Source organism: Caloenas nicobarica, chromosome 1 (genome assembly GCF_036013445.1).
Source record: "Caloenas nicobarica isolate bCalNic1 chromosome 1, bCalNic1.hap1, whole genome shotgun sequence".
NCBI lineage: Eukaryota > Metazoa > Chordata > Aves > Columbiformes > Columbidae > Caloenas > Caloenas nicobarica.
Window position 1 is genome coordinate 144188385 of NC_088245.1, and position 60948 is coordinate 144249332.

At 40.0% G+C, this 60948-nt stretch overlaps 1 protein-coding gene across 1 annotated transcript; it reads right to left on the reverse strand.

The window, feature by feature from the left end:
- Nucleotides 1-1644: 1644 nt before the first annotated feature.
- On the reverse strand, nucleotides 1645-60744 carry IMPG2 (interphotoreceptor matrix proteoglycan 2). The gene is made up of 20 exons (XM_065653063.1): nucleotides 60666-60744; nucleotides 59091-59351; nucleotides 49338-49504; nucleotides 36680-36711; nucleotides 36559-36582; nucleotides 26726-26772; nucleotides 26166-26257; nucleotides 23037-23198; nucleotides 20036-20094; nucleotides 18654-18671; nucleotides 16397-16641; nucleotides 15705-15787; nucleotides 11577-11901; nucleotides 9279-11029; nucleotides 8168-8387; nucleotides 6977-7187; nucleotides 4832-5020; nucleotides 4455-4653; nucleotides 3455-3534; nucleotides 1645-1994 (listed from the first exon to the last, which is right to left on the reverse strand). Exons 1-20 carry the CDS (start codon nucleotides 60742-60744, stop codon nucleotides 1982-1984), a joined length of 4257 nt encoding a protein of 1418 aa, XP_065509135.1. The 3' UTR covers nucleotides 1645-1981.
- Between the last annotated feature and the right edge of the window lie 204 nt (nucleotides 60745-60948).

Genomic DNA, 60948 nt, shown 5'->3' on the forward strand with positions numbered 1-60948 from the left:
GGCTGGCAGCCCAGTTGCACAGAAAAAAGTCACAAGCTGATGCCTGCCCTGAGTCCTGTACTTCTCTATGTTGTACCCTTACCACGACCACAAGGCCCTGGTGTAACGGGAAGGCTCAGCCACGCTGCTGCGGGGGCACGAGGGACTGGGCTGTGCCTCAGAAACTCTGGGCCAGCTGCTCTGAGAGCCCTTGGGTCACCCAGCACAACGGGGGCCTCTGTCTCGTGACATCTGGTCACAACAATATTCAGCAGCACCATATGACTTTCGCTGTCTTGTGTGGTTTCTGTGAGCATTTGACAGATTTGAGGTTCTGATACCCATTCCCTGCCACTCAAGGCAAGAACATACTACACAAGTGACCCCAGTGAGGTTCTGCAGAACACATAGAAGAATTGCATTGAAATATTCACTCGTTTAGCTAAGCCACCTATAGACAAGTAAGCAATCCTCACTATCTTTTATCTCTAAAAAGCATCAGGTGGCTGTTGGCACATGTGGGCCGAGAACTACAGACTTCATAAAAAACACAGGTAACTTGGCCTTGTTTGCTAGCAGAAACTAATGTCAGACTGTGAATGCCCTAACCCTGACAGTGGCGGTAACGCCTTGAACAAGAGACATTGGGTGACTGAGCACCTTAACATGAAGTCAGAACTCTCTGTGTCACTTGAAGATAAAACTCTGATTCTGTACCTCAGAGGCTCCCATCTCAATTCAGCTGTTTAAAAAAAGCTTCAGGCTGACTTCTCCTTAAACATGAATTCTACACGGACTTCCAATAAGCCAAGAATAATCTCCTTTTTTCCCTTCCCCATAGGAAAGTGCTGCTGTCCCAAATATGCATGCACTTAAATACCACAGCCTGATTTTGAAACAGAGCTCATGGCAGGCTATTGCCCATTTCAGTAAAGAAAATTCAGATATTAGTTGGCTGAATTCAACACTGAGTAAACACTAAATACATTTTTTAAAAGGATGGTCGCAAATGCCACTGTAGGATTTAATCATTAAACTATTCATCTTTCTATTTCAACAATTAAATCCATTATGAAATTAAGCTAGTAGGGAAATACACAACAAAAAAATAATACATATAAACTTATAAAATATTGAACAAATTGTCTACATACAAAAAAAAAGTCAATGTTAGTCACTTAAGCTTCACTGAACTTTTGCATGCTAGAAGCCCCTTTGTGCCCCAGCTTGTGTTGCTGTTGGGAACAGCTGGAAAACCACCCGCCATGGCTTCCAGAGCACCACACTGCGCTGCAGCAGCACTGAGCCCCCGGCTGAGGCGTCGTGTGCCATCCCTGGCAGGCAGGAGTGATGCTCATTGTTGGGGGAGTCTTTGGGGGGCCAGCAGGCTCAGTGCTATCCTCTGTTTTGCTAATGCCACACAACAAAATGTCCATCAGGTGCCTGTACACAAAAATCTTTTTTTTTTCCTGTGAGGTTTTGTTTGTGTTTATAATAGGAATTATTTCAAAAAATACTAATGTCATTCTAGCACAATAGTGCTCCCCTACAAATCTTTTGTGTGCAAACCAAATATTTCTTTCCACTCGTGCTTTATACCTGTGAAATTGCTACAGTAGCCTCCAGTGAGGGGACAAATGCCAGACAGGGCTTTTAAACACACATTTTATTTCGGTTGTGCATGTCTCTTCTCTTACCTGAGGAGAATTTTTTTGCCTTGATATACAAACTTTCACTGTCCATTTCAGAGTTAAAGAAAAATGAACTTTCATAACCTCTGCCACATCTGATCACCTCTTAAAAATGTCACTTTACACAGAAAAGCCAGAAGTAATTGAGATAAACAGACATCTGTACATTTTAGCCATTCATTTAGAAAACATCTGTATCCATCCATGCAATGTTAAGACTATAAGTAACTTTGCAGTTACATCTGAGCCCATTGCTATGGCAACAAGGTAGTCTTTATCTCCCACATGCATTCTACCAATTTCTTTTTCTCTTAAAGCAGCTTCCTGAAATGAAAAACAGAAAAGCAATGATTAAGTTAGTCTCTTTCAAACATTGGATTTGGGGCTTATATGAGGCAGCCCTTACTACTTTCCAGCTGTGGAAAATTTAGACACTGATCCTTTTCAAGATGAAAAAATGAACAACTGACATGGAAAAATGTGAACTGCTGTTATTTTCAATTAAAAAAATAGTATAGCTGATGATCTTGGAACACGAAGTTTTTGCTACTGTAGCCATATTTAACAAGATCTCAAGGAATTGTACCTACAGTATCTTTCAAACTAACACAGCTGTAATTTGGTGCTTGCCACGGTGTGAGTACAGTTCGTAGGACTGTGTTTGCTAATAGTTAATTCCTTGATGGTCTTTTTCATTGGAAATTTTCATCTAAGCATGCAGCTTGGGTTAATTGTTTGGAATTGTAAGCTTTCTATTGTGGTAGGTGCCCACCACACTAGACAGGATTGTACTAGTACCAAGTGTTGAGAATTCAAGATAAATTAACATGCTTTTAAAATTTCTATTTTAAATAGAACACCAGGCAATACTCACTACAGCAGAAGAGTTAGGAAGGTTCTATATGTGATTTTAAGGACCTAAATTGATGTCGGTGCTTCTCTGACACCCAGTAACTTCGGGATTCCTCTTCGCTGCTTTTAACATACCGTCTAGCACGATCCACTTTTGACACTGATTACTTTAAGTACTTTAAAAGGGTTGAACATCTTCAGAAATAACGTTGAAATCTTAACCTTGTCCATGAGCCAGCAATGTGCCCTTGTAGCCAAGGCGGCCAATGGTACATGGGGTGCATTAGGAAGAGTGTGACCAGCAGGTCAAGGGAGGTTTTCCTCCCTCTCTGCTCTGCCCTGGTGAGGCTGCATCTTGAGTACTGCATCCAGTTCTGGGCTCCCCAGTTCAAGGAGGACAAAGTACTACTGGAGGGAGTCCTTTATGAGGAAAGACCTCAAAGAGAACTGGGTCTTTTCAGCATGGAGAAGAGAAGGCTGAGAGGAGATCTCATCAGTGCTTACAAATATCTCAAGGGTCTATGTCAAGAGGATGGGACCAGACTCCTTTCAGTGGTGCCCAATGATAGGATGAGGGGCAACAGGCACAAACTGAAGCATGGGAGGTTCCATCTAAACATGAGGAGAAACTTCTTTATTTTGAGGGTGCCAGAGCACTGGAACAGGCTGCCCAGAGAGGTTGTGGAGTCTCCTTCTCTGGAGACATTCAAAACCTGCCTGGACACATTCCTGTGGGATCTGCTCTGGGTGAACCTGCTTTAGCAAGTGAGTTGGACTAGATCATTTCCAGAGGTCTCTTCCGATCCCACCCAGTTGGTGATTCTGTGTAACCTCTAGTGTCCCAGCATTTCTAGACCCTTCATAGGAAAAATACAGTAAAGGCCACAAGAGAAAACATTAAAGGAGTTATACAGACAAGACATTTCACTCACATTTGATGCTGCCTAACAAATTCTGCAAATTGACGGTCTTTAGCGTAGAGCTCTATAATTCGAATTCTGTCCTGAATTTCCTAGAATACAAGAAACACAATTGTAAGTACATAGCAGAAATTAGAATACTACTAAAATTAGAAAACAGAAATAAAAATACTACTGAAATAACTGATTTCTGGGTTTGGGGAAATTAAACGCTTATGCTTTGCTCCTTCAAGGAGAAGAGCTTGAAATTGGGTACCCCAATACTAAAATTCTTTATGCCTTTTTTTTTTTTAAAGAGAAGCATTTCATTGGAATCCAGCAATACTTTACTTTTAAATCAAAACCAGGGGTTGGACAGAGTGTGGCATTTCAACAGGCTTTAACAAAACCATTTATCTTTCATAGATACTCGGCCTACAATCCCAGCTGCAGGCTGGATTCACACCTCTCACAGTTGCTCAAGGATTTGTGGTTAGTTCCTGGATGTAAATCCCTTTCTCTTTAGCTTTCTAGAGTAAACCCTTGATACTGTGTATACAGGAAGGAAGGAGAAGGATGTGATCTAACTTGCAGGTTATAGAAAGACCTAAACTTAAAAAAAAAAAGAAAAAAAAAAAAAAACACTGTAAAAAGGCCAGGATGTGCCAAGTTTTCACTGTATAACTACTCTTACATGAGGTAATTGGCATTAAAAGCTACAGGCTGTGTCAAGCAATATAGCAGCAAACCTCCCCAATTCCCATGAAGTTACTTAAGCAGTCAACTTCTTCATCATATGAAATTCATTACAGGTCAGAACACACCCATTCCTTTCTCTATACCTAAGAGCAAGCAGGCAAAGAAATCCTTACTCTCTTCTCTTAAAAAAAATGCAAGAACCATAGTTGCAACTCATTTATCCAGTGCACAGATGCTGGGGAAAGATTGGGCCCACCTCTCAGGTTACAGGTGCAGAATAAGCTTATTGTTCACATGATCTTTTCTGTGCCACTGTGAAAACAAGGCCATTTACCTCCTTAGTAAGCTCACTGTTTTCATAAATGTGCCTGATCTCTTCACTGCTGTAGTCTGTGGATGTCTCTGCACTGGTAGAACTGTAGGACGTTAGCTGAGGGTATCTCCGGTAATAATGGCTGTAGCCAGTCGTATCACTTTCATACATGGGGTTGTATTTAACTGCGTTCTCAATGGAGGAGAGGCTGTCACCCTGCCTGGGGGAGCAATAAACAAACTGTGAGCTTCTCTGCAGCCTGGAAAGGCAGCAGATAGAGTAAGGATGGCTGGCATTTGGAGGCACCTGTTGCTTGTCAACTGTGTGATATGAGATTTACAACAGCATTATCCTTGTTGTAGCAGATGCGTTTTAAAATATTAGATGGTGTCACTTACCCCTGTGAGTCCTCAGTGTCACTTTTTGTGTACTGGTCTCGAAGGGTCCTAGCCAAGAAGAAGATGACAGCAGATGCCACAAGAAGGAATCCTGCCACAGAAGCAATCGCAATACCCACAACCAGTGGCTCAGACACATATTCTTCACAGTGCTCCCCTCTGTACCACCAGTTCTCTCCCACACGACACCTGCAACAAAGAAACATGGGGAAATTAGACACCAGTAAAAGCTTTGATGAATGCAAACATATTTAACTTTCTGTTGGGACATGCCCTCAGTTAAGTCACCTCAATAAATACCTTTGCATGTTCAAGCATCAACTTTCTTTAATCATTGTTGTGAACAGCCTTTTGGTATGGAATCATAGAATAGTATGGGTTGGAAGGGACCTTCAAAGGTCACCTAGTCCAACCCCCTTGCAATGAGCAGGGACATCTTCAACTGGATCAGGTTGCTCAGAGCCCTGTCCAGCCTGGCCTGGAATGTTTCAAGGGATGGGGCATCTACCACCTCTCTGGGCAACGTACGCCAGTGTTTCACCACTTTTATTATAAAAAATTTCTTCCTTACATCTAGTCTGAATCTCCACTCTTTTAGTTTAAAACCATTACCCCTTGTCCTATTGCAACAGGCCCTGCTAAAAAGTCTGTCCCCATCTTTCTTATAGGCCCCTTTAGGCACTGAAAGGCCACAGTAAGGTCTCCCCGAAGCCTTCTCTTCTCCAGGCTGAACAACCCTAGTTACTGAATTGAGTGATGATAGGTAAAATAATAAAAGGATAATGCACTTGTGGTGGGAAAAGCCTGTGTTTTTTGCAATTTAGAGTATCCTCTGATGTGTTAAAACGGTGGAAGGTGTTTATTCTTTGGAATAGTTGCCCAAAGCAGCATTCAGTATTTCTGCCTTGCTCTGGTTTTGAACATGAGAACTTTAATGTTAATACTGACTTTAAATATACCAGTAAAAAGAATATATTTACATAATGAGTGTTTGGGAGTTCTTGCTATAAAAACCCAAGAAATTGTAAGACATATGACCACTCAAAGCAATGAACCATATTAATAAGAAACATCAGTAAATTAAGTCTTCTAACATAAATATCTGAAATAGTTTCTGAAAGTAGTATGCAATAATTTATATTTTTCAAAAAGTTCTTAATAAATGCTTGCTGGAGCATGCTTGAGTTCAGATATTTACCTGCTTCGAATGAACACTATTATACAAATATGATAAAGTGTATAGTACATCTGTGATAGTATCCATTTTTGTAGCTTTGAAAACATTATTTCTCCTGTTAACTGCTAGGACTATAATACTGACTTCAGAGAAGTTCTAGGTAAGCTTTTAGGAAAAAAAAAAAGAAAAAAAATCACATGAAGTAACATAAATAATAGCTATTAGTAGAAACATTTTTTTTTGCTGTAAAGTCTCCTACCTTTTGTTGATAAGTATATTTTTTAAAAAATAAATAGACTGTTACATTGATTGAAAAGGAAAAAATTAAGTGCAACGTCAGAGGGAGCATGGATTTGTCTTTTTTGCATCTGTATCTTTTTAAAAGCAAGAATTTGAACCAGGGAGCCTGTGCCTTGATCTTTTTATGAACCACACATGATCTTTCACAAATGGCCAATGGATTTACTTTTATGACTTTTTCTTAACCAAAAGCAGTATTTTAAAATATATATATATATTTTAAAATATATTTATGCTGCAAGAATATGCCTTTCAGATATTAATTTTTATGATGGAATTAACTCTTACATGATTCATAACATGATCTAACACTTTGCTACTCAAGAAAACCTCTGGAGGTAAATTCTGCTCCCAAAGTTCAATGAAGGTGATTTGAACAACGGAGTATGTTTCATTACACAATTTTCCCTAATTAGTTTTATTTCCTGATGCTTCTATTCTATTAAAGAAATGTGTTACTGTCTCATTTCCAATAAATACATAGGAAAACTACTGTTAATATTGGAACCTCCACTCAGCAGCATAACATCAACGATAATGATTATCCTCTTGCTTGTTACACATTATCTTACACAATTTTGCACAAATCTTGTCGAATGCTACAAGAGAGACGACAATAAGGGCTTTTCATAAAGGAAGCACACACTTCAAAGAGCAGGATGACCTACCTACAGATGGCCCCTTGCCCAGGGCTTATGTCACACTTCCCGTCATTCAGGCAGAAGTTTGGTTGCAGATCACAAATGCTGTTGCATGGCAGCCCGTCGATGCTTAGGTAGCCAGGATTGCAGACACACTCAGCTTCCCCGCTCCAGCGATTTACTAAGCACTCGGAGAACTCATTGCAGGCCTGGAACTTGCAAGGGTCTGCTTGCTCACCTGAGAACACACAAAGCAGAAAATATTAATGATACAGGAGAACCTTAACTGAGGCAAACTGCTGCCTGCCTGTTGCCATTTTCTCTAATAGTCTCTTAGATAAAATAACCCACAAGAATCCAGTATGTGTCTTTCCAGTGTAACAAAAGGGTCTGCTAAGGTGAATAAGCACTCAGAAGCGTTGCTCATCTCTGTCTGCACAGTGCATGTCAGTGGTGCGGCTAAGACCACCCAACAAGCCAATCAAAAAAGCAAGAATAAAGTATTCTTTTTCTTACTGGAATGTGCAGTACTTCAGATGTTCTCTTGTCTGCTGGAACTATATTTTGCAAATGAGTAAAACACAGCTGATCTCCAGTATTTCTTTTTATAGAAAAATCAATGCAGTATATAGGGAAGGGCAAGGGGACTTCAAACACTCAGCATCTACTGTGAGGTGATTCACCTTTGCAAGGAACACAAGCATTTGAGCTATCTCTACTTTGCTACTTGGCCAGGGAAAAAACTTTCTCCCTGTATCAGAGGAGTGAACTAAGAAGGCCTGTAACTTTTTCATGCAACCAAGACCTTACTACAAGAGTAAGGCAGCAGCTGCTACCTGTGCAGATGCCTACCTGGCAGCTGCACTACCACCTGTGGGAAAGATCACATGCACCACTGTTCTCACTGACCAGCCTTCCCCCTCACTCCCCAGTGAAGGCACAGCAGTATTATATAGCGTATTACACGAGCCGGCTTTGTGCCCATATTTCTGTATGAGACCCATGTAGTTTGCCCACTTTAGGTCCCACTTTGACTTTTGTCTCTAGTTCCTTGACAGATTTTTTGTTTCTTTGAACTCTGTAAAAGACTGTCTTTCTAAAGCCCAGCCTATGAAAAGCAGCAGGCAGTCTCTGAGCCGCTGGGATCCTTAGTAAGTTCTTAAAGCAGAAGTTGCTCTAAATCCCTTGCTCCAAACTGCATTTTCCTGCCATCCATACCTGATTCCACATCCAGGGAGTATTTATCGATGGCCAGGTTCATGGTGTGATATGCGGTGTTGCAGAAGTCTTCCAGGATCAAGTACACAGCGTTGGTGACATTCCGAGGCACAGGTTTGGCAAATTTCATTCGACTGTTCACCACGATGCTGCCATTTCTGAAGTTCAGGATTTCCAGATTCTGGAAGCCCGTCAGATTTGACTGAAGATAGGGCACCAGCTGCAACACAACGGATGTGACAAAAAAGCTGAATCTTTGAATTTCTACTCAAGCCAGTTGCACTGTTATTGCTTCAGAGAGCAGGAGTGATTTATTTTATCCAAATCCCCCAGCAAGGGCATTAAAACTTTACCCAGTGGAGGCTCATGCTGGCAGCTTGCCAGGACCCTGAGTACTTCAGACATCTCTTAAGAGGAGTACACCAATTTTCAGGCAGTTTCCAAAAATCTGCGATTCAGAAATACAGTTCCTGGGACATACATGGTGCTCTCCCTTGATGTAAGCACCCAGCACACTTGCTGTTTCACGGGGTATTTCCTTCGAGCATGTCCTCCTTCCCTCTCTCCTTTACTCCCTTCATCTTCCACAACAAAATATTCATTTCAGTCAGGAGAGGAGAATTTCCCAGTTAAAGGTTGACAGGTTTTGTTGTATAACTCCTGTGAGGCTTTGCTAGTCATCAGTTTAGGAACAGCGTAGTTCCTGGAACTACCTTGTACTTAGGATGGGTTGAATGTGTTGCAGAAAAGTTACCTTGTCACAGCCTCCATTTATTTACTTTCTCCTTATAGGCTAAATGCAGAGCACTCTAGAAGCAAGTAAGGGGTGGCGTTGTGGTGATTTCAGCTGCACTGCTACATTTATTGACACCAGCTGAGCATCTGGCCCATAGGGTTAAAAAGTTACACTTTGGAGAGACTACTGACTGAATAAAAGAAACACCACACCCTACCCCACCCATTTCAAGGCAGAATTTTCCCATGGAGATAACACAGTATCTATAAACACCAGTCTTGAGCTGCTCTCTGCAAAAGAGAGCCAACAAACTATTATTTACCAACAACTTTTGTCAATCTGGCAGTGGACACTGAACATAGAAGTGATTCTTACCAGTTCCAAGAATCGCTGTTCCAGCGCTTTGTATTCAGGGGAGTTTTTATTAAACAGATCCTCTGAAAACATCATGTTTGTAACCCGAAGGCTGAAAAACACAACTAGAGCTCGTGATGGGATGGGAGTACTACTGCGATTTTCATGTGTGGCCCAAGCCACGCTGGCCATCTCTGTGGACTGGACACGAGTTGTTAGCTCCACATGACTTTCAGTCACGCTCCTTCCCCCCTCAGTCAGCTCAGGAGAAAAGTGGACAGTGCTCACACGATCCGGGTCCACTGAAACATCCAGGATTCTCCTTGTTCCATCTCCCAGCTTTGTTGAGGTAGCTACAGACGATGACACTGTGGATCCCACAGGAGGAAGATGGGACAGAAGCTCAACAGTGCTTGTTTTTACACTCACTGTTACACGAGGGTTCATAACAGTGCTGAAGCTCATGGAACCATGCATGTCATGGTCTGTACCACGCTGTATGGCAAAGCCATCTAGAACAGTGGTCTGATCTAGTACAGGAGGAGCTGCAGTCGCAACTTGAGTAGCAGCTGGCATTGCTGACTGCTCTGTCTGATCCAATGAGTTTTCTGGTGCTCTGTCAGTAGGCCAAATATCAGCTGGTTTCTTCACTGCTGATCCAGTAGTGTCTTGGCCTGCCAATGATGAATCTAGGGTTTGCTGCTCTTCTGTGGAAGTATCAGGGTTTACCATAGAAGGATCTGCAGTCAGGATAGTTTCGGAAGAGCTTGTGTCCAAGTGGCCTATTGTAGCAGCTTCAGTTACATCTGTCTGCTCTACTGTGAATATTTCTTCTACCATTGTCCTGTCTTCCTTTTGGTGTTCAACTGCTTCAGAAACGATGTTCTGACCTACACTGTACTCTTCAGGTTGCTCCATACTGACAGTCTCTGTAGATGTAAGAAGACTATCTTCCACAGGCAGATCTGTATTGTGTGGTGAGACAGGTGCCTCTCCAGTTGGCATGTCTACAAAGAAATGGTCCACTGAAGGCTCGGAAACGAAGGATGGTTTAACAAAAGAAGAATCATACATGCTCGGTGTTTCTGTCTGTGTAGATGGTTCCACAGGTGATGGCTCTTTTGTCTGTAACAGAGCTACCTGCTGAGTTGCAGTCTCTGGAAAGACAAATATTTCAGGCTCATCGAGGAAATCTTCTTTTATATTGGCCAAACCTTCATTCTCATCTTTGGAAGGACCATCATCTAATTTGTTATCAGAGTTAAGGATATAGTCTAAAATCATGCCTTCAGGAATATCCTCAGTTCTGATTAACAAAGACTCATTGTCATCTTCAAGCCAGCTATCAGGACTAGGGTAGAAAACTGGTTCCAGTGTTGCTTCTTCCCAAGGCCAAATATTTGATTCAATTTCTTTTCCTGAACCATCAAAAGCTGAACCAGACCCCTCATCATATATAACTCTATCTCCAAGATATATATCAGTTTCATCTTCCACAGAGTGTACTTCTAAGGGAAAGGGAATTTCTTCCACAGACTTATGCAACTCAGAGTCTGCATTGTTACTGTCTGCAGGACTGCCCTGAGTTACATCTTCCTTCTCAGCAGATACTGTTTCTTTAATATCAGTCTCTATGACTGATGAAGAGGCCACTGTTGGTGCAGAAAGCAGAGGAACTGCATAATCATCTGTAGATGGAGGTTCTTCAGGCACAAGGTGAGGAGGACTTGAAGGCAAAAGAAATTCTTCAGATAGTCCAGTATCTTCAAACACTAAAAATGAAAACAAATTTCCAATTAGTTGTTTATGATAAAAGGTGTCAAATTCCATTCATTTTATTGCTTGTAGATCTGTGTTCAGCATGTTTCCCATGATATCTCCTGGCCTTTGTATGCAAAAGCCTGAGGACCCCTGTTGACCAAACCCACTTTTCATTCAGATATTCTATGGGCCAAGTCAAGACTGCAGAGTAAGCAGTGAAGCAGTAACTGTGTGACACATCCTTAGGGTAGTCATTCTGCTTCAGAGATCAGTTATCACCCAAACATGCCCTGTATGAAAATACTTCTGTACAATTACACAAGTTTCATGTGTGTACTATTTCCTGAAGGGGTAAACAGGCATAATTGGCTGTTACAACCATTTTACCTTAGCATATTGTTCCTGGACACATACACACAGGAAAGGTAAAAACTATCAGAGAAACATATACAAACTTTTAGACCTTTCTGAAAAGTCATTTTGGTGAACTATACCTTTGGTGAGTATGAAGAAGCACTGGCATCCAAATTTAAGCTTCAGTTAATGGCATTAACTTACCATCTAAAGAATTGGAGACTGGAAGCCATTCCAGAGTGTCCACAGAATCACGCTCTAATACTGGTGCAGTGACCAAACGAGGAGTCCGATTCCCATCCTCTAAATTCAGTCCATCAGGCAAAGAAGTGACGTCAGCCTCTGAGGAGAGCGGAGCTTCAGGTGCCAAACTGGCCCGAGAGTCCAGACTTTCTGGTCTTGGCCAGATTTCATTGTCATTGGACTGTTCACTCTCTGAAGTGGAATCTGGTTTGATGAAATCAAAGGGCAAGGTATTGCTGACAGTTGATTCATCTGCTGAAGGCCGTTCAGCTAAAAAGGTGCTGTCCTGGAACATAAACCCACTATTAATATTTTGACTATTACAGGGGAAGCATTGGCTGTCCACCTTGGGCTGAGCACACAGAAGGTGTCAGCAGCAGCCAACAGCAAAATCTGGTATTGCTGCCTCCTTCCTCTGTGAGAAAGTAATGCACAGGAGTAGGAGGGGCCAAACTGTGAGGACTGAAAAATATATACCCTTTGCTAATCATGTGCAATGTATACATAAAATGCACATCACTGTGACATACATTTCATGTCTGGTCATGTCCACTAAAAAAGGAAAGAAGCCATTCAGATTGTTTGGAGTTCAGCTTCAATTAGAGATATACCATCCATACCCACCCCATCTCCTTTCCTATACTGAAAAAAATGGATCTGTCCATTTCTAATTAAGCCAAAGATAAATGTAGTGCCTGCCTTCCTAAAGCATGAAGAGGTCTTAGCAGCTATCATTCATCAGCTACAGAATCAATATAGTAATTATAATATCATAGTTACTATGATACATAAAACAGTTTAGAAACCGAACTGGAATGTACACATGTCCTGTGGTCCTGTGTTGCTATCTTTTATCATATGGATATGAGAACCCAGGAGGGAAACAAAGACCATAATGTAAAGAAGAACATGTAGAACCTGAAATAACTTTAGTGTCAAAGCTGAGATGCCTGTGCAGAAAAACAACTCTATTGGCTGTACTGATGAACAAAGACTATGCACAATGAATTTGCAAATTGTTTGAAATGTGAAAAAAATAATTTGTTTTCAAATCTCCTTTTGCACACCTTTTACTTACGTCTCCATACCCCAATCACTATTTGGTTTACAGCTAGAATACTTCGCACATTTCATCTTTGAAAATTAATCTACTACCATGGTGTCTCATGAGATAATTATATTGGGAAAAACCAATGAAGAGATTAAGTTATTTGGTCAAGGCTACAAAAGGAAGCTGACTGCCTAAAACCCAGGAATCAGTGCTTCACGTGGATACCTGCCCACATATCAGTACTGTGCAATAGTCTGAGGAGGACAAAAAATAACCTTGGGGTATGAAAAACTGCCAAACACTTTCAAGAAGAAGCAGTTAACTAAGAACTAACCAGCTGCTGATGGTGACTAGTAAAGTTAAGCAGGCGGTGGACACAGGTTTCTGTGATACGTATTACAGTTCAAAACCATTGTAACTATTTCTGTAGCTCACCATTCCTGTCTAATCTCTTTCTTTTACTTGACCAGCATGAATAACAAGGAGAGTCCAAATACTTGACAATTTGAAATTTTACTTCTGGTTAAAATGTGGGGGAATTAAATTTTCAACTTCACTCAAACTGCATTTGAATGCCTTGGAAACAAGCCAGTTAAGGTATTCTTACTTAATTATTTGTCTACCTGTATCGGTCACATTTTTATAGCCAGTTGTTATGCCATCAGAGTCTCCTCACATTTTTCAATTATATGGTAACAAAGACATGTGCTCCAGCAATTATCTTTTTTGGCAAAATTGACCACTATAAATAAAGCTGTAAAAAAAGTTACTGCACAAGACTAGAAACAAATGACACATATAAATTCCATAAAGAATGAATAATGACTACCAGCAATAGCTTCTCAATACATTTTTTTTAATGTGAACATTCAGTTGCCAGGGATTGCACTTCATCATTTATTTGAATGTGGATAGATGTTGCTATGACAACTAACATTATTCAAAGGTTCTTGTTACAGTGCAATATATTATATTAACAAGTTTAATATCATATTGGCAAGTTCTGTTTTTTGCTAACGTCTTTTGAAAGGCTTACAAATATGACAGATGACTGCAAACACAGAACCACCTCCCTGATTTTCCATTTTCTGCTGCCAGAAGGGCATTGTATTCAGCACGCTAGAGCATTCTACCTGTTACAGCTCGAGAGAAATAACAAGAAAATACAGATTTCAAAAACTAGACTTGATAGTTTTTTTCTTCACTTTTTAAGAGATCTGTAAAACTCAAAGGAAAGAATTAATGATTAGTTGGTACCATCTGGTAGCAATTAGATGGTGAAGTCATGATAGTCCCACATTATGTCATGACTATGTATGATAATACAAATCCAACTTATTCTCAAATCAGCTAGGAAAAATGATAGCAAAAATCTTTTTCATAGGAAACAGTTCAACTTAACAGTACGTACCTGAACCATAAAGGTTTGACATCCATGGAAGCAACTGACTAATCATTTCAGCCTTGTTTACCATTTAAGCATGTTTATGATTTTTCTGAAATTTATCTGAAATTACTTCCCAAATCATCTTTGTATTACAGATTGTACACAGCTGGTTTTTGGATGTAGTCAATATCTTTCACATAACCGGAGTTCTTGACTGAAGACATAGATGACATTATTATTCATAGTCCATGATTAGAAAACATAACTTCCAGAAATTTTTCTTGCACATACTAGTCCCTAAAATGGGTTTAAAACTAGTGCAAAGCTAATTCTACTCTAAAATCTTCTTGCCTGCACATCTGCCAGAGTATCCACAGATAGAGTGTAAAGAGGGCAGAATTCTTTGTCTTACTAAAAAAAAGCATCTGCAACATTTTACTCTAGTTAGATAGCTCTAGTAAAGAGAAAACCGTTTCCTGAAAGTTAACTTAAGTTCGTGTTTATCCACACCATGTTTAAGCCATTTATGGCAAATCCATATGAATTTGCATTTTAGATATCAATTATTAGTTTTTAAAATGCAGGGGAAACTAGCAGGAAACTAAGGATATTACACTGGTGACCATTCTAATAAGAATATTTGGGTTCTGTGAAGTCATTGAGAATTTTGCTTCCATAAAGATTTCAGAAGTTGGTTTGAAATTAAATGTGTCTGTGTTCACAATATTATCTCATAATGAACTTCGTGAAAGCCTAGCATCAAGCATAGGTAGATTTGTATTTTATGGCATGAACTGAGCTCATTTCTTCTTGGAAGGCACATCTGCATTACACAACAGAGTGCAGAGCAGAAACTTACTGGATAAATCCTTAAGCCCAGACAATGCTCCACTATTCAGAAATTCTAGCTCTTGGCAGAACTAATTAACTTGATTTCGGCCTTGCTGGCACCTCACTTGGTATCTCTGCTTAAAGCCCCATTGCATTCTACAGACATGGGGATAGTAACGCTACAGGGATACTAAGTCTTCTGTCCAATGGGGAACTTTAGTCTATATCCTTGATTCTTCAAGAGGTAATCAGATGAGATAATTATGATTTCAAAAGGAAAAAAAAAAGTAACCACTGGCTTTTATTTTTCTTTGTTTCCTTTGCTGGAATTAAGGGGATGGACATCACTTTAAAACTGAACTGAGAACTTCCAGTGAAAGCAATACGATAACAAAAGGAGCATATGAAACTGACCCTTTTATCTCTTCTAGCTGCCAGCCTTACTACTTACATCTGTTCCTTGCTTTCCAAAGAAAGGTATATTGTGGGAAGAATCATGTCTTTAGAGCAAGTTACAGCTTAAACATTATGAAAGAATCAGACAAAGGAAGCCTAAGAAGCAAGACCTGGGTGGACACCCAGGAACACAGTACTGCTATGTAATAGAAGATGATCATAGAAAATTTTTGTGCAACAGGTATCACATTATCAGATGAAAGATTTCGCCAGAGGTTTTTCTCCAGTATATGGTGTGCTTTTATTACTACTGATTCTGCACCATCAACAGGATAGAGAAGCTCTGTGTGCTGGCGGTAATTCCACCTTGCTGAGTTAAGCTGTTCAAATGTGTTCAAAGGCCACTGCTCAGAACCATACTCACATCGAACTCTGGGCGTTCCAGCACAACTGAGTGCTCAGTAATCCAGGATGGGTCTTCTGCTGTCGGGTGTAGTATTTCTTTCACTGTGGAAATATAAATACTTGGGATATAAAGGCTGCAGTAGCAGTGTAAGGAAGCTATTTTGGAAGACTGACTGAAAATCCCTTCGCTCATCTCAGATTTGCAAGTAAAATCTTTTCAAAAAGTTTGCCAGAGAGGTTTTGTTTCTGGAAACGCCCACAGATCACTGACAGGAATTACAGAGGGAAGATGAGAACAGCAGTCCTCTACTACCTCTGGCTGGACCGTCGAATATCCAGCAATAAACCAGGTGATTCCTTTGTGCTGCTCAAGGCCAACACAGAGCTGCTAAGCTGACGGTCATCTTGGTGCAAGATGCATCATGTGAAACACATTTCCCCTTCTATTCCTGTTAATTGTTGAAGTATTACTGAAATTGCATATTGCAAAGCTTGGTGTCAAAAAGAGGCTACTCTAATGCACTGAGACTGGGATACTGCTGCTCACAACTTGATCTGGTTAAGATGAGAGCAAAACAAGCTACACCACAGTTGGTTTTGTTTTTTCTTTTTAATTATTCAGAGGACAGCTAAATAATTCACTCATCTCTGAGATTTATTTTATAAGATTTCAGATGTGTGGCCCACCAATGTGTCAAAATTAATACCCACCATTAGTAAGCTGGAGAGAGTCAGGGTCTAACGACAAGGAAGTGTTTTCAAGCAAGGCATTTTTCTGGAGGATTTCAGCAACATAATCTCGGAAATCACTGATGGTGTACACAACAGTTGGATTATCCTCTATGCCCATGAAGGAGTTGTCCTCCACCTTGTTGGAATGAAGGTTAATCAGGTCCCAGGTGGCATTGCTGATAGCTTTTCCATCAAACGTAACAGCATAGTGAACTTCCACCCCACTTCAGTTGTATAAAGAGAAAGAGAACACAGATGAATGATGCGAAGTTTTCCATCATGTAGCAAACAGTATGATATTTTTTCCCCAAGAACCTGTGTCCATACCCTTTTTTAAAAATAAAAATACATTGTTTTAAAGGGTTTGAGATACAAAAAAATAATTATTTTCACACTTGTGTCTGTCTGCCTGTGTTTTCCACCACTGCAGAGCTGTCAAGGAAAAGGCTACCAGAACCTGCCATCTGGTCTGGTCCCAGCCCTGTGTTTCTACTAGTGAATGGTAGACAGACCACAAGCAGACCAAAACTTTGGCCTTCTGACAGCATTATTAATGGGCCCACCAGCATGCAGTGGTGTGAGTGATGATTTTAAGATCATGTAAATGATGGAAATGGCTCTGAGGTACCAAAACAGCCAGGAAAACCAGGCTGTATATAGGCAGCAATTCACAGGAGCAAGAGAGCCCTGATCGCTGTCACTGTGCAGTGTCAATATGCTTGAAATAATGTCTTTAGTAGCAATAAAATGGTATTTAACACAGCTTATAATTGGGAACATTTTTCTAGACTTATTTGTTCTTTCAAAAGGTTTTGTATCTGTGTACAGCTTTGCTTTTTCATATGAACCTCCATTTTCTAAATTTTCTTTTCCTGAATATGTCTGGACATCCTTTCCCACGTGACAGCATAGGTATCAATCAGATTTACCATACATCGGGCATAAACACAAGGGAGCTTTAGAAAATATAAAATGTTTTGGCTGTACATGGAGCACAGCAAGAAAATGAAGCAATCTATGAAGTGTTAGAAAAATGTGCTCCGAAGACAGGTTTTCCTCATTCCACAGAGCTGGACTGAGTTGCTGAAGTAATGGCTCTGTTCAGAGAAGTCTCTAAGACCCCAGCGCCAGATACAAGAGAGACAGAAGCAGCAAACATGCTGACTACACCCAGCAGCCTGCTGGAGTTTTGCTGCTGGCTCTGCCATTGAAATGAGCCCAGCATAGGCTCACCATGGGCACCGACGGTCAGCAGAGGAAATAAAAAAGGACAGCAGTGGTGAAAAAGGCATCGCAGAGATGGAATACAGCACGCTCCTCAAAAGTAACATTTAGATTTAATACAACTGTTCTGTCAGTTGCAGTTAATAATTCCTAACTAATAACAATGACACCTTCATCTGTCTGGAAGCAGCTAAAACATCTGGTACTTGGAACATAACCTTTGCAAATAGTTTAATGCATCTCAGCCTGCAGAAGTGCAGAGTAGTAGAGGATGGCTCTGAGTCACTACTGTTTGTGAAGAGATTTGTGTTTTCTAACCTTTCTCCTAAAATTAAAATTCTCTGTAAAACTATGGAAGCTGCTTACACCTTTGCTGAGAAATACACAAAAGAAAATAATACATCTAGTAAGTTAAAGGCTGCAGTTCATTTTCTGTCTTGTGAAATTCTTAGAACAATACCAAAGGAGGAAAATTTTGGATGCTTAACCTGTATATGTCTAACAAAAAATAAGTCCAGACTGACACCATCTTCTGCGAAGGAACATTAGTAAAACTACTGCTAAAAAGTGCAGCACATCTGGCCTTGAAGTAGCTAAGTGAGCTGCCTTTGCTGGAAAACTATGACTTTCTTATCTACTTCAATTTCTATAATAATAATCATAACATATCTCTCCAAGACTTTGCTGCAAAGTACAAAGACCTTGAGTCATAGTTAAGCAGTTTTGTTTTCTTCACACAAGAGACTCCTACACATAAGTTAGCCCAGACTTATGTTCAGGAAGACTTTCGACAAGTAGCTTTTTATGACTAGGACTTAAGAAAATGAGGTTTATCCGTAATCAAAACAGAGCAGTTACTCACAGTTTCTGGTAGAAGCCCCTCACTTAATATTTATGCTGTATAACAATCTCACTCTGGAGCCAAAACTACAAATCCCCAAAACAGTGTCCTCCAGCTAAACATATTTTTCCATCTATATTACGGCAATATATATTTAAAAGTAATTTTTACCTGTCCTCCTCAGGAGACCTGAATATAGAAACAAAACAAAACAAAACAGCAAAGCCTGTTAAATCAATGCTATAATCTCCTTTAAGTCTTCTGTCTTTGAAAAATTTGCTTGGGCATTCTACAGGGCACACAAAAAATTTGAAAAACCACACACAGCAAAATGGTTATAAGTTGCATAGTTATTCTGCTACATAACACACTGTTCTGCTTTTACTGAACTGAGATATTTCCAATTGATCACAAGGAATCAGCAGAATCATCTTACTGCAAATAATGCAGTTAAATTGCTGTCAGTACCAAGAGAATCAAGGCTCACTAATTCTTCCTAAAGGTTACGTTTACAAACACTTTTTTTGTCATGCACAGCAGAGCACGCACCTCTTGTATTCTGACAGAAATACCAACTTTTTGTCTTCTCAAAGAAACTAAGAGCTTGGAAATACATTAGACTGCAAATACCGAGGTGGAAGGGTTTGCTACCTGCCAGACTGGAAACTAAATGCAGTCTAGAGTTCTAATCAGAAAACATTTTTCAGTATAGCTGCTTTGTTACCTGTGTGTATTATAGCTAGAAAATTCCAGCCAATAAATTCTAAGAAACACAGCTTACAGCACCTCAAAGAAAACACAATTTAGATTAACTTATGAACAGTCTCACTAGATACTGAAAGTGATATATAGTTTATTCAAGAAAAATAATAATTTGTGATCCCAAAACTCAGAAATCAGATGTTTGATGCATAATACATAGGGTCCCTTTTTTTCCCAAATTAGCTTAAAATGTCATTCTAAGCACAAATTTATTTGAGGAAACTAGTCTTTAAAAATATTTATAAGAATAGAGTTAAAACACTGCAACTCATTTATCAAACTATTCACTGACCTTTGCTTTGATCAATGAGAGAAAGACTTTTACATATTTCAAACACCAGTCATCCCAAATTAACATTAAGAAATTGGGAAAAAAATTAAATACACGACATTTTTCAAAAAATACTTCTGTGTTCTTCCTTGTTTAATACTAGGATACGTCAACAGTATTGAAGAAGTATCAGATACTAATTTTAAATTAGAAAAGACCTCTTTTAATTTTAGGATAGAATCTTGAATAAGAATGCCTTGTCGTAAAATCAAGGCAAGCATATCCATTCTCTGATGGATGCCAGGAGCAGGAGAGAGATGATTACATTTACACATGGTTCTGTATTTCTATTTCAGCCTCTGTATATAGAGGTACCAACATGAAAGCACTTGTCCTTTGGTTAACACATCCTACAAACTCCCACACACATGCCCGACATTCTTCCAATTGTGGTGCAAGCACACCGCACCATCGTACATGCTCAGTTTCAATCACTATGTATGCATCAGTATTATTTTACCTGTAATCCAGGACATGGATGCTTTTGTATCCAGGTAGTCCTTCAAATACACTTTTGATCTATTTTAAGAGGAAAACAAAAAATTAATGCAGGTTTCCTCCACCCTACTCATTTAGTGAAAAATCAAGAAGTATTTTCAACATTTTCTAAAAATGTATCCAATCTGTTATTTCTCACAGAAGAAAAATGGTTGAATATTCTCTCTCTTTGTCAAAGAGGAGTTTTGGTGACATCACTTCATTATTAGAAAAGGAAAAAGTATGAAGAACAATATCCAGCATTCCCCAAGAACTGTATAGAAATATTCAAAGAGGGAGAAATTCAAACAGACTCTGCAGAGATCTGTACTGGCCGTAGCAGACTACATTTTTTCTCTTATTTATGCAGCACAAACCCTTCTCTTCCCAAAAGGTTTCCATTGTCTCTCAAACCTCTTTGGATTAAAAAGAATTCAGGAAAATGCTTTGGACCTTAGCAATTTAAACGAGAGGAGCAGCAGCCGCCATAGGAACAGGGACCTCTTAGACTCCAGAGAGCCACTAATGCACTATATAGTGCAAACCACGGCTCTCCTCCGCTGCCCTTAGCATACAAAGGGCAGGAGTGATCGGCAGTGCTACTCCAAAAAGACAACTAAGGGCAGCAAAATGGTAGCACATCCAGGCCTAATTCAGTAGTCAACTGTATTACACAAGACATAAACAAGAAATAGAATATTGCATGTTCATGCTGGTTTGGGGTTGGTATTTTTCCTCCCACAAGATCTTTGCCAGTTGAGGATTACTTTCTACTCGTCAAATTCTTCTTCCTCTCCCCAATCTTCCTATTTTTAAACTGTCTCTGATGAGACTTAAACAATCTAAGTGCTGCTGACTTCCTTTTTTTTCAAGAGCTTCTTTATCCAAGCACAGAGAAAACCAGGCAAGGGATCAAAGGAGTGGAACTTCCATGTGCCAGGTGGACTCTATCCCATCTGACATTTCTTCCACACACACACACAATGGCATTGCTACTTGGCCATCAGCTAGGAAAATTAAGATGTCCAGCCTACACTAGCAACTTGTGACAGTTGTGATGATGCTTTTTGGCTGCAGTGAAGAGTACATCTCTTTCCCATCTGGCCCAGGATCTGGCACAGGGTTAGTCCCAGTAAAAGGAATTCAGCAGAGAACCCCAACTAAATGGGAATAAGAAGGAAGCAAAGCTACAGAATAGATAAGATGCATGATGTACTGCTGTATGGTGTCCCAAGTGCCTCTCCCAAGAGAAAGGAAAGACAAACTCTCTGCCCCAAGAAAACGATGGTGATGAAATTACCATCATTATAAACAAAATAAAAACCTTAATGGAAACAATAGGGAGCAGAAAGTTAGGAGACAGCAGTATGATCATGTGTTAAATCTACATTTTTATGTTGGTGGGCCAGTATCTTTGCAGCATACAAATTAAAACATTTAATTTTAATTAAATTAACTAGAAATCAAGTTTTAATAAACCATACATATATGTGTATATTTATATGTATATGCACATTTGTATTTTTCCTTTGAAGTAGTTGTCTAACATCTAAACCGTGGTTCATTCTCACTGACTCCAATGGGATTTAAGCATGTATTTAAGAACCCTTCTGAGGCTGCAGGGGTTTAAAATGTGCTCACATGCACTGCTGATCCTGGGCAGAAATGAAAAGCAAGAGTTATCTTGGCAGCCTAGATTTCAGAGAGTATCTCACTGCAGTGCATGATGATTCATTCAAAATGTTGCTGCTTAGCAGTTCTGCTATTTGTGACTTCTTCCAATTTCCCCACCTATCACCTGCTCTGTGTAGACAGATTCTCTAGACTGATGCCAGAGTTTCCTCTACAGTCTAAAATCTGGACACCGTGTAATCCTTCAGATATCCTAAATCCTATTCCAGGGCTCAGCTTCTGCAGGAGACCCAAGGCATGCCCACATAACATAATAGGCAGATGCTGATGGACTTGTACGTCTTGTACCTGCACTCCACGTCGATGCTGTGCTGCTGTACCTGAATTCCTCCAGCTGCCTTCCAGTCTTGCCTCAGCACAGGCTGATGGCTCTGAACTGCAGCTGATTAATCTCCTGCCATTTGAGAGTGCCACCAGGCTGGTTTGCTAGGACCCTCAAATTATCTTTTTCACTCCCCACCTTCAAACCAAGTATGTTACGGAAGAATTAAAACAGGACAATGAGATCAGAAAGCACTGAAATAAACTCTAGTCAGACTGGTCGCAAAAGAAATGTTAAATATAGCTTTAAAATTTAAGATTTTGAAGTCCTAAAACTTTAAGAACTAATGAATTTGCATCAAGAGGCAAACAAGAATCTTGTGACTTCTCTGTGAATTTAAAAGCTCTTCTGCAGTAACACTGACAGAGAGGGAGAGGTACTGAAAAATTCTGAAAGGCCAAAGTTAGCCTTAGTAGAAACAGGTCTTTAAAAGGGCTACAGTAAGTGGAAATGTTTTTCATTTATTAATAACATCTGGCTTTGTTTCTTTCACTAATATGAGGAAAAGTAAATTAATGAAACCAGAAAAAGGGAGAAAGAGAGAGAGAGAGAGAGAAAGAGAGAGAGAGCAGTTCCTCAGAAAGGTCCCATATTTAGAGTATGTCCCCATTCAGGGATTCAGCATAATTTTCTGGTCCTCCCAAAAGGACACTTTTACCTCTTTTGCCTGCAAAATCGATAGCAGGCTATTTCATGTGAAACACAAGAAGAAAAGTAGAGTAATTGGTCCTTGCCAACTGGTATACCACACACAATATATGACACGGCTACTTCAAAAAAGTCATCATGTCAGACAAAAGAGAGTATTCTCATAGCAAGTGCATGTTTTCCAGCTGGCCTCAGGCAACAAAAGCCCTAAGCTGGTTCTGCAGAGCCCATGAGAAAAAGGCAGCACCTAACACAGGTGCTACGTGCTACTATTGCTTTGCAGAGCCAGCAAAAGAGAAAGGAAGTCAGGGAGGGTAATCACCTGAGAGATGAATTGTTCAGACAGCAGTTGACGCTTCGCAGCAGCTGGGTCGCTCAGCTCCTCACTGTACTTTTCACCAACAATCAAAATGCTGAACTCAATCATCTGCTCAGTTACAGGTCTCATTAGCTTCTCATCCTGCTTCTTTATTTCGTTATTGATCTAGAAGGGAAGGAAGAGGGGAGAAAACAAGAGGTGATTGAATGTCTCTTTTGCCCGTTGTTCTTTTCCCAGAAATAAATCCTTGTTACTCACCACAGACCAGATTCCTACCTATCCAAGTAAAAAGCATCCCTAGATACGTATGGGCACATAAGGTATGCCGTCTGGCAGCAGTACACTACATTCCTAAGCCCGGGTCCAAACATCCTTCTTATGTGGGCCAGAAACTTCTCCAGCTGCTGCAAACCCAGAGGTTTCTCCAGCTCAAGATGGGGCAGAAAACCTGAGCCCTCTCCATAAATGCTGCATGGACAGGAACACCTCAAGGCACTACTGATGGGTCACACTGATGGTCATGGACATATTTAATGACATGTGAAAACTGCAGTCCAAAGTACAGCATGCTTACTTGAGCCACCAGCACCACTGTTCACCTTGCACTGTAATGGGGTGGTCATGAAGCCTGAGGGACAGAGGTGTCAACTAATGATGCAATCTACTAAGCAAGAACATTTTTTGAGAATTATCTGCAGATAATTCTATTTTCCATTTGCACATCTTTACTCTAGTGCAATGCCATTTAGTCGACCCCAGCTAGAAACTGAAATCCAGTTGTGTGGGATGTTCATGAGGCAATTTGAAGTGCAACTGCGGATATGCCGACAGCTTGCTTGAGCCCAGTCAGCAATATGCTGATTTACCCCAAATTTACTCATTTATCACAGGGCTCCTATTTACTATTCCACCTGGAAGACAAGTTACCTTGCCAAGTTCTACATTCAGAACAACTCCCCGTGTTATTCAGCCTCAGTAAGTGAAGGATCCCCTCAGAGACACGATGGGCGTTGGGATATCTGCAGGGGCCCCTGCTGAGCTGAAGTGGTGGGCTTCAGCTAGCGGGTCTGCAGCTGCCCGAGAAGCCCTGCAGCAGCGCCTGTGCAATGCATCAGGGAAGCGTGTAGCTATCGCGGCTGCCACAGGCAGCAGTAAATTCCAAGTTTTAATCTAATTTGAATGACTGAGCAACACAAGAAGAACACTTTCTGCTTGGTTTCCTAGTATTTTACAACCAGCATGCTATTCCTTGCGGTATACTGAAAGACATGAGAAAAAACAGACCTTGTTTTATGGTTTTGTTCTAAAACAAAAAAATTGAGATTTGTGGGGGAGGGAAGGGAATGCTGACTTAAGCTAACTTTAGCCAAATAGCCAAATGTCTTTGGCTATTTACATACAGTTGTTGCTTTTTCCTCATTAAAAAGGTAAAAAGGGAGCCAACAACACAGACCTTTTTCAGCAAAACTGCAGCTTGCGTTATGTATGGTGCAGGAAATGGAAAAAACTTTCTCCAGAGAGTTTAGTTGCCACCAGTGAGCAACTTAAACATTGTTCAGTGACCCTCTAAAAATGTTTAGCTAAATTCTCCTTCTCCCCGCTACCCATTTTTTACTAGATAACTTTGTTAAGGACCATAATGACTGGTACACTACTCAAAGCTAGTTAGCATCTGAAAGACACTCATATACGTCCTGCTACCATATGGCTGTTTGCAACGCCATGTAGTTTCAATCATTTATCAGCTGCCCAAAACCAAAAGTACAGTCAATGTATGAGTGCAGAAGATGAGTTTTGCTCATTCTTGGTCTTGTAATCTGCGATGCATTTTGGCTGCACAGAGCAATGATGAGGTGTGATGTAACTGTATAGAGTGACAACACTGTAGCAGCAGCAGCAAGCTAATTCTGGTTTCTTTCTGATTTACTGAGTGGTCCTGTTCTCTGCTCAGGCAGTTCTGTTTCAAAAAAAGAATAATGGTGTACATGGGACCAAACCACAAGTGTTCTTGGTATATAATATAAAGCCAGACGCTGGACTTGAGTCAGAAGCTATCTGCCTGTTTCATATTCAGTATTTATTCTTGGAAGCACAATGTCAGAGCTCCACAGTCAGCCTTGAAAGCTCTAGGAGAAAGTACAGTTCAGCCCAGCTTTGTTTTATGGCCACACTAGGTTACAGAACAGTGCACAGTTAAATCCAGTACTATAAATCAGCTTGTACTTATATGCAGCATGTGCAACTTTGTAAGCTTCTCAGTAAATCCACTGAGAGTTTCACGTTTATAAGAAAACAAAAGCCAGCTGATTCATACCACTGGTTTGCAAAATATTCTTCAGTCATGTAGGCTCATGAATACTGCAGTTGGAATCTAGAGTTTGGGCTTAAACTTTAATCCAGAGGAGCTGTTTCCTGGAAGCAAATACTTCCCTAAGACCTATGTGGTGGTCAGCACTTCTACAAGCCAGCTCACTTTTACAGAGATGTGTTAAGTACATGATGTCAGGAGTTTTGTTTCCATATCAAGGTAAGGGTGACTGTAAGATGACAAGTAACAGTTGACCTATGTAGGCAGAGAAAAAGGAGCAGAGAATTGGAAAGAATCTTCAAGGCTATCCAGGCCACCTCTCTGCTGTCCTATACTGTCCTATACCACATGGACCTTCAAAACGACTGCTATAGCACTTTAAGGTGTCTTGGATTTCCATAGGAACAGTAATGCTGCACATTCTTCTTGGAGCTTCCAAAAGCCCTAGGTGTTCCCTGTCTGGTCCCATGTCACTACCAAAATCCTCACCTGATAGCTCAACTGGTCTGTTCTCTCTCACTGTGGGAGAAGCAGCATTGCAAAGCCTCTGCAAATGAAAAAATACCTATCCAGGAACTTATTTTAAAACTTTCTAAAGTTCACACCCTGTTTTTATGAAATTTTAATTTGTGCTAACACACTGTGCTAATAACAACTGCCAGTACTAGGAAATGCAAATGACCACAAACAATATTATTGAGGAAAGTCAACAGAATGCTGACCAAAATTTAAAAAAAATCAAAACAAACCACAAACAAACCCCCCCCCCCACAACCAACCAAAAACAAACAAAAAAACCAAAAAACCAACACCAAAACACTCACAGTAGTGTCTGCTTCTTCGATCTCATGGACAATACCACTCACAGGACTCTCAACAGAGATCTCATGAGGGGGAGGAACATTGGCAGCTGCATCTGAGTTTGAAAGAGAGCAATATTATTTTGTTTGGATTTGTTTGCTTTATATCCATGTACATGTAGATACACACAGAAGCAGTGCAGCAAGCATAAACTAACAGTAAAATTTTATTCCTATTGCCATAATCATGACAGAAACAACACAGGAAACACCTGAAGAGCCCGAGGAAAAGTATCAAGTACACTAATCAGAATAAAATGCTAATGTTCTGTCTAAGCAGATGTACTTTTCGGAACTTGAAGTTAAGCGCTGTAAAAAGTGCACGGAACTAACTTCTCAAGTAGCATTTTCACAATTCATACAATAACACAATAACGTCAGCATATAGCATGATCTCCAGATCCCAAACAGCATTATTTGAGATGCAAAAATTCACAGTTTTTTCTCAAATCTAAACACCATCGAATTTCTTAATTTTCTAGTAATTCAGAACCAGCCTTGACAGGAGTTAGATGAAAACTGACCTCTCAATGTAGTAACATCAGCATCCAAAGCTGGAGTTGGAGTCCCACTACTGCTAAATAAAAATAAAATCAGAAATTTGAGTTGGAAATGGTGAGATAAATTTATTAGTTTTTTATTTATCTGGAGTCTGATGCCACACCAAAAAGCGTGTTTGCAGAAGAAATTTGTCATGGTACTACTTTGCTGGTAACACCATAAAATTAGGCTTCACAATATTTCAGTTATCTTTTGCAATTTGTATAATGGGTCACTTGCATCACAAAACACATCATGTGCCTCTCCAGGTTGTTGACCTCCTTATATTCCAAATGACTTGGAGTCCCACCCAAAAATACATTTTGCCTTCTAGCAGTTCTGTAAAGGAAGCAAATGCAAAGACCAGAGATAAAACACAAAGATAACCTGTAATACTCTATAAAATGCTGAGTTTTTAAAATACTCTCTAGTGCTCTAAAACATTGTAACTACTGAAATCACTGCAAAATGATGGGTTCTTTCCAGCATGACTTTTACTCTGCTTATTTGGAAATCTTCAAAAGGCATCAGTTTCCAAATCCAATTACTGCCTTCACACACACATAAAACAACTCTATGCCAAATATGCAAAACATTTCAGATAAAAATCAGATGAAGACTGTCAGCCTGAAGAAAAACCAACAGCTTTGACATGGCTCTTACAGTAAACTCAGTCTCCTTGGGGACAATTCTGTAAGCCCTGAGCAACTGTCAAGTTACTAAGAGAGAGAGACATGCTCTGACAGAAACAAGTCTTTCCTGAATGAAGAAAAAACGATTTTTCAGGTTCATCATATTTTTAATACACACAGCCCAATCTACAAGATCAGAAGTTGAAGTGCTAGAGAAAAACTGAACTTCAGACTTTGGAAAATCATTGAAGTTCATTGCATTGAGATATTTCGCTCACTTCTAAAGGAACTCCTTTTATATTGGTGGTCATACTTGAGCCATAAAATAAGCATTGCAGCAAGGAGTCTTCACTGTAGTATATGCAAGCACTGATACGCTGTGAGCCATGTTTCCTAGCCTTGCCAGGTTTCATTTTTGATTCACATACTAGATTACTGGTCTTGCAGTCTGTCCTCCAGCAAAACACCAGTCCAAGTTGATGGATATTTTGCCTCCTTCAGGATGCATAATCAGTCTCTGTATCACTCAAAAAAACCCCTTAAAGGCCTGCAGCACCCGTCAGACAACCAGATCCAAAGTTCCTTACTAAAGGTACCAGGGCACAAGCATATGATCAAACATAGGAGAGTTTTACTGAGTTAACATCTCAAACTCTATCACTCCTCCTACCCCTCTGAGACCACACCACTCACCAATAAACACATCTGAAGACAAACCTGATGTATTTTTCTATTTAAGTCAAGAATCTTCTCACCCATCCTTTCCCAGGAGGCACAGGCCAGCCCTGCGCATAATGGTTAACTATACCAAAATATAGTAAGTTTGGGGAATGTTAAACCGGCAGGGTGAGATTTACACAACTATCACAAAATATTAATGAAAAATAAAATAACCTCCAGATGAACAAAGCAGAAAATACTTATTCAAGAGTTTAAACAGTACCTTTGTGTATTTTCTTGAACAACTAAAGCCGATGAGCTCTATCCAAGCTTTGAAATGTACAGTTATTTGTGTCTGCTTCCATCTCGTGGACACTGGTACCTGTTTTCAGCCAGCACAGCACAAGGTAACTCTCTGTCAATTCTTTGACAACCTCAGTAAATCTTAGAATGATTTCCAAGACTGTAAAGCCAAATTCTGCTGGCAAGTATGATTTAGACAAGATGTGCTCTCTTATCCTCTCTGTCATTGCCATCACACACATAAAAAGTCACAAGTAACTCATTCAAAACCCACCAACTTCTTTCTGCTAAAACAACAACACACCACACAAAACAACCCAACACATCGAAAGGATTTAGACTTTCTTAAGAATACTGGTTATATTTTAGAGAGATTTAGTTTTCTTATTTGTTTACAATCTTAGAACTGAAATAATAACTATTACTTAATTATTAGTTGTTCAGATTAAATTTTTTCCAATTAAATTCACCTAACTCCAAGCACGCATTACTCTTACAAATTTCAATAGGCATTAGACTGCATCTATACTAGAGCATTACAAATTTACAGCATCAGTAAATAAAGCATATTAGTGCATCATATTTAATCATGGTATGTTCCGAAGCAAATAAGATTCTAGTTTTCAGGAGAGATGAAACAATCTGGGCTTTTACTTATTACAAACTGGAAGTGATGAGCAGTGATACAACTCTGCTGCAGGATTTGTAATGTTCTGTTCAGCTGCAGTGCTCAAACCCATCTATAAATGTCAGCAGAGTGTCGTATCAATCCCCTTTTCTTTAGAAGGGGAAAAGAAGAAACACAACTTGCTATGGTGGAATAAATTATGCTCTGAGCTTAACTCAGGACTCCCAGGACTTGATCCAGCCCACAGGTCAGTGCCCAGTACACCTCAAGGGGCCTCCAGCTGCTGCCCCAGAAGGCACCAGTGGCCCACAGATCCCATGTCACATCTGCCAGCCTACTGCAGATGTGTTGCTGCAACTTAGAGCATCTCTAAAGGACTTAAATGACGACCTGACCAACTGAACTGAGCACCCAGTCCTGTGGTGGGTTAGCCCTGGCCCACCCAGCCACGCTCTCACTCCCCCTTCTCTATGAGACAGGAGAAAATACGATGAAAAAGCTACTGAGTCAAGGTAAAAATAGAAGATCACTTACTACTTGTGTCCACAGGTAAAACAGGCTCATCTTGGGGAAAATTAATTTCTTGCATATTTAAATAGGTTTAGGTAGTGGGAAAAAGACAAACATTAAAACACCACGTATCCTCCACCCTTTCCCAGGCTCAGCTTCACTCCTGTCTCCTTTACCCGGTCTGGGCTCTCCAGGGGTAGCAGTTCTCTCAGCAAACATAGAATCACAGACTTATAGAATCATTTTGGTTGGAAGAGACCCTCAATATCATAGAGTCCAACCATAACTTTACTCTAGCACTAAACCATGCCCCTAAGAACCTCATCTATGCACCTTTTAAACACCTTCATGGATTGTGACTCCACTGCTTCCCTGGGCAGCCTGTTCCAATGCCTGACAACCCTTTCCGGGAAGACTTTTTTCCTAATATTCAATCTAAACCTCCCCTGGTGCAACTTGAGGCCATTTCCTCTTCTCCTGTCACTTGCTACTTGGGAGAAGAGACCAACACCCTCCATGCTGCAACCTCCTTTCAGGTAGTTGTAGACACCAATAATGTCTCCTCTCAGCCTCCTCTTCTCCAGGCTAAACAGCCCCAGTTCCCCAGCGTGAGTCCTCCCTGGGCTGCAGGGAATACCTGCTCCACCATGCAGCGCTGCCTCCTCCTCCCTCTTTCACCTTAGTGTTCCCTATGCCACCATTTCTCATTATTTTTGTTCCCTCCTCCTTGCCCTGGGCAGTGTTTTGCACTTTCTTACACGTGCTTTCCCTGAGGTGCCACCAGCATGGCTGCAGGGCTCAGCTGATCTCTGTGGTGGGTGGGTTGGAGCCAGCTGGAATCGGCTGTGCACAGCACAGGGCAGCCCTGGCCGGGTACAGCTGTGTTTGCCAATGTACCCACAAGATCAATTTCAACTAAGTTTCTTGAGGTTTTAAAGGAAAAATTGTGAAAGTAGACAAGAAAAAACAAAGAGAACGCAATGGCGTAAATCACGCTTTCAAAAGAGGAGCCGTTTGCAAATAGAAAAGCCTAAAATTAGCTTTCTAGAGTACTCCTTCTAGATTAGATTACTGGTTATAGACGTATCAAAATAAAATTCTCCAAGTTCTAAGGTCCCAGAGGACTCAGCCCCCAACTCAAGTGAGTGGTGCATGGTTAGTATCATCAGCCTAGACTCCACGTTAGCCATGTAATGGCAACCGCAGACAAGCAACCCTGGGTGTGCTGAAAAGCAAGATGAGAATAAGGCCACTGTCATTTATTTACAGCATGGCAAAACCATTACCTTAAGCAGCAACAGGCTATCCTCTTTGTCAAGGTCAGGTAATATATTCTTACTAGCACCAAGGGGCCTCTAAATACAAGGCCCCAAAGGCAAACCAATTTTCTGACAAAATTCCAGCTCACAGCTGGCTGAAAATTAAAAGCCAAGGGCTTAAATAACACCTAGTAAAATCCTAATGAATCTAACTAAGCAAGATCAGCCAGGTACTGAATTTGGTCAAACTAACAGTTATCACTTTTTCTCAGGAGGATAAAAATCCTGTTTAAGAAAATGTGCTATAATGAACTTCACTTTATGCACAACTTTGCTTTTCATTGCTTTACCAGAACGGTGAAGTTTGCTTTTTTTGTGCTTCATTTCTTTTTGCCTTCTACTTCCCATTAACATTTTAATTTTTCAATTTTTCACTTTATTACCTCCTTAAAAAGTAGCAATAGTACTAGGTATCTCTAAGGAAGTCACTCAAATTGCACACAATGCATATACTCATTTGCCTGTACACACTGCTCTTCAAGGTAAACATAGATTCAAATTCCCTTTCAGTCACACCATTTAAAATATAAGGGATTTTTTTTGGCCCAGGATTAATCCAGGGCCCAGGCTTTATCTTTAATTATACCTACACAAACAAGCCACTCCAAGTGAGAGAACTACATTCCAGCAAGAGAATTTGAGACACATACATATTAAATGTAATTTCTGTTGTCCTACCTGCAAGAATGGTGCCCTGGACCACCTTGGCTGAGCAGTAAGCAAAATATAAAAACATACACATATGTATGGAGAGGCAGGAAGGAACATGCACAAGCAGACGTCTAAACAGCGGAACAAACAACACTGCACCGTGTTTCCTTGGCAGAAACAACCAGTTTCAGATCATGCAGCTCTGTTAGACACCAGAATCCAGGCGGGTGTGAGACAAGACCCATAAGGGCCTCAGAAGCTGATCTGAAGCAAATAGTGCTTATGGACAGCCTATACGTACTAATACAGCAAACACAGCTCACAAACACAGCCTATATTCCCCTTTTTCAAACCCCATAGTATATAATTCTGTGTGACATCAGTTGTGTCAGGAAAAGACTCGGTAGGTTCCAGTCCACCAAAGCATATACAGAGTCCTATTGACTCACAGGCAACTGTAGAGCCTAAGCAAGTTCTTCATGTGCAGCCATACTGTGTTATTAAGGAGAAATACTACTCTGGACCTGTCAAAATGGGGCAGTGACACCATCACACCCCCATGAAATTTTATAAAAGCATAAGTTACATTTTCCTCTACAGTACTACTCAGGGTTTAACACAAACTCAACTCTATTGTTGAAGAGGGTGACATCTTCAAATTTGTACTACATGTACTGGGCATCCATCAGTTTATCAATGATTGGTATTGTTTATCAAATTGAATGTCCTACAGTCTAATTTATTGTGTCAATCATTTATTTTTCTTAAACGTTTTTATTTCAATGGCTATATTGAAGACAGAAGAAGGAAATCATTTTATGGTCTGATTTTCTCCTTTTCATATATTTTAATCACGTGACTCTGAACTAAGTATGCGAATTCAGAAGTATTTTTATGCAAGTGTCAAATGCGAGACTGAGCCTTATATTTAGATTCATTTCCTTTAAACTGCACTTGCATTTATCTTAATTTTTATTTAGGTATTTTTTGAATATTGACCTCTTTTTTGGTTTTAAGTCAAGCAGGGCAAATCTTTCATATTTGCTACCTGATAGTAGGGAGCACAAAAGAAAACACACAACTGAAGACAAGCAGTGTGGAACCCTTCACATGGGGTAAAGCTGTGCAGATGCTCAAAAATTTCTGAAACGAGCAATATTGTTGCAAAGTCCACATGCAGACAGCAAGGGAGCTCACATATGTTTCTTGTTCACTGCAGGCAGAACTGCCGAACTGTTGAAATGATCCCAGCACGGAAGACAAACTCTTTTTCAATTAAGCACATTTAGATAAAGGGTACAAAATCTGAGTTGATAACATCATCAACCATTGCTGCCACCACTGATGAAATACGGATCCTAAACTGGCTAGTGTATTTCAAAGCAGAGAACATGGACAGAACAAAGGAGGTCCAAACATGATTTACTGTGACTAATTTCAGTGACTCCAGAATCAGCAAGTACCAGCCAGAAAGGACACATGCTTCTGTTAATTTAATTTGACATTAACAGCCACGTCTGAAAAAGTGAAAAAGTAGTGCATTATGTTAAGCCTTTTCAACTACCCACACTCCTTTATCTTTTCTTCAGTATGTTATTGTGCATACAGCACTCAAGCAAGGCTCTGACATAAAAGCTCTAGTTTTCTGTGGCAACAGTTTGATGCAACTCCTTTGCCTTCAATTGATTCTCAAGATCTGGCTTTTGACCCCCTATGAATTAGACAAAACGACTGTCCTATTGTCACAAGACACACATCAAAACTAAGAACGCAAAATTCACTATGCAAAGCCCCAATAACCTCCTGAATAAAGTAATTGTTAAAAGTCTTTAGTGATGTAGTGCTCCCACACTTCCAACTGTGGCAAAACTCCACAATGTCCACTGGGCTGCTCTATACACATCTGCTTTATGTCCCATCTATTACTTTTCCTTTGCAGTTTCCTCCTCAGTGGTACTCTAGGTTAATCTCTCAGTTCCTTAAAAGGCCAGGCTGGCTGAGCATTTGACCTACGTGAATGCGTGCACCAGCCTTATGGGAACAAACTTTCATCCTACTGTTATGTAATTGTCAGTAATGCCGGATTGTGAGTTATTCTGGGAAGTAAATTACACAAGTACAAGACACCTTTCTGTAGGCTACACTAGAACTATGTTAGCATTTTCCAGTTAGAGACACAGTATTGACATCTATGTAGGATTATACGACATACACTAAATTATCTGAGTCACTGCTTCAATTCTACAATTTTATAGCTTTCAGCACAGTTTTGCTCTAATCTAGAAAGGTAGTGTAGTTAAAATGACCAACAGATATCAAGAGCCTGTCTTCTGCTCCAGATCAGCCCCAAATTAAGAAATCATTTCACAGAAACAATTGTTTCGCAGAAAAGAAAAAAAAAAGTCAAAGCTCATAAAAAGAAAACACTCTTCTAGCTTCTTGTTGCCTGGGCTATGTTCTAGAAAATGAACCTACTGCAAAATTTCCTTTGTTCTTATCAATGGAAAAGCAGACTCAGAAATATGCCTAATGTCAGGTCTCCAGACTGAAATGACTGCTTCTGCACATCCATCAGAGAAAGTGGAGCTCCCCAGAGGACAAGCCAGAGCACCTCTGCTAGGCCTCTGCTTCCAGGCATCCTCTGGAGAAGCTGGTCCTTCTCTAGTAGTGTGGGAGCCTCACTTGAACATCTCAGCTACATACCTGAAGCTGGTGCCTTAGGATAGTCCTTCCATCCCTTAAGACATGAGACCAGGTCAGTTCCCTGTTCTGACACAGCAGGGTGGCAAGACAGTTGGGCTAAAGTCACAGCATTGCCCTGCACTGGACCAGCCTTACTCTGCACACATGGGTCAGCAGGTGACAACAGCCCTGCCCAGGAGCTGGCTGAGTGGCATCAATATCTCCTCCTGTGCAGGAGGGACCTGATGCTGTATTTCCCACACTGTACCTTAAAGACTGTGGGTGATCCTGGGTAGGGTACTTTGACTTCTTACAGAACATTTTTAAAAGGTCTTTATTTTATTCTGGTGCGTACTGGAAGGTCTAGTGTATTTTTTGTAGGAAATAACAACATGGGCTGTTGGCAATACTGAGATGACTCACCCACTCCTCTTGATGGAAGACATCTGAAGCTAGATGAGACATCTTATAGCCATGGCAGCCAGTCATGGCTTTGTTTTCACATGGCCATGGCTTACAAACTTCCCATCTTAAACCATGAATGTTCTAAGATACCCAGAACACTCTTAGAATAAGGTTTGTGGGTTCTAATATTGCCAAAATAATTTAATATAAATTTCTTCCTGACACTCCATTACCCAGAGCAAATCTGTTTATATCTCCTGTATCACTCTCTTTATATTATAAAATGCTATCATACCCAAGCACAAGACAAACAACAATTTTTAGAGGAAAAGATATTGTAAAACCAAAGTTTAAACTGACTGTGATAACAAAGATCCCATCCTAAAACTATGAACAATCCAAAGTAATATATACTGGGATAAGAGCAGTGTATTTTTGAGAAAGCGCCCCGCAATGAATTGAGTTGGGTAAAGCTTGCCAATTGTCAACTGCAGCTCCTTTAATGCCTGTCACAAAGCACTTGATAGGATGGCTTTTGTACAACATTAATCACACCAATCCAACTTTCAATGAAATGCTGGCCTTTTCCATTGTTAGCTTGTGTAGCCCAGTGCCTGTGGTGACACTAGATTAATTGTGTTGACTCCAATTCCTCTCACACATCTCCATATTTACTAGATTTCCTGAATGATCACATGAAGAGACAAATAGGTTTTCAAACTCAAACTTCTTCAGAAAGACTAATTTTTTTTTCAGAGTCTTCAACATTTGAACTGAGACAACTGTATCACTGAATTCACATTTTCTGATAAATAAGATGTGGTTCCATTAATGTAAAGAGCCGGTTTAGAGAATGACTGATGCTCATGAGAAAGAATTGCACGCACAAAGTTTACAAGGACAAGATTATTTTTAAAATTTATTTTCTCTTTGAAAACAAAAGCATATAAGAGTTTGGTCAATGTTGCATTCTCAACAGAGAAAGTTCTGAACAGATGTACACTACCCAGTTGACCTGGAGGCCTTGGGGAGTGCTTATGTCAGAGGAGCGTTCAGCTCAACAGAACAGAGAGAAATCAATCTCTTAGGAATCCTTTTGCCCTTGTCATCATAGGTTATTAATTTTAACATATAATGTTGTGGTTAAGAAATCATTATGAGGATACTTCATGTGGGAGGTTGAGGCTTTTTTGAAGTCTGTTAAGTGCTTGCCCTTCCCAGTAAGTGAATTACTGTTATTTATCACAGCTTTATCTGGCCCGTAAAGCAGGGAATTGAACCTGCCAATTTTTCTGATGGGTTCAGAGCTAGGTTGTTTGGGTCTGAATTGCTCTAAAAATAACAGCTTGGATTAAGCTCTGAGTAGGAATGGAGTAATAATTTGAACTAGGTTTTCTTTCCATTCAAAAAAGATACAAAAATAACAGATCAAGTTCAGGTTTGCTTCGGTTAAAAAAAAAAAAAAAAGCCACAATTCAGACTTGTTTTCACTTTTATTGCCCTGTTAAAAGCGTGAGGAGCCCAAGCAGCCAATTCCCTTGTAACTGGTTTTTAGAGTACATCTCTCAAAAGTATTTTTAAAAAGTATTTCGGAAACATTCCAATTTCTTTCTTGTTGTAATGATGACCAGGATCACCTTAAAGCCCTCGGAAAAGGTTTGCAGGATAACCGGAACACTAACACAAGTAACTATGGACACATCTCTTTCCCAAAATAGATTTCCCCCACTAAATCTCTTCAGGTAAATCGCCTGCATCTGTGCCCAATGGCCAACAAGGTGATGACACACTTCAGCAAAAGTACAAGCCCCAGATGGGCTGAGGTATTTTGAGCATGTCAAGCATGCCAGGACAGCCTGCGAGAGGTTCACATGTGAGAACCACAGGATTGCTCCACCACACTTTTCTATGTGCCCTTTTGCACAAAGGCGAACTTTGTTCATCTTCAGTGCACAACTCAACTCCAGCAGCAGCAAGAACTAGAGAAAGGAGGGATCAGGAGCCTTCAGAAAGGGAAAATTACTTACCCACATGACCAATCAGTGCAGGAGCTGACAAGAAAAAGAGAGAAATGGTTAAAAATGTCACCACTCAGCCCTGCTGTTATCTCCAGAGAGAATAAAATGCAAGGCAAACACAGATACTCACCTGCCCATTGCTTCCTTTGTATAGGACAGTTTCTGGAAAACAAATGAACAAACCAATTCTAAGTATATTTGAGTATCGTAATGTGAAAAGAATTGAAATGCAGTTTATACCACTTTATTTCCTCCCCTTTGTCAAAACGATTCTTTGTTCTATGTTCATTTGTTAAGTTCAAAATCTGTTAACAAAGTCCCAGCTAAAAAGAAAATGTGTCCTACCTTTCCAAAATAAATAGATGCTGTAAAGAGCATTGTCAGAAGATGCTCTGCATTTCTGCATTTTCCTGCATTGTTCTGCAGGAACAATGCTCTCTCACCTTCGAGGAGGCTAACAATAACATCCTTTTAAGCAAGCAGTCTTAAGAAATACACTATTACTTCTGCTACTTGTCTATAGATTCAAAACCATTCTTTTGAAAGTACAGTTACGGTTTTAAAGTAATGTAGTAGGATTAGTCTTATGACTTTGTTCAGGGTTATACAATTTACAGGGATATTTTTCATTTGTGTATAAAGACTAAGGCAGGGCTACACGGTTCACAATTTTTCATCAAAATTCTCCTGGTGTTAGTGACATTGGTTCTAGAGAGGAGTCACACTGTGGGGAACCCCACAAGAAGTGGCTGAGACCCTGTGCAGTTTGCAGCATGGTAGCTGTTGAGGATTAATGCTCTATCCTGCCCTTGTATCGATGTGAACAGAATACAAAATACTTATAGAAGATTATTGACCAGCCACAAAACTTCAGTTTCTCTCTGGTTTCAGGGGAAAAGGGATGATTGGCAGTTTATTGGGCTGGCTTTCTTTACAAAATCAATGCAGACAGATTTTTCGGTAAAAACTCAGCTCAAAGAGGATCAACTAAAATATCTACTTTAAAGTTAAATTACAATAAACTTAATACATAGTACTTCTGCTTTGAAAACCTCTCAGCAAAACACCCGTATGTATTCAGTTACCTAAGGACTGACACACTAAGCTATCCTGGTGATTCTTTTTGTGAAGGAGGAGCAAAAAGGCAGAAGAGACTTTTTGAACAGGTTAGCCTGCTCATTCTTTTCACCTGGGTTTCTAAGTCTACAAGTTCAGTCTTTATTGATCAGGGCCACCCCAATGACCACCTTTCTCTCATGTCCAGGACGTCTGTGGACAGTAAGTCTGAACACAGCTAGAACGGCAGGCAGCCTGGATATCAGCCTGAGGAGGGCTTGCCAAAAGACTAATTTCAGTCAGTTCGCTTTTCAGCGTGTCCTTTGGCCAACCTCTATTATACAAGTCCATTAAATGAAGTATTTGGAGATACTTTAGTATGAAAAATTAAGATGCAACTAGACCAGTTTTAAGTGACAAACTAAGAAATTAGCAAGACTAGGTAGTCTATCAGTGAAAAGTCTAACTTGGGTCAATAAGACTGTACCGGACCTTGTGTATTTTTTAAGGGGTCATTACACTGCTTTATACAGTGCTTGTACTCAGCTTTAGTGCACTGGGATCTGCAGTGAACAGAGAAACTGACTCCCTCTACAAGCTTTTGAAAAGTTATCTGTAAGTAGTAGCCCTTCTAGTAAAAGGTGTTTGTTCATTAGAAAAGGGACTTTCTTCTACATTCAGTCAGTTGAGGCAGTTTGTAGGTGCTATTAAAAACCAAACATGGTTATTAAGGGCCTCACACATATTTTTAATACCACCTGGTAGTCTGTACCCAGCAGCTTTACCCATTAGACCAAAGGCAAGAGACAGTAGAGGTCAGTGTAGTCCTGATCATTTCATAGAGCAAGGAAACAGAGAGCCCCAGAGAGGGGTGCCTTGATCGAAGCTCTGGTGCAGGACAGCCTGAGGCACTCATCTTTCTGAGCCTGGCTCCCAGGACTTAACCAATGTGTCTTGTTATTTCCAAGTCTTCTATTCAATAAATTATAAAAGGAACTTAGAAGAACCCAACCTGAAATGCCAAATTATTATTGTAATGGCCAAGGCCTAGAATAACAAATGTGACACACTACTTCCACATCTACATTTTAAATAAAGGCATCAAATTACTAAATTGACATCCAGTTTTGTAGTAAACTAGCAAAGCCTAATACTGCATGATTGGCTTGGACCCTCTGTGTGGGGTAGCTGGATTATTCCTTAATTCACCTAGTTTGGAACAGAATATACTTTCTTCATTGTGAATCTCATATTTTGTGAAATAAAATAACTTTAAAGGATTACATGCTTTAAATGACTGTTTAAGTGTCCTGACTTTTCACAGTTCTTTCTCAAACAAAATCAGCCCCTGGATTCAATGGCAGTTTTGAGAAATAATGGTAAAGATTACCACCCTTACATTTGGTTGCTATATAGTGCTGCGAAGCTATTGCAAAAACAACAAAACCAAAAATGCATGAACTGTAAATTACAAATGAATTGACCAAAGAATTATAAGTCATTCATTAAGACCCGTATGTCTTGCATAGAGATTATCATCATCTTGTAGCCTTATGTCACAGGTGAAGTCTCAGGGTTTATAGTAAATTCAGAAGGAAAGTATGATCCAAATACCCAGGCTTCAGTTTCTAACAGTATCCACAGGGCTGAAAAACAAATTCACACACTGTAGATCAGTTGTACAGACTGAAATATAAAATTTGGGGTTTTTACTATGTTTTTTGGTTTTGTTTTTGTTTTCAACTGAAGCTGTGAAAATGAAGCATCCCCTTATTGCTAAGCCGGCACAGTCTGCAATAGTTTGTGGTGCAATTGCCTTTCTCTCAAATATCCAACTTGCATCCCAGTCTGAGGTGGGTGCAAGCACTGACATAGTTTAATTTTGTGGCATACAGGCACCTTTTTCCCCTAATTGGAAGCCAAGGGCTCTAGAGTTCTAACACTGGCTTGGTTTCTCATTTAGTACAGAATAGCCTTTGCCAAACAACCTCACCTCTTTGGCTCAGTTCCTTCATTAACGAGATGGAGTTATAAACATACATACCACACAAGAATCTGCAAGGATTAATTAACATCTTTATCTTTTGAATACTTGAAGTGATCTATAAATAGTTCTACATTGCAGCAGCCACCACACCGAAGCTCAAGGGGCTGGTTTTTACTCAGTGAAGTAACCTCTGGCAGATGCTTTGTAAAGAATTAGTTTGCTTGAAGTGAGACCTTCATAACATTATTATACTAATTCTCCTAGAGCTGGGAGCTGAGTTTTGTGTCAGCTGCACTAGCGCTTCCCTTTCTCAACAGACAGACAGTTTTATATAATGCAAAATTATCATGAATTAATGAGAGTCCATAGTATTAAATATAGGCTACTGCAATACAGTCCTGACTGGATGGCTGAGCTGCTGTCAACATGTGAACTTGCAGGAAAAGCAATTATATAGGATGCTCTTGTCTGATCCTAAGAGACAATCATGCACAGAAGACAAAATACCTTGGAGATAATTCCAGGCAGGAGAAAAAGGTAGAGGAAATGTCAAGGAGATCTTAAATCATCTCATATTAGTTTAATCCTATCTGTAGGATTGTACCAAGCAAGTTTGATTTAATCCACCTGTATACATCATTTCCAAGAGAAAGTGATAACAAGAAATGCTTCTCTCTTTCCCTGTCCTGACTCCACACCACAGTGTGTGGCAGAAACACACTCTCATGGAGACAAGGCCAAAGCACAGGGGGAATTCAAGGGAATGGACAACAATGTCCAGACTGAACCTGGAAGGAAAGGCCAAGATGCAGACCAGTGCTCTGAGGCACAGCCCTGACAGACGAGGTGGAAAAATGGTCTACAGTGAGCAAGAAGAGAGCAGGAAAAGGTTAGTGGAACAGAAATCGTTTTAGCCATGTTCAACTGGAAATGAAGGCTGGAGATCCACAGTAAGATGTCAGAAACAAGCTAAGGGTCCAGTCTGTCCAGGAGGACTCAGCTCAGCAGCAGAGGTGACCTCTCCACATAGAAGCAAGTCTTCAGTGTGTGTTAGGCAGTGCTATCTAGAAATGAGGTGAAATATGGGGAAAACAAGGAAGAACTACAGATTTGCAAAGTAAAGGAACTGATCAGACAAGGATGATGAGAATGAAGTATCAGTTCTGAGCTCTGCATGGAAAGAGATGAGCACAGGCTTCATGGCTGACAGTTTCTGTGCTGTGCCAGGTATCAAAAAGAAACTGAAAAGGAAGATTTATGTTGGAACTAGAAGAGACTGACCAGATAGAGAATTAACACAGAAAGAGCTTAAGAGATGAAAGGTAGATGAGGTGAGATTTGGAGAAGCAACTGGAGCTAATTAATCTATTTGCATGTATGTGGTGAAAGTTTGGGGTTTTTTCTTTTTAAGTTAGAGGACACTAAAACTTGCAATGCAAAAAGAAAGAGACAAAGTCAATAGGAGAATAGCAAGTGTGGGGATAAGAAAGGTGGTGAAGGAAATCTGACAGAATGGCTGAAAGGAGGGCAACAGAATGGTGGGGTGTTTTTTTGCATCCACAAGACGGGGTGGAGAGTGTGAAAGAACAGATGAAATCATCTTTTTTCCAGATTTAGAAGAAACTGGAGATGTTCTAAGCAAAGAAAAAATTGTTAAGGCGTCTGAGTCAACAATCATTGGAAGCTGTGATTAGGACACTTGATTAAACAGATAAAGACAATGGAAGGGAGATCACAGAACAGGAAAAGGAAAAACAACAGAAGACATCTTTCTGCCTCAGAGAGACAAAGTCATGAAATGATCAGAAACCACAGCATTAAGAGTAAATATTTCCAAACAACTCACGCCATTGGGGTGCTGCATCCCACCTTTGAACACAGTGCAGAATTCAGGAAAAAACATGTATTTTACATTACTGTGGCAGATGCACTCGACCCCCCCACAGCCAAACCAGCAGCAGTTTGGTCCAGGCTCCGGAGGGGGTAAAGGCCTGAGCCACAGCCGGGCCAAGAACTCCTTCCAGGACACCCACAGGGAAGCAAAACGGCAACTGAACGCCAATGGCTTCTGGCTGCAGGGAGTCTCGTGCAGACTTTTCCTACTGCATGCAGTTTGACTACAAGTCAACCACTTCATTCTATAAATATGACAGCCTGGATGAGCCCACTCTGAGCTCTCCCTGCTAAATAAGTGAGCTGTATGGCAATGGTTTTACTACTCACAGAATGAACCCAATTTAAGTTCAATATTAGTCATTTAGCTTAAGTAGATGCATACTGAGTGTAATGGATTATTTAGAGATATAAGGTTGTATGATTTTTAGTGTACTCTTTGATTCATGTTACTTGGTAGACTAGATTTGCTAAACTTTTAAGCTGTAAGGGCCTACTTGTATTTACCAAAAGTAACTGCAGACTAAACACCTGCAAGATAAAGTCTAACTTGCATTTTGCTGGGAAAAATGGGACTGACTGGGAAAAACAACAATCCAAGGCTAACGCGGAGACATCACAGACATCTGGAGAGCGGGCCCTATTTTTGCACTTTGCTGAGAAGAAAGGATTTGTCCAGACAAAACAACACCTTCAAGGATATGGACCAAAACCAATGTCTACAACTGAACAAAACAGAGGCCCACGTGGACTCAGGGAAAAGGGGTCCAATGGGGAGGAAGGGACCTGGTGGCGAAATTTTGCTACTGGATTGAATCTGAGTGTGAATGGTCTGTAGAGACACAAAAGTTTGTACTTTTCTGTGCTTGGGTGGACCTCTGTGTAGGTACCCAGCTTGAGCCAGCCATTTTGCTATTTTACTCTATTAAATGTTTTTCCTGAAAATTTTGCTTCCTGGAAGTCTACTTTGCATGCGATTACGGGTCTCCCCTGAGAGTTTGCCTTCGGAGCTCTAAGTACAGGCTCCGGAGTGAACGGTTACCAGGGGAAGAAGAACCCTGAACGTTTGCATCGTGACAAATATATGCGTTGCCTGAGAGTTTGCCTCCGGAGCTTCAAAACACAGCGCCTGGAGCAAACAGTCCTCAGGGAGAGAAGACGCCTGAAGGTTTGCTTCGTGAGCGAATACATGCACCTGGAAAGAAGGTAAGTGATATTTGGTTTGGTAAATCTCCCCCATGCAGTAAATAATACAGCAAACCCACCAAGGACCTCTTTAAGGTCGTGCTTCTCTTTAAAAAAAAAAAAAAAATCTAAGCATTGTTCTGCAGCAAGCAGAACCCTAAAAATCACTCCCCCGTGACACATTGCTAAATGCCTATTTCGGCATGCGAAGAAGGTGTTTTGTTATGCTACCTGTTGACACATCCTAAGGCAAGGTTACCTTCTGCCCTTTTCATCCTCGTCTCCCTCACTGAGCAGTTAGTCTGTGCTCCAAAGACACTGAAACGGATAGAGCTGCTGATGGGCTTAAAAAAAAAAAAAAAATCAATACTAAACAAATGTACTGCTGAGTCAACACAAGTGCAAGTTTTGTTTCTTGGCCCAGGAGCTTTTTGAGTTAACTTTTGTTAGGTGAGCACCTTCTCTCACTGCTTTGGGAAGTCCTGGAGAAACCATCTGCCTTCTGGTTCTCAGACAAAGCTGTGCTACAAATTCCTTTCCACGGCTAACTCTCAGCTTCGCTCTTGGATCTCAGCTCCACCAAAAGGTGCACACGGCATAAATCTCCCTCTCAACAGCATCCAAAAAAATCACACATCCTTTTTGCTTCCATTGGAAAGGATTCATGACTGAATTCATGTTGTCACGTGTCTCATTGGCCCAACACTGTTCAGTTATGTTTTGTTATACACATGGGGTGGTATATGAGCCCTCAGCAGGTATAGCTGAGTATCTGCACAATGACTTAAGTTACACGAGCTCCCTTAATTCTTTGTTTCTGATTACAGCTTTTCTCAACATCCCTAGTTGTGGTAGATTGTCATCACAAATACCAGCAACTCATTAAGACTTTATTTTCTGAAACTGGGTTGAAGTTTGGAGAAATAGAGACTGGGACACGTGATCTGTCACAAGGGATGGATTTGCCCTATTACGTGCCTACACTGGAAATGCGGGATGCAGGCAAAACTTTACAACAGGAGCACTGCAGTATCATGCCTATTTCAAGGCATCCACTGCACCAACAACTCAGATACTAGTTCCTGGCAGGGACTGCTGAGTAGTTGTGCTTTGTCACCATGTGGGAAGAAGCTCTGTGCAGACAGAAACCAGGGTTAAGCAGCTGGCACGGCCCTGATTTGTGTCTCTTGCTTCAGGAAGAAGTAACTTCACTTTTATCTATGTTTCTCCTATTTGCTTGGATCTTTTCTCTCTCTCTTGGGAACAAAGACCCTGAGACTGCCACAAATCATAAATAGCCAAAGGCTGAGGAATCATCGATTTAGGAGACCCTCACATGTCACCAGTAACTTGGCAGCTACACAGCAATACTGGATGTATTCTAAATTCTGATAGTCACTTTTTTCTTCCTCTTGGCCTATACACAGAGCAGCCTACCTACTTGTTTTGCTGTTATTATTCTTGTTATTCTGTTTGATAGACACATCAGTGTGGGTTAAGTTCAGAGCACACTGGCAATCAAAAGAGTATTAAAACAAGAGGCTGTAAGACCACTCAAAACAATCACCCAAGAATATCAACAATGTGGGTTTTTTCCCCACAGCCAAAGGCCACCTTCAAAATGTCAGCATGTGCTACAGCTAAATGTTATAATACAGTTTGTTTTACAAAAACAGTAAAAGTCTTCTGCTGGACATGCACATGCATCTTATTTCCTTGTTTTGTCCGATATTACATCAGGCTAATAAAAAAATGGAATGTAAAAAAAATATAAGTATGACTTGATAAAGACTATTTTTTATTTACTAGAAGGAACTGTATTTTTTTCCTCTTCTAATCACAGTACATTTATTAATTATATTCATAACAAGATCTGACATTGTTTCTGGCTATATAAGCATATATACTACTAGTCAATGTGAAATCAATGTATCCACAAGCTAAAAGGTACTCACCAGGATCTTTCAACAGAAGCTAAGTTTTTACAGTTTATTCTGCACATTGTGGTTTTGGTTTTGATTTTAAAGAATTGCAAACTGTTTAAGGATGTGCTTAACTGCTCATCTATTTTTAAACCACTTGAAAATATCTTTGTTCTTACTACCACACCGCATTTTTCACACCTTCAATTCTTTTAACTTTGTTCCTTCACACTTAAACATTCAGTGCAGTATCTTCTGATGCAATTTGCATAAAATGTTGCTTGCAACTTCTTATATTGATTGCTCTGTATATGCTACAGATTGGTGAGCCTCAAGGTGTGCAAAATTTTGTTTAGACACTAAAGCTGCCAATATTCTAAGCTTTCCACATCTCTTCAACAAATAAACTTTGGAAGAGCATCTGGTTGGTGTGGTACAGTTTTTCGAGTCGCATTCTGGCTGAAACAATAGCAGAGCTTTGTGTTGTTGAAATTAAAAGCATTTTTTTGAAGGAAAAAAAGGAAAAAAACCTGACACATGAGTTGAAGCTTTAGTCCACTTAGCTTGATTTCTTTTTCCTAATCACTGTCAGCAGCAGATGCCTCTATGGAAGTTGTATGAAGCTCCAAAAACTGGACAGGAACCTTAAGAGATCTCTCAGCATGCTAAGGAGACATGGTAGACAACCAGTCAACTTTTGACTGGCACAGTATTTAGTTCTCCATCTGCAATAAGTCTATTGTCTAGAAATAATACAAATAGAGAAAAATGCAAACTTTGTCCCCAACAGCTTTGCTCAGCCCTAACAGGTCACAGAGGAAGCAGAAGTTTGCCTTGCTCTGCAGAAGCTCTTGGATGTGAGGACAGAGCACTGGTGGTCTAGACTGGGAGCTCACCACAGCCCCAAACCACCTCCTGCCTGCATGCCTGGTGAGCAGGTCCCTGCAGTTAAAAGAAGAAACAGGGAAAGCACTGGCAATTGACTCTCCTTTAGTCTTATTTACTGTTAGCATAGGCTGCATAGGAAAACTCAAACCTCTGGTTTCATTTCCTATGACAAGCTGCACAGAATTAAAGAAAAATCATAGAAAAGAAAGAGGCAGGGAAGCCATTTTTTGTAGCTAAAAAAACCTTCTTTGTAGAATCCTCAGAACACACAGAACAAAAAAAACCAAACCAAACCAAAAAGTCTTCTCTAAAAGAGAAAAAGCAGAAAAGCAGGTGTCAAAACAGTTGGAGCAGCTACACCAGAACTGCTGCATTATTTCAGTAATTTACAAAGTACAAAAATGTGCCCAACAGCTATATGGGCATTTAACAGAGAACATCGTAACTTCTCCTTTTCCATTTCTGCCAAGATTTGGAAGGAGATGCAGGGATAACAATCTCACACTTTATAAACCTACTTAATATCCAAAGAAATTACATAGGATGAATACAAGCCTAACTAAAGTACTTTCATTTAACATTATCACAAAGAAAGTAAAAGGAAAGAATTTGGAGGGAAAAAAAGAATACTTAAAACTTTTTTTATGGTTGCCATAAATATAAAGCTGCCCATCCACTCCTGAAAATCTGGCAGGTGATTTGCTTTAAGAACCTGATGAAAACTTAAAGTATATCTATTATATATTACGATATAACATCCATATATATATATACACATATATATATACACGTGCATAGGAAATCACAGAGGCAGGCAGCAGTTCTCCAAGACAACGTATGGGGCATAGACTGCTTATTAAAGAGCAGCAAAAGCATTGTCTGCTGAGGCACCCTTGCCCCACCAGTAGAAGCCATCTGATGGCAAAAGAGCAAACTCCAGATACGCATGCCTTCACCTCCATCGAATTAGTCAAGTCTTCTTGACAGGCTATTAGAGACTCAACAACATTTTACTGAAGGAAAAAGAATAAGAGATGGGACTAAATCTGGTCCAAGCTCCAGCTGATATCCAGTAAGAAACTGTGCTGAAAGCAAGAGAAATAGCATTTTTCTCTACATGAACTAATCCATGCTGGAGCAGACATTGAAACACCTGTAGGTGTGTGACAGTGATTACCAGGGATTAGAGGAAAGGGTAAGAAATAAAAGCAGAAAGGAAGGCTAATAAATTGTCATTTAATTACACTGCTCAAAACAGAAACTCCACACTACAACAAAAATAGTGTGAAAGCAATCATTTTGCTGCATTATTGTTTATTGAGAGCAAATCCCACCAAATTATTTTGCCTAATTTTCAGATACACTAAACTCCTTTTGAGAGAGAGAAGGAAAATTCACGGCATGCAGTTCTTCTAAAAGTTGAGTTTTGTGTTGTCATCTATCAAAAAGTAATACACAAAGCCACTCTACAATAAGACTGCCAGAAACTGCCAACAGGCACAATGCAAAAGAGGTGGCAGATCAATGCTATGGCAGTAATAGCCAATATATACCAAAAGAAAAGTAAAAATACTTTTATCAGCTGCAGGCTCTAAACTGAGTTCTTGAAATTAACCACAGATGATTCACAGACACTGGAGAGCAGAGGAAGATGAGAAACAAGTGGTATTTAAGGCACGTAATGGTCAGACAAAGAACTACCACCAACTACATACACTGCTTTTCTACAGTGCCAGGCAGAAGTGAGTCGTCTTTTAAAGCAATTGAGAGGGTGGATTATTCACACGTATCATGCACGCACACTACAGAGTGCTGTGCACATTGTGAAATCATGGCAGCCCTTCGGCGAGAAGTGCTCAGCACTTTACAGATCAAACCTCAGGAATGAAAAAAAAATATGGCAACAGCCAGCCACGAACAAATGAAAGAACATGGTGTAACGAGAGAAAAAAATCCCACAAGTAAAGGAAAGGCTTAGCCATGCAACTTGGACAGCCTATCTGGTGAAAGTGGTAGGACACCGTGCTTTAGAAAGTGTGCTTGGTGCCACAGGCTAAGCCCCAGCTCTGACCATCACGCTAGACTGGAGCAAGCAACTAGCAGGAGAAAGGGTGTTCTTAATAACAGAGTCATAACCACTGCATCTGTTTGGACTTAAGTGTTCTCAGAGCTGCTTTAAAGAGGTTTCACCCTCTGACAAGCATGTTGTGCATGAGCACGTATAACAAAGAGTGAGTCAGTTAGCAATTAAATCCACACTGACCTACATGTTCAAAAATACACCTTCAGACTTTTGAAGCTGGCTGATCAGAGAAGAGAACAGTCCTTTCACCTTCAGTCTTTGGTTCAAATTTAGATTGGCTTCAGGCTTTTATTTCAAAAAAGCTACTGAACAGATTTATGACATTTTATGTGGAACACAGTGGTGACAGCATTCTATCTCCCTTAACACAGCCTAGTCTCCCATCAAATCAGTCCAACAACCCAACCACCGTCACCTTTTACCAACTGTGCTGAAAGCAAATAGAGGGATAGACAGACCTGTTTCAGAATATTGTAATGCTGAAGGGATCCCTCTACAGGAGAAAGGAAACCTAAATTACACATAATCTGAATAAATCAAACACAGAGCGCTTTATCTGACTCCACTGTAACGCTGAAGGGCCGTACCCAAAAATGTAAAGCAGCAGTGGGAAGTCAGATGCATCATCCTCCCTCCGAGAATCATTGATTTCTTTTAATAAGCTCCCACTATAGATCATCTTACTACCAAAATCTTACAACAATATATTCACTGTGCACAGAAAAAGTTAACATGAATTTTACTTGTCTCCACCTTCTAAGGACAACAGTACCATCGGACATCACAGAAGTGTCCACCTGTGAAGACTAACATGCAGGCTCAGAGAAAAACCCTCTCTCCGTTATCCACAACAGTTTTCATACTCACGTTCCCTAGTGCACATTACTAGTATAAGAGTCCATAAAAAAGCAGAAAGGAAAAATGTCAGCACATCCATAGTAGCAGAACATTACTGATTCTGTGGGATCATACATTTAAGACTCATCATAAGTTTCATAAAAATACTCATCCATTAGCTTGCAAAAACAGAAGAAATTGTAATCCTAAAGAATATCCATAAATCACCATATATTTTAAGACAGCCTTTTATCCAGAGAAATTAAGATATCTACTGTATCTTAGATACGTACAAAGTTAAGCACTTAATTAATTCTGTAGTAAGGACTTAATTTCAAAATTCACAAACTCCTGAAAAGACACCTTCATGTTTTATTTGAGGTAGGCCTCTTTTGCTTAGCTTAATGCTCCTTTTATCTGCTTTAAGCTAAAATAAGCTTGCTTCAACTGAAACAGCAGAGAACATACCAATATATGACGACATAAAATGTCAAACGGGTAATTTTGCCATACGTCTGTGGTAGCATCAGAAATGCAGGTCAGAGCTTCCTGGTTCAAAGTGCCACTTGAACTGAAGGCACCTCCATGTGCAGTTGAGAGCAGGAAGGCTGCTACGCGCCACAGACGGTACGTGCCACAGCCTGCCTCATGTCATGCTGCCTTTTCAGACAGGAGGTCTAGACATCATCCACTTGTTGGGAACATCACCTATTGAAGACAACATTCTCTTCACCATGGTTGCTTTCTCCTCCATGAAATCAGGTACCACTTTGGTTTTGGAACTGATCTCAGCGCTACGGATCCAAGAGCTGGGATACTCATGCCTGTCCACTTTAAGAGCTCCACATGTTACTGCCTGCCATATGCCAAGCTGCATGTTGCAGCGGGACATTATACCCTTGCTTACAAGAAAACACCAACCAGGTGCTGCACCCACCTTCACAATCAGACTCCGATGCTCCTCAGACTGACTGAAGTTCATGCCCATTTCAAAAATACTCATTGTTCCTTCCTCACAGAGGCTCATCCAGGTGTGGTATTCTTCACGCTCAGGCAGCCTATCCCAGAATGTCTTGAAGACCTCCCAGACTGTTTCCTGACACACTGAAGGCACAAGAAAGGTCTGGTGTTAGTACAATATGAGTGCTTCCGCAGCATGGGTGGTCAGGATAGTACCATCCAAATGTCGTATGCTTTTCAGTACATTAATATATAGAATATAGTGACTATACACCTACATATTAATGTTTAAGACATTGACTGTCAATGAAGATCTGGTGGATCTTTCACTCATACTACTTCTATCCCTGATTTTTTTTTTACTGAAGTAATTAACGACTTCACTAAAGAAAAAAAGAAAGCAAGAGAGTACACAGTTGTCTCCTAATAGCCATCAAGAACAACAATATTTTCCACTGAGTGAAACTGCATTTGATCAATGGGTCAAATTTTTGGAAAATTTAGAAAGCCAAAATAGTATGGCAAATGTCATCACAGCAAGTAGATCTGGAACTTAATTTGTAAGAATGATAGCTGCACTGATCAGATTTTGAGAGGCTCAGTTAGTAAGAATTGCTTTGGACTCACGTTTACATGGAATTGAAAGTGTGTTTCAGAAATTATAATTGCATTAATACTTTGACAAACAAGGCAGGATGATGACACAATCACACAATGTGCTAAGAAATAAGTCAGCCTCTAACCCTACTGCATATATACACTGAAAAAGAACTAGACATCTCTGACTGAACAGACAGTCTGCAAATTAAGGGTTAAATTATACTACACCAGCTGCTTTAACCTCACTATCTCACATGTGCTAGTTGCCAATCAGAGCAGTTGGTCACATAACACTCAAGCAAGAACCTCTCTGTGACCCAGGACAACTGCAAGAGAGGAAGATTTATAGGATTTTTCCTTTTGTCCTGGAAGACAACAACATTAAAAGGAAACCAACTCTAAAAACCCCTCGCAGCAGACGCCAGCCTATAGTAGTAGCAGACAAATCTGCTTTTTTGGCCTTAAATCGGATTTCACTACATATATATATATATATATATATATATATATATATATATATATATATATACATACACACACACACAGTTCAGCACAGGAATGCTTTGCATTCAGGAAAGTCTTGATGTCATAAGCAAGACCCTACAGGAGACTAACCATGAATCTATCATCAGAAAGTAATTTTCTTCAATCAGTTTAAAAATATTCTCCAGGCTGCCAAAACCAGTACCTTACTGCTATTTCTTCTTGATACTCTGTATTCTGAATTCCCAAACTTATCAAATGCACTTGTGTAAAACTTAACACATGGATCACATATGGAAACATATGTTCATTCAACCAAGAGACTGACATTTTTCTTAAACGCAAAGGCTTTATAAATAACAACCTTAAGGAACTGTTTCACATGCAGTAGCATCCCTATTAGCTGATTCTTTCATGCTGGATGGCACCATGCAGAAAAATCTCTTTTCTCCACTCTGAATTTCAGTTTATCAGAGCAGTTGAGACCATTTCTCCGCTTTGGAACTCTACAGATACACAAGTATCTCATTTCCATGCCATATTCCTGACAGCTTTCCTACCTGGTGATTAGCTTTGTAGCTCATTTGCCATGTATGACTAGAGAAGAATACAGTCCTCAAACTCCATATTAAGTGCCAGTAGTATATTACTTCTCTAGCACTCCATCAGCTTCCAAGTAGCTAACTTTGTCTGTAGGACACAGCAACTAGGTAAGCAGTATCAGAGATGCTTCCAATCAGTTTTGCTTATGCGTCTTTATTAATCATAAATAAACAGCCAAATTTACAAGCATCTGTGCACCTTCTCACATTCCCCCTCAAGTTATGCTTGCTTCCGAGGCAGCAAACTCTTTGAGACAGGGACCATGTTTCCATATGACCTCTGCACATATATGAGGCAATGAAGCCATAATCCTGCTTTGGGATTTCTGGATCCTGCTGGAGCACTAATAAACTCCCTGAAGCACAACGACATCTGTAGTGTCCTCTCTACCATCCCACTCCTAAGAGCTGGGCATCCAGGAAAAGACCAAATTCTAGTTTCACCAAGCAATACTCTCAGATTTCTTTGGGAGGTACCTGTATCCTTCATTCTGACTAATGGATCTTTCACTGCAGATGAACATTGTACAGCAACAATCCTGAAATGAGATTATTTCCTGTGGCTGGGGTAAGTCTCCCGCAGGCTACCAGCAAGAGTTGAAGCTACAGCAATAGTTTGCAAACACACTGCAGTGGTATTGTCACAGTTTTCAAATGGCAACAGGCAACGGACTGGCTTTCCAGCTTGAAGTAATAATTGGTACTAATAATTGAAGGAGTTTTCCTTAATGCTCTTAGATAAGTTTAATCTCTTTTTTAAAATAAATGTGATGAGATGGTGTCTTGCCCGAACACAAGCTGCTGCCGTATGAACAGTTGTCCCAATCAGCTCCCAACGGATTAGGGATTTGTTCTATGTCCTTTCGTTTGGAATTAGACACCCCACTGAATTCCAGTCTCAAAGGCTTTGCACCATCTGTGGTCTCCAAGCCCATTAATCAGACCCGGGCTGTCAGAACAGGGTCATATTTTCTGTGGAAAGAGGAAAGGGGATGCAAATAAGGAGTCACATTCTGTTCTCTCTAGTCTGTGTCCTATCTGGCCATTTCCACGGCAGCGTGCAGTAACAAGTTGGACAACATAGTGCAAAGTGCTTCCGTATTTGGAAGGAAAAGGCTGGCCCAGTTCTGCCTCCTGAGTAGTCCAAGAATTCGTTACTTCTGACACACAGAGAGGGATTAAAACCACAGGCAAACATGTGCCACGACTGCCATTTAAATACTTCTGTTAGCCTTTTCCAGGAAACTGCGTCCTCCGCCACGGTGAGCTGATTGCCACACACAGTCATCCTGCAACCTTGCTGACATGCAGTCCATCTTGTAATTGCCCCATTTATTCCAACTGGCCAGCTTGTAAAACGGGATTACTTTGCAGCATAACAAATCCAGGCTCTAAGGCCTCAACCCAAGGACCAGCCCCAGGCATGCTTACCCATATGGTGTTTAAGAGAAAATCCACAGCCTAAGAAAAGGAACCATTTCGTTCCAGTCTGTCTCTCTCATACACCTTTTTCAATGCTTTTTAGTTAGGTGAGAGTTGCCACTCCAAGCACAGAAAAAGAACAGCACAGTTTCTTCAGTGTGGTTCAAATCATACTCATGTAAAGAAAGAAAGAAACAAGCATGATTCTATTTCCCATCTCTACTTCAGGTATTTCAAAGAGGGAGCCAGTTCTTATCCTGGCTTCACTGAGGTGGCCACCTAGGGAACTGCAGAGACACCACCCTCACAGTGCATTCAAGTTCCATAATAAATGTGATTAACCTTCTTTCAACTTGAAGGTGGAGCCCACCCCTGTGGCAGGTTTTCAACTATCTGCTGGCAAGGGAGGTTTTTCAAAGTTTCTTCTCAACAAATTCTTCTGAACTCCCATATAAGAAAAACATTTTTTCATAACTAGGTTATACTCATTCTGAGACTCTGTAGACAAAACTTGGAAGCATAAAAATGTAAACAATGTTAAACAGGATTTGCCTGGAAGCTTCAGTAAATAACTACTATATTTTACTGTATAAAAAATATTTGCTCTCTCTCCTTTCTGACCCTCTAGCAACTTGCCAGTATCTGTGCCACATAGCCTACCTACATGTGCTGACAATATATGAAGCAACTTTTGACTAATATTTAAAATAGCGACTTCTTGAAACCAAAATAAAAAGAAAATTAGAGTCAGGGGGGCGGGGGGGTGACGTAAACAGTTTTACCAGTAAGCTTTTTGACTAGCAATGTAATTTTGAATATAAAATGCTTAAAGGGAATGGAAAAAAACTGCAGCATCAGAGCTTACATTAAACTGACTGGAGCCCAACAGTTCAGAGTTATGACTAAAGCTGCCTGCTTATTACAATATGTTGTGTAAATAGACTCCAACTATTAAGTAAAATAAATCTGCTGTACAGGATTTGAGTTATGACCTTTCCAGGAATTAGGTTTTTAAGACAAGCTGCAAAACCCTTAAAAACCAACTAGCCAGCCCTGCCAGGACTGGGAAGGAACTGCTGAGCAGACCCAGCAGTGCTGCCACGTGCCACCTGCACAGCCGCTGAGCGCTCAGGGCATGTGAGAAGGGCCAGATCTTCACGGCTCCATCTCGTGCCAAACTTTCACTGTCCTGCTACAGGAGGAGCCACAGGCACAGATATGTGGGGCAGCATTAGCAACGCCAGGCCCTGGAGGAGACAGGATCTGCCATGAGGCCTCTAATCCCTGGCAAACAATACTGATTGAAAGCATCATAAAATCGAGATCAATCTTTTAAGACAGCGAGCTAAGAGCCTTGAAGCTACACGTGGGTGGGAAGGTAAGCTCCTCTAGAAAATTACTTCCTTCATCCCATGGCTGCAGTAATAAATAACTCGTATTTTAGCGTTAACTGATCTCTCAGGTAGTTTGCAGTTTTCCTCTGAAGAATTCAAATGTTAAAAAAAATGAAGACTTATGAGACAGAGGAAAGCTCCCTGCTAGAGAGAGGCAATCACTCCAGCAGTCTACAGCAAAGGAAGCAGGTATGCACGTGTAACTGACTGACGTGATAAACCAGAATTCGAACCCAGAATGCAAACCGGATTGCTCGTTCTGCAGTTTTTCTCCAAGGTACATTTTACACGCACATACTACATTTCGCCTGTAGTCCATCCCAAAATGCCTCAGAAATTCAAGTCACTTAACTCATCACCAAGATAATAATCTTCAAGTTGAGAGAGAGCACCAAAGCAGTAAAAATTGAAAGAACAGCATGTTGGGCTCATGCCCTTGTGCAAACTTCCTTGAGCAAAGTGTCAGAAGCACTTAAAGTAGGCAAGGTTTTGACTTTTAAAGGTTGCAACAGGTTTCAAAGGCTGCCTCAGAAAGCTGGACATAAAGTAAGACCATGTGAGTCCCAGCACATCTACTCCTGAAGCCAAAAAGTAGAGCTCTTGGGAGCTCATCTGCTTCAAATGCAGCGTTTACACTCAAGCAAACTTACAAATAATAGAGAATATTCTGAAAAGCTTAAGATAAATTGTGTTCCAGCCAAAAAAAAAAAAAAAAATCCACATAGTCAGGAACAACCTCTTTTCAGTCCTATAAATCTGTAGGAAGTTTATTTGAAGTTTCCTTTCTTAAAGGAAACTTCCTTCATTCTTTTTAAAACCTCTAGCTAAATGTGTGATGAGATCTCTCTCCCTCTCTCTGAAATTGCCACCTGTAATGCACCTGGGTAGGATACACCATCTCTGTGGCCCCACCTTTACCATTCAGGATGCATTTATCTCCCAAACGAGAGACAATAGAGACAATTAGCCTATTACACTCAGTCCATGCTCAGGATTTCTGAGGTTGACAGAAGGGGCACCACATGACAGCACAGGGCACCTAGTAGGGGGTTGGGTGGCTTTCTGGCCATTTGTGTAAGTGGGCAGTGCTGGAGTTTAATCCCAGCTAAATCCCATTAGTGCTTCTTAAGAGGTGAATTGTGTACAGTGGCAAGGAGCAGTGAATCAGGCTGAATATTCTATTTTGAGGCAACATGAGGTCAACTCCTTCTCCTCTCTAACAATTTCTGTACAACTGAGCGGCTTAACTGCAGTGAGTTTTGATAAGGACTGTAGTGACAGGAGAGTGACAGACACCTCCCTAAAAGATCTTTCCTGCAAAGACTTCATTGGCACTCGCTAAACAATTTAACATACACACATGCAGAGGAATCACTTCATCTATTGCTGAAATACTGCTGTGTATGGCCTACAACATAGCAACCCCTAAACAATACACACAACAAACCGGGATTTTAAATTAGAATAGTTGAATGTGAATTAGCTAATCCACATGAACATTTTTTTCTTTGAAGGATAACATACTAAACACTAGCACATAAACTATTTTCACCAGTAATATTTCAGTAACTACAAAGGAATGTCTTTCATGGATAAAGTCAAGCTTTTTAGAAACATATGCTGACGTAATAATTCATATGTTGAGGGAGACAGAACTAGACCTTCTACAAATAAACTTCAGAAATGTATTGGCTGAGTATGAGATATGCATAATATGTGCCAGAGATGAGGCGAGAACAAGGAGAAAAGGCTCACTCTGCCAGACACTTCATTGTATGCTTGTTTAATCAGGTACTTTTTATGACTTGTAACTGTTTGCTTTCATCACTATTCAGCAAGATTTGAATAATTTGTAACATTTAGGATTTCAGCATCAAATTGGAACTTCAGTCTTAACTCTGTCCTTGTGCAGAACACAGCATCATTGTTTCTAATGTTTCAGTAAACAGATTTGAAGTGACCCAAGAAAGGGGAAAATGAGAAAGCTCAGTGCTGTGCCTGAGATTACTCAATCTAGGGATCATAATCATGCATAGGACTTCAGTCCTGAGAAATACCTTTTATTTTTTTCAAATGTCCTTGCCTCTCACCAGCTATGACACACTAGAATATGGTCTAATTCCTTCTTTGGTCAAAATCTTTAAACACTGTCTTTAGATTTCAGTTTTATCTGAAGCTGTGGCTGACAAACATTGTTCTGGCAGAATGACTATGATCTACTCTTGCAAAAAGATGGACTCACGAGCATACAATGAATTGTTTATGACAGTGGATCACAGCAGGAAAAAAAGCACAGAATTTAGGAAGGCAGCCACCCAAGTAATTACATCTTGGAGGTGGCAAAGAGCAGCAGTACTAACCATGAACCATGGTGTCAAAATCCAGCAGCCTTTGTTTTACCAGTTAAGAGGCAAAAGACAGGGGAAACAGCACAAACCATGCTACCTTGCAATCCTTATCTTGTTTCTGTTTCACTGGCTAATGCAGCTTCCAAATCTATTGTGATCCTCAGCCACCCACTCACTATTTACACCAAAGGAAATGGAGAGATTCACTGAATTATCTACATAAGGTGACTGGTCACGACAGACTTTTAGTCTGAGCAGGTACAGCTGTTTTTTATATATTAGTTTTTATTTAACAGGGGCTTGGGCTACCATCTCCCTGTGAGTATTAAATAACATCTTTAATCGTAATCAATGTTACCATATACAGTACATTGCCTATCTGAAATCCCACTATTAGATTTCCACAAAATCTGTTGTGTGAAACTCCATTTGCCCATTGGACACACTTTGTGTTCATCACAACAGCCCAGCTATGAAGCGCCACCAGAATCATAGATTTAAACTAGATTTACATGACTCTTCCAGCAGAAACCATAACATCACTACAATTTAATAGGACAAGTGTTAAAAACACTCTGTAAGACCCAACCCACAGGCCTACAGTACCCAACCTGTAAGCATCTATGGCTGATTTCCATCTTTATATTCTAAGAAATGAAATACAAAGCCAGCCAACAGCATCGACCTCCATATACAGCTACAAGAGACAGAGACTGTATCATACTGGGGAGTACAGAGAAAATTGTAATCCCAGATTTGTCTCAAAAGAGACTGAAAAGCATATCTTCCGCTAATGCAAAACTCAGTCTGTTCTGCAATGTAGTTGACTGTAGGAATAAATCAGCACTTGAGAAATCTATCTTCTAGACTGCAGGTGTGGAGAAACAAGTACAAAACCACCCCTATTCTTGGCTGTTGCTTCTGACTACTACAGCAATAACAACCACCAGTGAGTAATCATACCATTACTTACACTTTCATATGCTGAAGGGTGCTACCGCTGTTCTAGAAAATACTGATTTTTTTAAATCCAGATCCCTGTATTTTGCCACCCTTTGAATTTACTCTATATTTATTATATATTTATCAAATCTCTTTAACAATCAACCTTTCCTTCCATGGTATTGGCACTGGGTTTTGCTGATAGTAAAGTAAAACTAGGGAAAGATCAGACTGTATTGAAACCATCCCTTCCAGAGAAAGTATGGGATATTAAAGTCATTCCTTAGTTCAGCAGATACAGAATACAAAGATGATTCTAAAAATGCAGACTGAGATTGAAAAAAATCGACACATTCTGTGTACCTTCATATTTATTCCCTTGTGGGGTCAGTTATTTTTCTAGTCACTGATAGTAGCTGGTCTCTGAGCGATGCAGTGACCACACTCCTTCCTAGGACTATTCTGTTGACAGTGCAGACAAGAAAGTCCATCTCACTATTTTATCACTGCACTGATTCAGCTAGCTAGCCAAAACACAGTTTCAAGAAAAAGCTGGTATATATAACTCAATAACACTCCAGGAACAGTTTTACTGTGAATGAAAGTAGCAGCATCATCAACTCTCACTCACCTCGGGTGCATTTAACTTCCTATGTAGTTAACTAGACATCACCAAATACTTGTGGTGCAGCACATTGCTGATAATGGAAGATGACAAACTGCTTGAACCAGACTTTGCTTGACTTACTGCTAATTAAAGTCACCTCTGCTTCTTGAAGAGATCTTCTTCAAAAGTTTAAATCTAGAAGTCCTAAGAGTGGCCATAGTATCTCTGCTCAATAAATCCTTGTGGGCTGTGGAAGCTGTAAGTCCAGTAGGAAAGCAGATGGACTAGGTGGATTTTTGGTTCTAATAAGCTTTTACAACCTAAGGTACAGATTTTTCTTCTTTATTATCACTCACTCTTTTGCTTACTTAATATTGCCCTTACAAACCCCTATCACAGATAATTGAGGGGTAACTGCAGTTAAAGCACATACTATGGATTCATTTTGAGCAAAACAACGAACAGTTTGGGTGTTACTGGGTGGACATATACAAGAAGCTTGCAAAGCCTGTTTTACTGTCTGTGTGATCATCAATGTCAACATCCCTTGCAAGCTGGGCACAATTCATATTTGAATGAGGCTCCTATCCCACGTAATTCCACTTTGTTCTCCAAATACATTATCTGTGGGGGGTTTTTTTGTTATTTGTTTGGTTTTTGGTTGTTTGGGTTTGGTTGGTTGGTTGTGTTTTTTTTTTTTTTTTTAAACACAGACGCTTGGCAACTCATGGTTTTAATTGAATTGTTTTTCACTGCTCTAAGTGAATAAATGGAGTTACGAGTGGGACTTTTCTACAACTTCTATGTCTTAAAAGAAAGTCTTCATCTCTGTTATACTACAGCCTTTTACACAGAGACTGGCTTTCTAGACAAGAGAATATACTATGCTTTGCACAATGACATATAGTCAAAAGTCACATAGCTGAGACAATAATGTCTCAGACTTCACTCTTTTCCAAAATATCCATCAGGAAATACTACTAGCACTTGAAGAACACTAAATAAAACCAACAAGTTCTGCCATTTAGTATGTAACACCTATTATTCTTCGCATTCAAATTGTTCTATGAGAAAGGATGAGTAATTATTAAACACTAACTGTGGTTTCAGGGATTGAGAGTTTTTAAGATATATAAGTGTAACCAGAAGGTGGTATTTTTTAGCTCTGAACAGCTCTCACGAGGAAGATTATCACAGAAAACTGAGTTTCTTGGGTAATAATGTATTTCTTATGGCATGGTATTTATTACATTTAAAAGCTTTTATCTATTACCTTTTTTATAAATAAATGTTCATTGTCAATTACCCATGAGACATACAACAACCACTTACCTCTGAGTCTGAAATATTTCAGATGGTTGGCAATAGCCTGCTCAACAGATTCATCGGGGCAGATCTTAACTCCACTGGGAAACAGAACGGACCGCTTCCTCCGCAACAGCAAACGCTTGCTGACCTGTTCAGCCTCCACAATGCCATTGAGCTTTTTCAGCTCAGGAGGCAGAGAAGGGTTTGCCAACTGCCAGCCACTGAGCTGAGGGCTTGGTGAACCATCTTTAGCCTGCCCTCCTCCTGTAGCTGAATAACCTTCTGCTGTAAAATTAAAATCATACGTAAATTTCTCAGATGAGATAGCGATGGAATCATATGTATCTTAATGCCATTGCTCTAGTCTCTGAAGGACATTAATTGTGCTTTTTTTCTGTTAACAAAACCTGTCAGTATGACCGTACTATTATAAACTTAAGCTCTTTACAGCAACCCATCAAATGATAACATTACTTAAAGCCCTGAACACAAAACATTAGCGTTCAAAGGGTTAAGTTCCCTTCTTTGATTTGGCTTAAGTCAATGGGACTATATTTATGAATAAACATGTACTTAGAAGCTTTCAGGGCCAGGAATGAAATAAGTAATTAATTAATTAACAAGTCTCCTTATTCCATGCTTTCCATTAGGAATATTTATATCCCTTGCATCAAAAAAGGTGCTTGAACTGCCAGCTAGCAAGGACACCTTTCACCACTATGAGGTGGGTCCCAACCTGACTGAAGCAGGGGGAAAAAAAAAAAAAAAAAAAAGCCTCATGAGCCTTAGCTTTGTAAAAATTCCCTCTTACATTAGTTTTTCCACATCATCCAGAGGAAACTTTACAGCTGAGAGAACGTATCTATCTGGTTTTAGTTTGACAGTCTCTATCCTCCACAGTCAGCAGTCACCTGACCAGAAATTAGTTAATTCAACTTTCTTTTTTCACTTTCAACCCAAAAAATACGACAGAAGAAGAATCACAATTAATCATTTATTAGAGAAAGAACAGTAACAAGTGCATTGCGTTTTTCATCTCTCAGATTATGAGCTTATTCTGCAACCTCAAAGTAAATAGCACCTTTGACTTTGATGACTGAAAGATGAAGAACATGGTTATTTTGAATGGTATATTAAATAGTCAGGTCTACTGCAGAAGACCTTCACCACATGGTACATCAGAAGGAAAAGGGAACATCAAAAAAGGTCCCTAAGGCAAAAGCCCAATCTTTATCCAAACTGACACATCTTCAGCATGCATAAGCAGAAGACTGAACCTCACTTTTTAAGATTCAATACAAAATTATGAAAGGAAAAAGCATCAAGTAAAACATTTATCAGTAATTAATGTCTCCCAAAGTTGGAAAAACTTGTCTCCTGTAGCTACATTCTACATTCAAAACACAAATGTACAGAAATACCTCCTGGAAATCATTCTAAATATTCCATATTTACACTCACATCATGGCACAGATTTGACTAAACATGTATCTGTATTAGTCCCCTTTGTTATAATTAAAGCAGAGAGGTATTTGTATTTCTACACACTGCCAAAGGTAAACTTTGAAAACAAGAATATTAGTCAGATTTCTGCATTACCTGCAACTATTTGAAGATCACCTTTAATCACTCCCAAAACCGGAAGGCAAAGAAATATTTTCCAAATGAAGCCAAACATACTTATTTGTGTCAAAAAAACCAATATGCAAGGAAAAAAAAGCAAATCCCTTTTAGACGAGCTGTTGTCTTTAACGTATCCTTGAACCAACCAAGAGCATTGCCCTTCTTGAAAACGTCTTGACTTCACATGTAATTACCTTCAGAAAAAAACATTAGGTAAAAAAAGTCAACCAAGACATCCTGGAAATAGTGTTGGTTGGTT

Coding starts and splice junctions, on each gene's coding strand:
- IMPG2 (XM_065653063.1), bottom strand. CDS start 60,744: ATGTTTGGCTTCATTTGGAAAATATTTCTTTGCCTTCCGGTTTTGGGA. Junction 36,712..49,337: donor ATCGGAGTCTGATTGTGAAG/GTGGGTGCAGCA, acceptor TTTGTTTTCCAG/AAACTGTCCTATACAAAGGA. Junction 11,030..11,576: donor AGTCTCCAATTCTTTAGATG/GTAAGTTAATGC, acceptor TTTCATTTTTAG/TGTTTGAAGATACTGGACTA.